The 72,089-nt window shown below is 34.4% G+C and overlaps 3 protein-coding genes and 3 pseudogenes across 3 annotated transcripts; 2 read left to right on the top strand and 4 right to left on the bottom strand.

Moving 5' to 3' along the window:
* Nucleotides 1-43: 43 nt before the first annotated feature.
* Nucleotides 44-972, bottom strand: LOC103543386 (olfactory receptor 4C45-like; annotated as a pseudogene).
* Nucleotides 973-8,433: 7,461 nt separating this feature from the next.
* LOC139074576 (olfactory receptor 4A47-like) lies at nt 8,434-9,363 on the top strand. Its single transcript, XM_070566021.1, has one exon. The coding sequence runs from the start codon at nt 8,434-8,436 to the stop codon at nt 9,361-9,363; it is 930 nt and encodes a 309-aa protein (XP_070422122.1).
* Nucleotides 9,364-21,088: 11,725 nt separating this feature from the next.
* LOC103544202 (olfactory receptor 10AG1-like) lies at nt 21,089-22,033 on the bottom strand. The gene has a single exon (XM_008511052.2). It carries the CDS (start codon nt 22,031-22,033, stop codon nt 21,089-21,091), a length of 945 nt encoding a protein of 314 aa, XP_008509274.1.
* A 15,995-nt stretch (nt 22,034-38,028) lies between these two features.
* Nucleotides 38,029-38,979, top strand: LOC103544203 (olfactory receptor 10AG1-like; annotated as a pseudogene).
* A 14,954-nt stretch (nt 38,980-53,933) lies between these two features.
* LOC103544236 (olfactory receptor 10AG1-like) lies at nt 53,934-54,874 on the bottom strand. The gene is given in 2 exon segments (XM_008511082.2): nt 53,934-54,190; nt 54,193-54,874. Coding segments are annotated over 2 exon segments (939 nt in total).
* A 7,708-nt stretch (nt 54,875-62,582) lies between these two features.
* Nucleotides 62,583-63,573, bottom strand: LOC103544237 (olfactory receptor 10AG1-like; annotated as a pseudogene).
* Nucleotides 63,574-72,089: the final 8,516 nt, after the last annotated feature.

The following is a 72,089-nucleotide window of genomic DNA, read 5'->3' as shown; positions in this document are numbered from 1 at the left end:
ATATCACTAGATGTTTTTTGCCTAAATACTGTAATCACAAGATTTATTTACCTCTAGGTTTCATTATTTGCCCTCAGAGTGTCTTCATGACATTTTTCACTTCTGCATTTCTGAAGGTATAGATCAAAGCATTCAACATAGGAGTTACTATGGTGCAAACACAGTCACAGCTTTGTCAATGGGGAAGGAGGTCATGGGTCTTAGGTACAGGAATGAACAAAGTACAAAGAATAAGATGACAACAGTGACGTGAGAGCCACAAGTAGATAGAGCTTTGTGACGCCCTTCAGAGCTCAGGGAGCATAAGATGATGATATAGGAAACAACCAGCATAGAAAAAATGAGCAAACAGAGTGACCCACTATTCTCAGCAATCAGAGGCCCCAAAGTATGAGTGTCTGTGCATGGCAGCTCCAGAAGAGGTATTAAATCACACATAAAATGGTCAATGACATTGAGGCCACAGAATGGTAACTGGATCTGGATCGCTCCATGAAGAAACCCTAAAACCCCAGCCATTCCGATCAGGAAACCACACACAGGTCTGCTCATGAGGTACAAGGGCTTACAGATGGCTACATAGCAGTCATAGGCCATGACAATTAACAAGACAGTCTCAATTCCAGCAAAGAAATGTTCAGCAAAGAGCTGAGTCATGCAGCCATTGAAGGATATGGTGTTCTTTTCAGAGATCAAATCAAAGATCATTTTGGGTGCTATGGAAGAAGAGTAGAAACCATCTATCATGGACAAACAGGACAGAGGAAATCACACAGGAGAATCCAGGGCTGGGGTGATGAAGATGGTGACTGAGATGAGCAGGTTACCTGACAATGTGATCAAGTAGGTGATAAAAAAACACAGCAAATAAGAGTTTCTGCAGTTCTGGATTCTGAGACCCAGCAGGATGAATTCTGTTACATTGTTTATCTTTTCAATTGTGTTAGCTTGGGCTGTGAGCACATGCTCCATCTGGAAAGATCACAGTTTTTCTAAGTGATATTTTTAATTCAGTTTTAAAATATTCCAACATCTTCTTAGTCTTGGTCTCTGGGATTGATGTAGCTAAACATTCTAATCACTGCCATTTTGCAGATAGTTATAAAGAAGAAAGGAAGGAGGTTAAATTTTTCCTTACTCATATTAATTGAATAGTGACAATCCCTTAATAACACCAGAATACAAGCATGGTGTTATTACGAATATTGACTTATGTTTGATTTCCAAACTTTCTGACTCTAAAAGTCTCTCAGATGGCTATATTTCACTTTTTGGGACAAATTTCATAAATAACATTTATTTTGAAGTTATACTTGTCCATTTGCATGAATATTTATAAGTATATGAACAAAATATTCTTTTAAAGTCATCTGTGTATCAGATATGAAAGTACCAAGCCTTACTATATTTATACCAGCAGTGTTCTGTGAACTGTTGAATGCACATGCCCACACAGATAGAGACAAAGCTGCACAAGGAGTTTTTTCCCTTCAAAATGCCAAGGTACTATCTTTATAACAGCTCTTTGAGCAGCATTGACTCAATAGCCCCAGATGTTGTGTGTGACTTGACATAGCTTCTTCATGCTCTCAATTTCCACATCTTTGAATGTGGACACATAAGTGATGCAAATTTCCCTGAAATGTTCTCAATATTTCTTTAATGAATTTTCTCTGCAGTTGTTCTTTCATCACATATAGAAAGATACTCTGGATTAGACGTATTATTCTACTCACCTTTTAAAAATGGAATTAAATGTCATGAATTCTCCCTGAGATTCCTATTGAGAAGACCAGAATGTTAGGGTCAGCTAAGGTAATACAATATTCCCTTTTTGCATAGGTTTAATCAATTAAGATTAACTTGAAGTTTTCATTGCTAACTGGTAGAAATATTGAATATATACAAGTATATATACATATATTTTTTTTGGAAGGATCTGTACGTAGACTTGCAAGAGTGAATACATGTTGTTGTTACAAAGGATCTTAAATATTTTATTCCTTTCTCCTTATTTTTCTTTTTTCTCCAATCCCTGCCAAAAAACATAAGCACATATTCTTCCTCAAAAATTTCTAATCACAGAATTCAGCATCATGATCTCTCAGCTTCAATAAAGGAGAGGAAAGATATCTTTAGTTTTCAAGAAAGCTCAGTTTCTGAGTTGCTTCTTCTCTATCCTTGGCTCCAATAGATGATGACTATATGTTCAGTCATTTTCAATAGATTTAATTCACAAATCCTAACGTCAATGTGGTGACATGGAAGTCATGAAAGGGGGGAAGAATTTCAAATCATTACAAACAAAAATCTACAGAATCAATCTACATGGTGAAACATAAATGTTAACCTCAATGTTGTAAAAGTGACTTTAGTGGTTCTCAACAATGTCTTATTTGGTAACATTACAGATAGTGTTTTCCATTGAAATTTTCATGTCATTGTGTCCATATTCGCATTTAGAGAAAAAGAGTAACCTTCAATTCACAGACTATAACTACAAAACCTATTTGAATGAAAATAAATTGGTTAAATTATGTTAATCTGATTAAAATCAGGGTAAAAGATTTAATTATCACTCACCTGGATCTAGCTGATTGTGGATTCCTCAGTTTTCAGATTGAGCCCCTTCATTACTTTCTTCCCCTCAAGGCGTGTGCACCACAGCCCCAAATAGACTCCTAGAGCTGTCAAGTGAGACACTGAATTTTTTATCTCTCTAGACAACTTTCCCAATCTTGAACAAGTTTATTTTGGTTCCCATTATCAGTTAAGAAATGGTGATAGCTCTAGGATTTAATTTCTACTCACTTTTCTGGCTTCTTATGAAGGTCTAAATACATCTTCAAAACATATATATATTTAGATCTCTTAGAACTATATCCAATTCAAATTAAAAACAAATAGGAACAATGAAAAGTTCTTCAAATAAGGAAAAGCTAGGTAGGTAACTATAAAATGTATAAGTGAATCAAATACACTTAATTGAACATTTTTTTCTTAAATCAATTCTGCCAAATTTTCGCTTCCCAAAAAGTCCATGAGCAATGTGGAGAGAGTGCCTTTTATTCCTGATTTAAGCCCTCCTTCTAGCCCACCAGGCTTGGGAACAGTATTTCCCAAACAAATCTTCACCGTGTTGGTACATCAACTGTTGCTGTCCTTTACTTAAAGATCCTTCTCTGTAATTTTTCTTCATTTACTCCAGAGAAATGGTTAAATAGACTTTATTGAAGTGAAGAATTTAGTAATGCATTGACCTCACAAGAACTCAGAGAATTAATAATTGGCCCTGTTTGAGTCGTTGCTGAAGCCTCAGCTAAGGTCTTTCATTTACTCCCACTTGGCACCCACAAACATCATTAGAGGCCACTTTTAGAAATGCAGTTGAATTTTGGTTAAACATATTTTAGCTACAATATAGGATTAGACTTGGATAAGGTAAGTTGGAAAGATTCATTATAGGGCTTTGTTGCTCATTTTACGTTAGTGAGCCTGACATAGGATATGGAGTGGTTTTAGGCATAGGTCAGATTTCAGAGAATTGATTTCTCTGAAAACATGACTGTTCTAAATGATAAGGCTTCCCTAGAGATGATATCATTTTACATTCCCACCAGCAATGTAAAATTGTTCCAATTTCTCCACATTTTCTATGTGTGTTATTTTCTGTTGTTGTTGATGTTTTAATTATATCTATCCGAATGGGTGTGAAGCTGAAATTTATTATGGTTTTGAGTTGCATTTGCCTAATGATTAGTGATGTTGAGCACCTTTTCAAGGGCTTACTGGCCATTTATATATTTTCTTTGGAGAAAAGTCTAAGTTCTTTGCTCATTTTTGATCAGTTAATTACTTTGTTGCTGTTGTTGAGATGTAGAAGTTAATTATATATTCTGCATATTAATGCCTTATTAGATATACTGCTTGCAAATATTTTCTCCCTTTCAGTGGATTGCCTTTTCACCTTGTTATAAAGTTGTTTGATGTGCAAAAGTTCTTAGTTTTGATAAAGTACAATATTGTCTGTTTTTTCTTTTCTTGCTGTGCTTTGGTGTATACCCAAGAAATCATTGCCAAATACAACTTTTTTCTAAGAGTTTTATAGTTTTAGCTGGTATTTTAGGTTCTTTCATCCATTTTAAGTTAATTTTTTGTATATGGTATAAGGTCAGGGTTCAATTTCATTCATTTGCTTGTGGATATCCAATTTTCAGAAAACCATTTGTTTAATAGATTGTCCTATCACCATTGGAGGCTATTGGAACCCTTGTTAAAAATCAATTCAAAATATATGCAAAGGTTTATTTCTAGGCTCTCTATTTTATTCCATTAGTCTATATGTCTGTCTTTATGCCCAAACCATACTGTTCTGATTACCATAGCTTTGTGGTAAGTTTTAGGATCAGGAAGTGTGAGACCCCCAACTTTGTTCATTTTCAAGATTGTTTTGGCTACTTGGGGTCCCTTGAGATTCCATGTGAATTTTAGGATAGATTTTTCAATTTCTGCAAAATACACTTCTGAGATTTTATAGGCATTGCATTGAATCCATAGATCACTTTAGATAGTTTGACACCTTAATAATAATAAATCTTCCAGTCCATGAATCTCTTTCCATTTATGTTTTCTATAATATCTTTCAGCAACATTTTTCAGTTTTCAGTGTACAAACCTCTTACCTCCTTGGTTAAGTTTATTTTTAAGTATTTTATTCTTTTTGATGCTACCGTAAATGGAATTGTTTTCTTAATCTCATTTTTGGGTCATTCATAGATTCTATAGAAATTCAACATCGTGTTATGATAAAACAACCTAAAGAAATTGAGTATAGAAGGAATATACCTCAACATAATAAATGTCAAATATGACAAATCCACAGCTAACGTTATGCTGAACAGTGAAAGTCTGAAAATGTTCTCACTAAAATCAGGAACAAGATAAAAGCGACCATTCTCACTGCTCTGTTTCAACATGATAGTGCAATAAAAACTCCTGTGAAATTTTTATTTTTTCACATATGGATCATGTCATCTGTGAGGTGGGATAGTTTTACTCAATTAAGTTTTACTTCATATTACTAGTTGTAGCAGCACTTCCAATGGCAGCAACTTCCTATCCTTTGGATCTCAGCTTTAACATCACTATTTAAGAAAGTCCTTCTCTGATAACCTTATCCATGGTAGAACTCTTCCTCTTATTTTCTGTCTTTCTACCCTGTTTGCTGTCTCATAAGTACTGAATAAGAAATATTAACTTATTAAACCGTCCACTTATCTTTTATCTGACTCTATCTTAAGTATGTCAGGCCCATGTAGGAAGCACCTTTCATGTGACTATTTTTCTGTTTTATTAATTACTGTGTCCTCATTCATGGCACAGTTCCTGGTATAGAAATTATTCAGACAACCCTTAACTAAATTTGAGTCCAGAAGCCTGTAGGGGGAACACTCACACCCTCACAAACATTCTCAAATACACCAAATAAGAAATGACCTGGGCTTACATCTTCAACAGGAAGCAGATGTACTTTACTACTCAGGGAAGATTCTTCTGCCCACTTGGCAACAGCCCTGCCAATAAGAAATGCTGTAACTCAGCCAATGAGAAGCCATTGCCTCCCTGAACTGTTACTTTCCCTCAGGGACTTCCTTCTAGAACAGCCCTGTCTGCTCCACCTTTTTCTTTATAAAAGCAAACTCTCCTCCTTTGTTTTCCAGATTTGTCTATGATTCTCCATAGCATGCACTTCCCAAAATGAAATTCCTTTGGCTATTCCCAAATAAACTCATTTTGAGGGTAAAATAACAGGTGAATTTTATTTTTAAGTTGGCAATGGCATAAAATAAGTGCTCTTAACTTTTTTAAAAAATAATGAATCATTGGATAACTAATCAGTTATTACAACTAAATTAGTGACAATTTCTTTTTAACGTGTTACCACACTTGAAGATAAAATAAATTGAGCATTAAATAAAAGGAAGGGAAAACTTGTTATGACAAGTGAGGAAATACTTGATAAATTAATCTTCACTGGAACAAAATGGGCTGATATTTTATTCTTGACTCACAATAGTCTTATAATGGTTCTAAAGTTTTTTTTTTCCCTCCATGTTACATATTTATGATCCTAATTATGTGGTTTGGACTAGTACTGACTTTACCTATGTGTTTTTGTTTTTTAATTTTGTGTCAAATCCCAGTGAATTTAATTAAGCAAAAGTTAGTCTTGGACATAAGCCAATTCCAGGACTCAATGATGAATGTGGTTGGAAGGGATAAAATGTCCAATGATTTTTGTTCCTTTGGGGAGAAGATGCTTTAGAATTGAGAAATTTTCAAGAGCTCCTTTCTTAGGCTTAATGTGTAATATCAAAACAAAAGCAAGAATTTTTGTCAAAATCTCAGTTCAAATAGACTGGCCCTCCCAACACAGTAGAATGAGAAGGACTAAATAATTGAATGGTACTTTTCTATTTTGAGGTTAGTAAGAAAGAAGTTACTATAGAAATATTTCCCTGGGAAATGGCTTTTTAGCTATTCTCATGTAAATTTACTTGCCCTTTTGATAAATGATCCTAACATGACACATTTTTGTTTCTCTGTATCTACTATGGAAATCCTATTAAATAATCTGCTGTGCAAGTAAAAACAATCTTCTAAATAATCAGAGAAGTCCTTGGAGAAAATGGACAGGTAGCTGAATGGAACAAAATATATACTCAAGTTATAATGTGGCCTTTTGTCCTCTGTTGTTATACTGGATGAATGAAGAATTCTAGGTCCCTTTGAATGACTGAAAAAGTCTTCCTTCAGATTGTGGAAAAGCCTTCACAAGGTAAGACTAACTGTCAATAGTGGGAATCAGGGTTCCTAATCATGTGAATTTCTTCATTATGTAAGAAGTTAAATAACTTTGAAATAAGTCAAATTTAGAATCCAATTCGGGTTTATCACTTAAAAATGTGTGACATTGGGAAAATTAATTAGAGGCACTGAGCCTCAAGTTCTTCAAATACAAAATCGGGATTACAGTTCTTGTTACTGTAAATATTAAATGTGATACTTTAAATTGTGGTTGTGTGTTATTAATCCACTGTTGAACGTCAGAGTGATATAACCAGAATAAGATTTAAAAACGAACCGTTTACACTACTTAAGGAGAAGAAATTGGTGGAGGGCTGAATGAAGGTGGAGAACCTTGGCAATAGGCTATTCCATTGGTCCAGGAAGAAAACAGGGGGTGGGAACTGATCAAATTTGTGATATATTTACAAAGTACAGTCAATAGGACATGTTAAAGTTATTAAGTAAATATAAGAGCAATAGAGGAGTGAAGGACACTGTGAGATTTGTTGTCTGAACAATCACATGGAAGGTGGTACCATTTAATGAGATGAAGAACACGTTTATTGTGTAAAATTGAAAATTTAGTTTTATAATACTAAATTGGCATCCAATTAGAGATGTCTAAAATTGGAGGTGCTGCATATACATGTTTGAAAATAGGGGAGAGATGGGGACTAGAGACACAAAATTTAAGTGCTTAAGAATTTATTTGTCACACAAAAGGGAATTATCCATCTAAAGACCTTAAGAGCCTGCCCAGTAGCATAGTGGTTAAGTTTGCATGCTCTGCTTGGGCAGCCTGGGGTTCACAGGTTCAGATCCTAGGCACAGACCTACACACTGCTCATCAAGTCATGCTGTGGTGGCACCCCACACACAAAATAGAGGACGATTGGCACAGACTTTAGCTCAGGGAGACTCTTTCTCAAGCAAAAAGAGGAAGATTGGCAATGGATGTTAGCTCAGGGCCAATCTGCCTCACCAATAAAATAAATAAATAAATAAATACATATAAAGACTCTAAGGAAGTGGCCTCAATGAGAACTGAGACAATGCAGGATGGTGATCTTCCATTCACAATTTAATCTATGGAAATTAAATTAAATTGCAATTAAATTGCAACCCTTCAATGGGTTGCAAGTATTACATTTTTGTGATTTTATGAATAGTGTACATTTTCATGGAATTCCCTTCCCATCTTCTCTTGTTCCTTCACTTTTCCTTGAAAACTAAGCTAAAACATTCCCTCCTCTAGGAAGCCTTCTCTGATTCGAGTTTGATTGATATATTCTTATGCTGTGACCCTTAGCATTGTGTGAATATTTTTATAATGGCTCTTATTAGCCTAGGATTAACCTAGACTTGATTTATCCTTCTTTGTATATCAAATCACTGAGGGTAGACAACTATGTCTTATTCAACTTTGTAATCACAGTGTCTATTACACAAGCAGATACTCTGTACACATTCTAATAATTGAATGAATAAACAAAATATTAAACTTATAATACATTTAAAAGTTTTCCCTCTTGCTTTGTAGGTAAACTGCTTCTTATATCTGAAGTCAGCACCTACAAAGATTAGATGGAACCAAGGAATAATGTGACTTACGTTGTCCTCTTGGGCCTCACACAGAATCCAAAGGAGCAGAAAATCCTTTTTGTTATGTTCTTGCTCTTCTACATTTTGACTATGGTAGGCAATATGCTCATTGTTGTGACTGTAACTTTCACTAAGTCCCTGAAATCCCCAATGTACCTTTTTCTTGCTAGCCTGTCAGTTATGGATGTCATTTATTCCTCTTCCATTACTCCCAGATTGATTTCAGACTTGTTCTGTGGGAATAGTACCATATCTTTCCAATTTTGTATGGCTCAGCTCTTTACAGAGCATTTCTCTGGTGGATCAGGGGTGTTTCTTCTGTTGGTGATGGCCTATGACCGCTATGTGGCCATCTGCAAGCCCTTGCATTATTTGGTTATCATGAGACAATGGGTGTGTATTGTGCTGCTATTAGTGTGTTGGATTGGAGGCTTTCTGCACTCAGTAATTCAACTTTCTATTATTTATGGGCTCCCATTCTGTGGCCCCAATGTTATTGATTATTTTATCTGTGACATGTACCCCTTATTGAAACTCGTCTGTACTGACACCTATGTCATTCACTACTTAGTAATGGTCAATGGAGGCCTGATCTGCACTATTGTGTTTCTGCTCTTACTCATCTCTTATGGTGTCATCTTGCACTCTCTAAAGAAACTTAGTCATGAAGGGAGGTGGAAAGCCTTCCAGACCTGTATTTCCCACATCACTGTGGTTGTCTTCTTCTTTCTTCCCTGTATTTTCATGTATGTGAGACCTGCTAAGACCTTCTCCATTGACAAACCACTGAGTCTGTTTTATACAGTCATAACCCCCATGCTGAACCCATTAATCTATACTCTGAGAAATTCAGAGGTGACAAATGCTATGAAGAAGCTCTGGAGAAGAAATGTCGTATCTTGTGGTAAATAAGTACATCATCTACCATGAAGACAGTCATTTGACATTATGGTCCACTTCCTTGAAATGCACTTTTGTTCTTAAATCTGATACTTGCTTTCTTTCTTCAAAGAATTGATGATAATTATGATTAGGGAATGAACTGTGTGATTGTACCATTAATCACTATTTCTCTCCCTGCTAGATTGTAAGGTCTACAATGTCTTGTTTACCACTTCAGCTAGAAAGCTGTAATGCCTATATAGAAGGAGCTGATAATATGTAATGAATTAGGGAGGAAATTTTTATATAGTTACAGTAATTTTTAATCAAAATATGTATTTCTCTTTTTTCTTTTTTCTGAGACTTAGTATCATTTTTATTTATATTCTTGTCATTTGTCTTATTATCATTGTATTTAAGATATTTAATGTTGTATAGACAGTGTTCTCTATGAAATTTCAGTTATGAATAACGCTTTTAGTGCAATACTTCTACCTTTTTAAGGAAAATAGAAGTGATAGATAATAATAGGTAGTAAAAATGAAAACCATACAAAATGGGATAAAGTGTGGAATAAATTTCTTATTTGTCTCTCATTATAATCTCCAGTCCTCTTCCACAGAGGCAGTCACTTAATTTGTTTCTTAAGATCTGTTCAAATAACCTTTTAAAATGCAAATGTATTCAAATATATGTGTGATTCTTCCTGTGTATGTAAATATTTGCTTTTACTATGCAACATCTTGAAGATATTTCCAAACAAGTTCATATAGATCTAACTTTCATTTTTTCTCCTATTGTATTATGCTGCCTTATAAATACATACTAAAATTAAATGGATGTATCCGTCTTCATGTTGTTCCTCATCTTTTTCTATGCCAAATTATTTTGCAATAAATGTATGTTTTTAAATATATGTAAGTATGAGTTCCTAGAACTGAAATTGTCATATATGTATTTGCATCAATGGTCAGATAGTGTATCTACATAAAATGTTGGTATTCATAGTTCGTGCCCAACTGCAATCCTTAAGGTTGTACTAATTGCTGCACTCCCACCCACCATCTTTGAGAACACTTTTGTCCACATTCTCAAGTACCTGATAAATGTTTATGGTGTATGATATCTGAACAAAGTTATTTTATTTCATTTACAAAAAATTCTTTTGATCCTTGAGTTTGAGTATCTTTTCACATGTTTAGCATAGTTTGTGTTTCTTTTTCTGTAAAATGTGTATTAATATCTTTTATCTATTTTATTCAGTTGATCATTTGCATACTGATTTTTGTGAGTTATTTTATACTAAAAAATATTCTTTTTACTATTGTATATGTAATTATTATTTTTCTGGCTTGTATTATGTTTTGACTTGTTATAGTACATATATTGCTTTTGGCATGTAATATTTTTTTCTTTAATTTTTTTTGTTTTTGTGTCACTCTTAAAAAGACTATCCCCACTTCACTCCTAACAATATTTTCTTCAACTATTACTTAGCATTTATTTTTTTAAGCATTTTTCTGGTCTTTACCTTATTTTAAAACTTTTGAGGGGCCAGACCCATGACTGAGTGGTCAAGTTTGCACACTGTACTTTGGTGGCCCATGGTTTGGCTGCTTCGGGTCCTGGGCGTGGGCCTAACACCACTCATCAAGCCGTGCTGGGGCTGCATTCCACATAGCAGAACTAGAAAGACCTACAACTATGTACTGGTAGGTTTGGGAAGAAGAAAAACAAGATTGGCCACAGATGTTAACTCAGGGCCAATCTTTAAAAAAACCAAAAAGTAAAAAGCAAAACAAATGTTTTGATCCATCTGGAATTTATTTCGATATAGGAATTAAATAGGGATTGCATTTAGTTGTTTTCTAAAATTTTGGTTGTATTTCATAGTTGCATTATTCTCTTTTTACCATTGAATTGAAATTTGGTCTACTTTATTATCTACTACCATTTTATCTTGTGGAATATTGCATGTTCACTTGAGAAGAATATATATATTCTGTTTGTCGTTTTATTTCCAAATATTTGGGAGATTTCATAGATTTTTTTATTGATTTTTGATTTATTTTCTTTTTTGCCAAGGAGTATGGTATGACCAAATTTCTTAAGAATTCATCATTTTTTAGTCCCAATACAGTTTATTTTGGTGAACGGAGTATATTACATATGAGCTTGGAGAAAATGGATATTCTGCTGTTTTTGTCATTAATGTCAAATTGGTTAATAGTGTAAGTCAGTGCCATCCAACTCCTTACTGATTATCTGTCTACATTTATATTGAGTAATGGGGGAAATAAATTGCATTCATTAATTAAAGTGTAGATTTGTTTATTTTGCTTTTATTTCTTTATTTTCCTGTGCATGAATTTTGAATTTCTCTTATTAGGTGAATACACATTTAAGGTTTTTATGTGTTTTTGGTGAATTGACTCCTTTTTCATTATGCTACAGTCTTCTTTATTCCTGGTAATATTTATTTATCTGAAGTCTGCTTTATCAATATATTTACACTGGCTCACTTTTTATCAGTGTTTGCATCATATATTGATGTCCATTCCTTCACTTTGGAATATCAGTTTATTTATATTTCAACCAGTTTTCTTTTAGTAAACAGCAAGCATATTGTGTGGTCTTGCTTTCTATCCAAACTGAAAATCTTTACCATTTGCTTATTGCGTTTAGGCCACTTATATTTAATAGAATCTTTGATTTCATTTTCTCAAAGTGATCTCTTTACAGTTGGTTGTTTTTATTATCAAACAGACAAGATCCAGCCATTGCATTTGTTTGGTATTCTCTCAGGTCACTTTTATTTTGCAATATTCATCTCTCATTTTAATCTATTTAGTGACAACTTATTATGTTTTAATCCCCAAATGGTCCATTTAATGGCCATTTTAAAACTGTTGATTTGTTAGAGATACCTGGTCAGTTGTCTTACAGGATATTCAAAACTTTCAAATTGTTTGAGTTCAAATTCTGGTATTATTTACGTTGTTCCTTACATTTTGGTACTTCCTATGAGCTAGTAGCAACTAGAAGTAAAGGCTTCAATGGATTCAAGTTCAACTTTTTTTAGCAAGAATTCTTTTTTTTTTTTTTTGAGAAAGATGAGCCCCGATCTAACATCTTCCACTAATCCCCCTCCTTTTGCTGAGGAAGACTGGCCCTGAGCTAACATCTGTGCCCAACTTCCTCTACTTTATATATGGGACGTCTACCACAGCATGGCTAACCAAGCAGTGCCATGTCCACACCCAGGATCCGAACTGGTGAACCCCAGGCCACCAAAGCCAAATGTGTGCACTTAACCCCTGTGCCACCAGGCCAGCCCCTGATACTTGATTCTCATCTGTGATTAGTGTTGCCCTGATTGAGGCACAAAAAGCAACTGCTCTGGGGAGCTCCATCTTGTGCAATAGTAGGGAAGCTGTCCTTAGTATAAACTCCCTTTCCTGTTCATTCAACTGATTCCAAATGGTCTAGGAAGGAAATAACTACTGACCACCATGGTCTCTGCCAAGGGACTGAGGACACGGGAGGCCACACACTTCTGTAAGTAGGATATACCAGAGAGCTCAGGGTCAGCTCTATCCTTAGCAGGGAGGCCCCAGAGGCTGCACTAAGCTTGTGGGTGTGCTGCTTTCATGACAAAGGTCATAATGGACACCTAAGGGTAGAGGCCTGTAAAAGCCTTTATTTTCAGGAGAGCCCAGTCCCTTGCAATTACCACTCTGATGGTGTGTAGCATGGACCTGAGGAGGGCAGTTTCTTGTACCAGAATTCCTTGTCAATTTATGACCATCTTGGGAGATCCCAAGACTCTAGGATCATGAGGAAGTTGCTAAGGTACCTATAATGAAGGAGCCTCTTGGACGCACCAATGCGTGAGCCAGTGTGCTTGCAATTTGGATAGATTCTAGAAGCTCTTTTTAGGAGGCTTTGCTAAAATTGGGCCAATGTGTGAGTAAGAGGGTAAATTGGCTTAAGTAAAACTTGTAAATTAAGATATAACATCATAGTAATGGCTTTCTTACTTGACAGTATTTATTTATTTTTTTAACTTACACACAGTAAATTTTAAATTTGCATACAAAGTAAAATATACTATTTTTGGTGTAAGTTTTATGAGATTTGACAAATCCATAGAATTGTGTTACCACAAACATGATCAAAATACAGAACAGTTCCATCACTCTCTAAAATTCTCACTTCTTGTCCCTTTGTGGTTAACAACTCCCACCAACTTTATGACCGGGTAATCTATCCTATTGTTTTCGCCTTTCCAGAATGTCACACAAATGGAAGCACATAGTAAAGGCTTTTAAGTCTAATTTTTGAGTTGGCATAAAACATTTGGCATTACGATGTCATTGCATGTATCAATATAGTCTGTTCATTTATATTGCTTAGTAGTATTACAATTGCTATGATATTATAAATGGCCATTCCCCCAATCCATCTAAAAAGTACATTTTATTGTCATTTAACAACTAATCTCCTTTAGCAACTCCATTTAAGAAACTATCATCCAAGATCAGCCTGCATATTTCATAATAAACTCCAATATTGGCAGGAGGTCTTTGTTGCTCACCAAAGGTCACTTGTTTATCCTGGACATTCTCATGCACTTGGCCAATACAGATAGACAGTGGTGAAAGATAGAACAAAATATGTGTAGTTTGTTATGTCACAAATATTATTAAGATATTTGAATAATATTGTGAAAATTGCCATATTTCAAATACAACAAACTGAAATCTGTGAAGACATGAGCACAACTAATTCTTTCTTATGAGACCATTTGTGAGTATTTAGCAGACTTTATCTTAATGATGAAATTACAGTTATAGGAACTTATTATCATGATTGTATGAATGTTCAAAGGAAAGATAGATTGAATCATAACCACAATCTGTACTGATACAGATACTATTAATCACAAGCTCTTGAAATAGTTTTCCCTACTTTAGGATATTATCTTAAAATAATGGTGAAAGGGTCATATTCTTTGTAAGCCAAGTTATAAAGAAAAGCTGTAAATTCTGCAGTTTTAATAATGCTGTTTAATGTCAAAATCATATAGGAGGAGCAACAAAGTTGATGACAAAGTGAAATATCTTTTAAAACGTAAGAAATTTGTGCAGAAACTGCTTTCAAATCATCAAATGTCTAGCTGTAGGTTATCATAATCCACACCTAAAGAAACATGCAACTCTTTTCTTTGAAATATCAATAGGTCATTCTAAGACCTTTCTTGCTACTCCTCTGTTGCTACTTGGAGTATGCTAAATTCTTGAAAAGTACTAGTGAAATGTGTCTGTACCACAGCTGTATATATCCACCAAAGTTCCTATCAGATGAAATCATGTTAAACACAAGCTTTGCAAAGAAAAGCGCTCTTTGAACACCTAAAGTGTTCAATCATACCATGCTTACTAAAAGTACCAAGATCCACATTCCTGAGAAATGTTTCCTACCACAAAAGGACTTCTGCACCAGCAGAAAAGACACTAGGAGGTACTATCCACCACCAAACATAGTGAAACATTACTATTGTAGATATTTTCTTGTATAGAATCACACTCAAGCCTCTACAAAAAAACAATTAGTTACTACATACGGCAAAATTTCTAGAGGGATTGTGTGAATAGGCTAGTGTTTTTAAAATAATGATGTCACAGTGCCAATTTTCTTGCATCTTCCTCCTTTCCCATTCTTATATTGACTTCTGCAACCTTCCAGGAATGAAAGGAAATGGAAGCAAAAGACATAGCACTTGCTCACATCTAAAGTCATCTCATTAGCAAGAATTGAAACATCTCCTCATACTTATCTGGAAAGGAGGTTGGGAAACTGAATATTTCAAACCCCCAAACTCTACATTTAAATTGCTTACAGGATAGAAGGTTTAGATTGGTATATCTAACTACCAGGTCTACAATGTCTCCTACATCATTTTGCATGAGTCAATGTATAGTCTTCTATTCCTGTTGTAATAAATTGCCACAAATTGAGTCGCTTAAAACAATACACATTTATTATCTCACAGCTCCGTAGGTCATACGTCCAAAATAGAGCTCACTGAGCAAAAATTAATTCGTAGGCATGGCTGCCTTTCTTTCAGTATACTCTAGTGGGGTTTCCATTATTCTTGCTCAGTTAGATTATTGGCAAAATTCACTTCCTTTAGGTTATAGGACTGAAGACCCTGTTTCCTGGCTGACTGTCAGCCGAATATCATTTTCAGCTTCTAGAGATCACCACATTGCTTGGCTTATGACCCCATACCATCAGTCTTTAATACCAGCAATGACCACTTGAATCCACCTTTTCTCTACTTTTTCTGTCGTAACATATCTTTGGACTACCTTTCTTTCTTTCACTTCCCCTTTTTAGAGCTCATATGATTAGACTGGGCCTACCCAAATAATCTCCCCATCTCAAGACCTTTAACTTTAATCATATCTCTGCAAAGTCCATTTTGTCATATTATGTGGCATATTCACAGATTATTGATTCCAGGGATCAGGCCTTGTTCATCTCTGGGGAACCATCATTCTGTCACAATCTTACAATGAAGTAGGATGATTAGCTAATGTGCTCTTCATTTGATTGGATCAATAACTGCCATAAATGATTCACTGATGCATCTGGATTATATTTCAGGATAAAGCTGGTTCAGTCACATAGGAGTCAAACTCTATTGTGTTCATGTTAGTCGATGAGTTTTATATATTAAGTTCAAAGTTCAAATCTTAGGAGAAGAGCACCAAGGACAGATTCCTTCTGACTTGTCCAGGCACTCAAGTCATTAACACTTGTCCAGCCTGCCAATTTACCAATTTAGATGTGTGTTTAGACTGGCATATCTAATGTATTTAGATTGGTATCATTCCTTTAACTACTCACTTGCCATCCTCATGGCATAGCGCTAGATGCTGCTCTTTATTGCTAACCACATCCTAATAATTTGTTGTTTACTAAGAAAGTTTATTCTCATATCTAGCTCTAAAAAAATTTCCCTTTGGTCATCTGGTAAAGACTGTGAAGATTGCAATTCATGAGACAAGATGACAGAGCTAGTAATCCCCCTCTGTCAATCAAGAAAACTCCAATCCAACATTTGAGATTCATCTCTCTCTGCTGATAGTTGGTCAACCTCAGGATACTGATTGTCACATGGTTTCTCTTGCCAGGTTTCAAATGACACTTGGTCCTTAGATTTCTACAAAGAGAAATTGTATATCTAAAGCAGAGAGAATTTTGGCTGTAAATGCAAAAACATTCCTTGCTGGATTTATTTGCAAAACGATTCATGTATGTGTTGTTACTGTTCATTGTCTTGATTGGTATCATTATGAGCATACAGTCATTCAAAAATCATTGAACAAAGATTTTGCAAAAGTCAATGACAGAAGACCAAGGTAAAACTGTTTGCATCAGATACAAAATTATATATCAAATATTCTCAGACAGGACTTGGAGATAGCCAGTGAAATAGTCAAATAGTTCATTCACAGCACGTGCCTTTCATGTGGGAAATCAATACAAAGTTTCATATAGTTGTTTGTTTGGGGTTTTTTTTCATGGGCTTAGGAATCTGAAGAAGTTCACCTTCTCCTGTCTGGTCCATTGGTCCTTAGTGATGTAAGGATGCAGATTCCTTCGCACATCCACAAGTTCCTGCATGTAACTTGAGCAGACATGTAATTTAAAGATCTAATAAGCCTATAGTGAAGCATTGTAAAAGAAATCCACCAACCTCATCAGGTAAGAACCATTTATGACAATCAAGGCACATTGTCAAATCCTCAGCTACTTTACTTTAGCAAAAAAACAATTGTCTAGTGTGAACAGAAAAATGGTTCCAACTGGATTTAGCATTTAAGAGGTGTGGTGGTAGAATGGATCTTGTCACTAAATGCAGATTCACCTAATGTCAAAATAAGCACTGAGTTATATATAATGGTGTACATTGTAGCATTATGTCATATATGATGAAATGTAGTATTTACATAATTTTATATATATTTATTTAACAATGTAAATAATATATATAATTGTATCTAAAGCAGTGGCCATTTCCAATTTTTAATCTAACTAGTGCTTTTTATCCTCACTTAAGAACCAGTCTTCTTTGGCAATTCCATTTAATGTAACACTCTTCCAAGCAACCAGAGAGTAAGGAGTCTAAACAGCAATGTGAAAAGATTTACCAGAACTTTAATTCTTATTACTAAAGTTTACTACATCCTTGGAAGATAGTGATATATTGAGACAATCAGTATACAGAATGTGTTAGGAATGTAGTTCAGAGAAAACAGGCCACATACTATTTTGTGGGTTAAAGTCACTATGTTAAAATCTTTTTATATATCCTCCACAGATAAATATTTGTCATATGTCATAAAAGTAATTGATAAAACAGGCTTTTGTAAATTATAATCAACTACAACATTCTTATGGATAATCATGCTTAGGTTTTGCAAATATTTTCTTTGCAGGGATATTATGGAAAAAGTATTACCATTGTTAAAGAAACAAGATAAGCATTCTTTGTAGAGAGGCAATCTTCTACATATAGCAACAGTAGTATGAAATAAATCCAGACAGGAATGTGCATGTTTCCTTTCTCATTAAATAAATATTTTTGATGATGCGCTTATTGAAGCCACTATTTTAACATAACGGAGAATCTAAATCTTCAGCAAGTGGCTCACACGTTGTACATTGGATCCCCATATGTTTTGTGGCCAGAGGTCAGTAAATTCTATTATCCAGAAAACTGGTGTGTTTAAAAATTAAGCAACATACTTGAGAATATTTTCTTGGTCTTTACTTCAAGAAATAAATGGAGCCCTAGGTCACACTCATGGGCTAGTCAAAGAACCATATGAAAAATCAGATGAATGTTTCTATAATCTATGTCATAAATTTCTTTCCAATCAGCCCTAGTTATATTAGCTGGTAATGGATAGCACATAAATAATTAAATGAGTCTAGGGAATAATTTCTAGATGCTGGTCATTGTGAGTTAACAGATTGCGAAGATAGGGAGTAGAGAAATAAAAGGAGAAAATGCAAAGGTCTCGAGGAATTTGATAAAAGTATGAAGAAGGTCATAATCCTATACTTTTTGCTAATTGAACCTGAGTTCATCATGATATAAATGATAATTAATATTTTCTTTGGATATTAACAAAGATTTAGCTCTTTTCTATAGTCCCTGTTTAGATGAGCAAAGACTTGACTAGCACATTTTTGAAAAGCTAAACATAACACCTTAGTGAAAAGAAAATAATTCCAGTGTGTAAAAAAGTGGGTTTTCTTCCTTAGGTAATTGATATTGTGGAATGTCCTTTTCCTCAAAAATAGCACTGTAATGATTATCTTCATCAATTTGAATATAAAATACAACAGAGAGAGTAATTCCATTAAGAATTCTACCTAAATACAGCCAACACTTCAATTTTGGTGCTTTAAGCTTTTCTAAATGCTTTTCCATGCTAGGTGGATACTTGAGCCCTATAATAATCCTTGGAGTTCACAGGAAATAGTCTGATCTCAGTATTTTACTAATTGTAAATTGTTAAAGACAAGACCATAGGCCACAAATGGAGTTGCTTATGCTAATCCTCACATCACCAAACTGGAATTTAACTTGGTTCCAGCTTCAGCTCTCCCAGAAATGAAATCTTAATCCAATCAATCAGCTATTGCTTGCTTTGCATTAGTTAGGTAATCTACTTAATAATGCTCTGCCATCCCCTATAAGGAAAGTACTTTACAATAATCAATCCAATGTTTTTCCTACTATAAGTACATTGACCCTGCTCCCTTCTGCCTATAAAATCTTTTGCCTTGCATAGTTCTTTGGAGTTCCTTTCTATCTGCTGGATTGGATGCTGCCTGACTCATGGATTGCTGAACAAGATCTTTAAAATTTATTCAGTTGAGGGGCTGGCCCCGTGGCCGAGTGGTTAAGTTCTCGCGCTCCGCTGCAGGTGGGCCCAGTGTTTCGTTCGTTCGAATCCTGGGCGTGGACATGGCACTGCTCATCAGACCACGCTGAGGCAGCGTCCCACATGCCACAGCTAGAAGAACCCACAACGAAGAATACACAACTATGTACCGGGGGGCTTTGGGGAGAAAAAGGAAAAAATAAAATCTTAAAAAAAAAAAATTTATTCAGTTGAATTCTTGTTCTTTAACAGAATGTAATGAAAAGTAGCTAAGTGACTTGCTCAAGATTTGGGTAAAGAGAAGATTAAAAATCAATTATCTGAACTCCTGGGACAGCACTGTCCCCATTACATTGTGATTCCCGCTTTACTAAATTTCAGAAATAAAAATTACCATCCCTACTATCTCCAGCATAATCATCAATTTTATTATCACTATTATAATTATCATCATGGACCATGTATGAAAGTCTTATAATATATAAAAAATTAAATGAGAAGGGATATGAACATATATACTTCCATCAATAAAATACATAAATAAATAAATATAGTACATTATGTTACATTACATGGCAGAGGATATAAATGAGTTGAAGTAAACTATAAATATCTATAGAACAAGATATAGCATTGTCTTACATGCATATATACAACTATAAGTAAAACTACAGAATGGCATGTTTATCAAAAGAACTGCTAACAGAAGTTCTCAGAGATGGATGCAGTAAATAATCTCTTAATGTAAGTTACTGATTTAAGAATCTGTAATTGGGAGAACAGCCATCAATCGCTCTGTTGACGGATGCTCACTTTCCTTGATAATACCAGTTCAAAAGTTTAATAACTGTAAATGCTTTAGAAAGGGTTAAAGACATGGGAGATTATGCACAACAAGGTAAATGCAACTTTTTGGACTTTGAATGATCCTGAAAACAACTTCTAACACCTCCCTTCACTTTTAAACTCATTGATATTTTCCTTTAAAAATATATATTGGAATCGGAGTAGCTGTTTGAAGTGCAGTTATGAAAGAGATGAAATAATCCAAAGTAAATTATTTGGGGACCATAACTGCTAAGTAAGCCATAGAAATATGTGCAAAGTAAACTGGTTGAGATAGGTGGGAGTGTTCTGTTATGTCATGTGCTTTGGCAGGAAGTTATTAGGAAGAAAACTAAGTGCATGCAAACTTTTCTTTTGGTATTATTTTTAGAGTAATTCCACACAGGTGCATAGTAGGTGAAATAAATACACTCCCTTTATTGATGTTCTAAAATCTCTAGATTTTGCCAAGAGTCTGAGGTAGGGCAAAGTAGTATTCATTTATCCATTCACTCATTTAATCACACACTCAATAAACATTCATTATTCAACTGATATTAGCCAGTCTCTGTGCTATAGAACCAAAGATTGCTAATAAAAACAAGTGTGAAGATTTAGGAAATTATTTAGGTAGGTAATCTTGTATACTCTCCAGTATATTTAGGCCAAAAATCATAACAGATTGAATTCTATTTTTAGTTTTTATAAGGAATATGTGATGCACATTACTATTTTATTCATGAGGCAAGAATATTCCTTAGGCATGGAGCATTGAAAATATGTTAATTTGCCTAGTATACACCCAAGCACCATAAATTTTAGGTTAGTATATAAAAGTATCTATAAGTACATCATAAACTTGAAGTGGTTATTTTTTTAAAGGGGGAATGTAGAGGATTTGAAATGTTTCCCTGATAACTGTGTGGCAAGCAGTTAAATCACTTACAATTAAACTCATCACACTACTTTTTAAGTAATAATTTTCTCAGTGCTGCAATAACATCCTTGTTCCTTAGGCTGTATATCATAGGATTAAACATTGGCGTCACTATGGTGTAGAAAAGAGAGAGTAGTTTGTCAGTTCCTGCAGAATGATTGGATTTTGGTCCTAAGTAGGTAATGGTAGCAGATCCAAAGAATAAAATCACAACCAGCAGGTGGGAAGAGCACGTGGAGAAGGCTTTGGCTTGTCCTCTGGCTGTTGGCAACCTCAGAATGGTGGAAATGATTTTGCTGTAAGAGGCAAGTATCAACATGAATGGTACTGCAACAAACAACATGGCTACTGCATAGACTGACATCTCATGTATGGAAGTGTCTCCACAGGCCAGCTTCAGAATGGGGGGTATGTCACAGAAGAAGTGGTTAATTTGGTTAGAATTACAGAAATGCAGGGAGAAAATTTGACATGTTTGCCCTATCTGGACTGGGATGCCACTGATCCAGGAGCCAATAGCCAGTTGGATACACATCTTTTGGTTCATGACTAGAGGATAGCGCAGAGGGTTACAAATGGCCACATAGCGGTCGTAAGCCATCACAGCCAGGAGGAAACATTCAGTGGCTCCCAGCATAAGGAGGAAGCACATTTGGGCAGCACAGTTTAGGATAGAGATGCTTCTATCCTGAGTCCAGAGGTTTACTAGAATCCTAGGGAGAGTGACAGACACATAACACATTTCCAATGAGGAAAAATTTGAAAGGAAAAAATACATAGGTTTCTGTAGTGCAGAGTCAAGCCTGGTTATTATTATTATGAGGCAATTTCCAAATAAGATAATAATGTAAATGATTGAGAACACTCCAAATAGTAACCCTTGGAGATTTGGAAGGTCAGAAAATCCCAGGAGTACAAATTGAATCACTGTGGAAACGTTGTCTTCTGCTTTTATCTCTTCATATTCCATCTGTGAGAATGATTTAATTAGAAGTAAAGTTACTTAACGTTCCTTGGCTTTTGTTTTCTTATGAATAAATGGGACAGTACGCCTTCAAAGTTTTCCAATTCCCTATGAAAACAAAACCTATAACTGCCAGGTTCTCTAAAAGTGTGGTAAAGTATATTTTTCATTTTTATTAGATGTATTGGCAAGAAAAAATCCTGTTACTCTTTTCTTTTCTGCTACAGATTATCATATTTCTTTGTGTATGAAGATATATAACTATAATTTTACTATTCATCTGAACAGTCAAAAATGCAAAATCTGAATTTATGTTCAGTTGTAGTAGTGATTCCATTCTTTTAGCTGACATTTTGTTCCTCCTCACCTGTCCATTCTATTTTCTATTATTTTTAATTCAAAGTTAATTTCATTGCACCAGTAAATATTTTGTAAGCTATATAAACTAATTTTAGAGATGACTACAATTAATTTTAAAAGTGGTGGTTTTCCTGTGGCATTTCCAGAGTCTTGTTTAGCTTTGATATGCTGCATATTTATTTTATTATTAAAAAAATTGATAAGCGGACCAGTAAATATTACATACAAGATGTTATTTAATCTTTAAAACTGTGTATTTCAATGTAAAGTCTATGAAATTGGAAGTCATGATTTTTATTCAGATTTTGCAGTAGAGATAAAAGAAACCCTAAGATTGTTTTCCTGTCTAGGAGCACTCAAGAAGCCAAGTTCATCTAGCATTTACGTTCAAGAAAGCAATTCTTACTAGAATGTACACCCCTCACACATTTATCATATAAAAGACACATCAACCACAACTCATCTCTGAGACCTTCCTAAATTATTCATATCAATAACCACTATTATCCTGACCTCACTTAATCCATTCATTCTTTCCCTTGAGTACTTTCATGTGTGTTTCATACATGCGAGTGTGTTGGGGTGAGATTGCTCATCTTTATTATGTACTTTTCTCATTGCAGTAACTAGATTATAAGCCTCTTTTGATATTCTACACATCTTTCTATGCAGTGCATACTATATTTGTTCCACAAAATGTGACTTGCTAACTTCTTGAATAAATTTCAAGTGGATCAAATGGGTTGTTTCTTTGGAATACTCCCCAAGGTGGAAGCATGGGCTCCTACCCAAGATGCAGACCTTCCCTCTCCATCCCTTCTGACATAGATCAAGCATGCCTTCTGTGTGTGCGTGCGTGTGTGTGTAAGAATTAGACTCTTTTCATTCGCTCTTGCAGAAGTGTAAATTACTTCAGTGTTTCCAGTATTTTCTAGATAACTTCCATATTATGCGATAAGTAATTTGATAGCCAATAGAGACTAACTCACTGCAAAGAAGAGACACATTTATAACCATCTTCTCAGGATGTTAAGTGTGGGCAATTGTCAAGATTTCAGCTGCAAAAACGTAGACACAAATGGGGGAGGAGCAATAGTCCAGGAAAAACTTGGGTTCCTGAGGACTTTCTGTGACTAAAGAAAGGAAAGTTAAATAATAATTTATTTTACAATCTACAGTATTCCAGACTGCATAATAAGATATTAAGGGTAATTAAATCTTTCCCCATTATTATACAATTCTCCCAATGAAAATTTGACTGTACAGGTAGAAAAATGCTATAACTGAGTCTCTAAGATGGTCAGAAACTAGCAGCTTATAGGTGACATTATTAACATATGATTTCATGTGTATAAGTCCACGCAACCACACTTTTTTTCACTGCACCATCCTGCACTCTTTTAACCATGTTTTATTTACCTATTTAATTCAATGTAGAGTCTAATACTTGGACATGATTAAAATTGTTTGTGGAGTGAATCACCACATCTTTCTAGACTAGAATGCATCATTCACCCACATTTGATGAGCTAAACTTTGCCCTCCGGAACTGCCAGTCTCTTTGTTCTCCTTATTGTGTCTGCTCTTATGGTAAGATGTTCTCTCATTTTTTAATACCCCTTCTAAATTATTCCTTACTGTTCAAGCAGGGCAGTACATTTGAAAAATGAACTGAAACTAGGGTGCCAAAAATATTACCAAGTAGAAGCAAGAATAACAGAACTTACGATCAAGAATATACTGGTCTACATCCACTGAAATTTTTTTTCTTTAGCCTCAACTTTCGTCAAATGGAGCAAGAATTTTACGAGTATTACATAGAATTATCAGTGTAAAACCATTTGTAAAGTAAAAAGAAATATCATTATTCAAATCCTATCCAAATTGTATTTATCTTCTAAAAACAATCTCCCCCCAAAATTCTCCCTCAAAACTTGCAATACAGCTACTGATTTCTCTGACTTCTGAAAACCTTTAGATGCTTCTCTTTATACAAGTCAGAAAGAAAACCAAGATATAATTCAGCTAAACGTAGCCATTTATTTTTATTCAAATACTTAATGCTTATTTTTCTGATTTTTCTCACTGTAATAATGATTTTCTTTGGTTTGGAGTTTGTGATATTAATTATACCACCTATCATCACAATGTATGTAGTGCTTACATTCAGAGCATGTTTATTAAATCAAATTGAAGATAGGAAATACAAATCAAAATTGGTGAATGCGATTCAGAAGGCTTTTTCCTTCAGAATACGTCTGTAAATCTAAAACTAAAAACATGCAATAACTCTAGTATTATCAGATTCATTTATCATAGAACTTAACAAACGGGGAATCTTATTGGTACTAGATGGATGCAAAGCCATTTAAATAAAGTCCATTCACTAATTTGCTCCTTAGTTACACATAACTAAATTTTTATGAGATATGGTTTCCAGATTTAATACATGCAATATACTTAAACACATGCCGAATACATAGTAATCACTTAATAAATTGTTGCAACCAAGATGATGATAATGATGATTACGATGATGATGACAATGATAGTAATCTTTGATATGTTGTCCCGTTATATTACAAAGTACTTTGTATTTTCTCATTTAACGTTATAATCAAAACTGTAAAAAGACACAGGCTATCTGAGTAAGTGTTGTAAAATTAAACAACAACAATAACAAAAAAGAGTTCCTTTCTAAATTTTCTGTAAATGGGAATTATTTTCTAATAACAAAAATAGAGCTATGTGTAAAAATAAATTTGGTATTGGACAAAAACAATTCATGCTTACCTGTTCAGACTGAAGTTAAATACAACACTTCCCTTTACCAATCGAGCTAAAAGACAGAGAGAAAACGAGAATGAAGTGTTTTTTTTTATTTCTTTGGGTCTTATTTGAAGATTGGATAATTGACTTTTATTTGAAATAGAGGTTAATCACCTTCTTAAATATGTTCTATGGCCATAAAAACTAGTGCTCTTTAAGTAGGAAATATTCTTCACCCTTGGGAGCAGCTTCTTCCCCATGGTGCTTTTTAATTGAACTAAACCATTCTGCCCGCCACTCAAGGAGTTTGGTACAACCACCAAAACATATCTATCCATACCACTCCTTCTCTAAATTGTCTACCTCTCTTAATTTTTTTGTGATTATCAAGAAATATAGGCATTGTAAAATAACAAATTTGTAATTGCATGTTACTTTTTATATAAACTAAGATCTTCTAATAAAGACCCAAATGTATAGTGTCTAAAATTAAACAGAAGTTTACTTCTCTGTCATCAAAAATTCAGGAGTAAGAAGTGTAGGGCTGTTCGGGTGGTTATGTCATCTTCAACATAAATCTTCTATCTCCACACCTACATTAGCCAGGTATACTGTGTCATCTCCCAGATTACAGAAAGGAGGAAGGGGGATAAAGGAGAGCACTGCTTATTCCTTTTTAGATGTACAAACTAGAAACAGCATGCAGAATTTCCTGGCACAATCCCTCAGGTCTAATTTAGTCACAAGACCACCGATCACTGGAGGACAAACTAGAAAATATTTCTAGCCATACTGCCATGTGAGCAGCTAAGACTCCCTATGTCTGTCATTAACTACCTTCAATTGTCAAAACCTAAAATTCCAAGTAGTTATTGCATCAAGTTCCCAGCCAAGGATGTCCTCAGGTTAATTGTCGCTCCTCTCAGTGTAGTGATTATAAAATAATTTAAAAAGCTACTATAATAACTTCTACAAAAAACACACACATAGACACACATTTATAAAATATAAGGGAGGAGAGTATTATGTCTAATTAAAGGAAGCAGGAATAGATTTATACTTGTATAAAGACTAATAAATAGAGAGATAGTAAGCAGATTTTAGAAACATCATGGTGCATTCATTGAAAGCTCTCACTCTTCAAGGGCTATATATTCATTCAGCAATTTCGAGCTAATTGTTTTGTGATTTATTTTATTTTAATTCTAGCCATTAAAATACATATGTATCATAATCTCACTTTGCTTTTAGTTTGCACTTTAATAATGTCTATTGATGGTGAACATCTTTCATGTGATCATTTGACTTCTATATACCCCCTTTAGTAAAAGATCTGTTAAAGTTATTATACATTTGGGAATTAGCTTGTTACTTCTCTTACTATTGAGTTTTGAGAGTTCTTTGGATATTCTATATACATTTTCTTTTTTGGAGTAATGGTGCACAAATATTTCCCCTTTGGCCTGTATTTAAATTATCTGAACAATGTCAATATCAGAGCAAAATATTTTAAATTTGATGAAGTCCAATTTATAAATATTTTCTTCTATGGCTTGTATTTTTGGTAATACATTTAAGATCTATTGCTTAATCTCAGATCACAATCTTTTCCTCTTATGTTTTCTTCTAATAATTCTATAATTGAACACTGTACTTTTAAATTAATGATGCACTTTAAGTGAATTTTTGTGCAAGGCATGAATTTTAGGTTTAGATATATTAAATGAGTCTTCAATCATTCTAATGTTATTTGTTAAAAAGAATGGCCTTTCTCCCCTGAAGAGCATTTGTAGCTTTATCAAAAATCAATTTCCCAGACTTCCACAGAGTCACCCAAATTCACAAAAATCAAAAGAGAGCCTTGGTAAAAGTAATTACATAAACAACTATAAAGCATGGTACAAACATATATTTTTCTATTTTCCCTCTTAAAACTTTTAATGACAAATATTTAAAACAGTAGTTCAAAAGCAAGAATTAAAAACTGCATTTTTGTGTACAACATGACTGATTCTAAAGAATAAAAAGATTATAAAGGATGGCATAAACAGCTTCAACCAACCAATTAGACAGCTTAGACAAATGGGCACATATCTCGAAAGATGCAACACCTGAAATGACACAGACAAGAAGGAAAGTATAATATCTACATAGATCTGTAACAATTACAGTTACTGGATTAGTAATTTAAAAAACTTCCCACACAAAGAAGCTGAGGACCAGGTGGCTTCTCTGGTGAATTCTACCAAATAGTAAAAACAAATAATATCAGTCATTCACAAAGTCTTCCAAAACAAATGGTAAAAGAGGTATCAAATCATTTTATGAAAAAAGTCCTACCAAAACCATGCAAAAGCCTAACAAGAACAGGAAACTACAAAGCAATATACCTCATGAATATAAAGAAAATGTCCACAGTGAAATATTACAAACCAAATCCAAAATATATAAAAAAGGATTATACACAATGACCAAGTGGAATTTATCCCAGTACTACACATGTGCTTTAACATCTAGAAATCAAGGTAATACACAATTTAATGGAATGAAAGACAAAAAATATATGATCAACTCAAAAGATGCAGAAAAAGCACTTGTGCAAATGCAATACTTATTCATGATTAAAACTCTCTACAAATTAGGAAAGAAGGGAACCTCTGGACCTGATAAAAGCAAGCTATGAATAATCTATAGCTAGCATCATACTACTGGTGGAAAACAGAATGATCTACACCTAAAACAGGAATAAAACATGAAGGTTCAAAATAACCTTATATTTAACCTTGTATAGGATGTTTGAGGTGGTGCAATCGGGCCAGAAAAGGAAATAAAAGACATTTAGATTGGAAAAGAAGCAGCAAAACTCTATGTATTTTCAGAAAAAATGATCCTTTATAATTACATATAATATTCTATATTATATAATAAATATACAATTAAAATAAATATACTACATAATACATATGAATATATAATAAATATATACTAAAAACCCTCTCAGATTACAATTATAAATAGATACATGACCCAGCTAAAGTGGAACAAGGATTTGAATAGATGTTTCTCTAAAGAAGATATACAAATAAACAACAGCACATAGAAGATCCTCAATATTATTAACCAGAAGAGAATTGGAAGTTAAAATCACCATGTGATACTACCTCATGCCCAATAGAATTGCTATAACCAAAAAGACAGATAATAACAAGTGTTGATGAGTATATGAATTAATTAAAACTCTCATATATTCCTTATCTAGATGTAAAAAGAAGCCATTTTGCAAAGGGTTTGGCCATTCCTTCAAGTGTTAAACATAGACTTACGTGATGATCTTGCAATGCCACTCCTAGGTATATAACACCCAAAAACAAAAATGTGTTCCCATAAAAATTTGAACATAAATATTTATAGCAGTATTATTTACAGTAGCGAAAATTTAGAAACAGCTAGATGCCCATCAACTGATGAATAGATATACAAAATTTTGTATACGCATATGCTACAGGGTGGGTAAACTGAAAAACATTATGCTAAGTGGAAAAAAATTTACGAAAGATCATATGTTTTATGTTGCCTCATGAACCTTTTCAGTCATTGCCTCATCCCCAACCACAGCCCTAGACATCCAAGAAATTGTTTTGTCATTGTAGATTAGAATCGTCTTTTGTAGAATTTCATATAAATGGGATCATACAGCATGCACCCTTCTTTGTCTGGCTTTTCTTTCACCTCATTTTTGAGATTCATTCATGTTGTTGCATGTATCAGTAGTTTTCTCCTTTTTATTGCTGGATATTTACCCATGCATCTACTGATGGACGCTTGTTTTCTTCCCCCATTTTGGCTATTACAAATAAAGCACCTACAAACATTTTGCACAAGTTTTTTGTATGAATATATATTTTCATTTCTCTTGGGTAAATACCTATAAGTAAAATCATATGCCCACATGGTAAGTGCACATTTAACTTTGTAGTAAACTGCCAAACTGTTATTATTGTTACTGAGTTCTAAGATTATTTTTTATAATCTGAACAAGTCCTTTGTCAGATATTCTAATTGTACATCTTTTCTCAGTGTCTTGTTTTAATTTTCTTAATGGCGTCTTTTGAAGAGCAGAGGTTTTTAATTTGATGTAGTCCAATTTAGCAATTTTTTTTCTTATTTTATTTGTTCTTCTTGTGTCCTATGTGAAAAATTTTGGCTTACCGCAGGTTTTCTTCAGGTTTATTCTAGCAGTTTTATTGTTTTCCTTTTTTGTTTAGGACTATGATTCATTTCAAGCTCTTTTTGTGAATGATGTGATGTAATGGTGTGGTAGGTACAATCTAAAATGGCCCCAGTTTCCCTACTTCCTGGTATCCAGACCCCCCACACTCAAGGAGGGCTGTACCCAGTGACTCACTTCTAATTAATGGAAAAAGCTTAAAGTGATTGGATGTCACTTTTAAGATTAGGTTAAATAAAGACCATGACTTTTGTTATGCATTTCCCTTCCCTCTGTCTGTCTGTCTGTCTCTTTCTCTCTCAGTCCTCACTCTAAGGGAAGCAAGCTGCCATGTTGTCAGTAGACCTATAAAGAGGCCCACAGGCCAAGAAACTGATGTCTGCTGCCAACAGCAGTGAAGACCTGAGGCTTGCCATCGCTGTAGAGTAAGCTTGGGAGCCAATCTTCCTTGGTGCAGCTTTGAGATGACTGCAGCTTCAGCCCATACTTTAACTGCAGTTCAATGAGAGATCCTGAGTCAGGCATTCTGATCCAGACATGCCTGGATTCCTGACCCACAGAATCTGTAAGATAATAAATGTTTGTTGTCCTAAGCCACTAAAAATGTCAGATATTGTATGATTACCTTTATGTGAAAAGTGCAAAATAGGCAAATCTATAGAGACAAAAGTAGATCAGTGCTTGACTAGGGCTGCAGAGGGTGACGCCAAGATAAGGAGTGATGATGGTTGCACATTCTATGAACCAACTAAAATTACTGAATGGTAAATTTTATTTTTTCTATTGTGGTAACATTGGTTTATAACATTATATAAATTTTGGGTGTAAATCATTATATTTCAATTTCTCTGTATATTACACCCTCTTCCCCACCCAAAGACTAATTACAATCCATCACCATACACAAGTGCCTGATAACCTCTTATTAATGGTAAATTTTAAATGTCATTTTTTATGAGAATTATCTCAGTAAAGACATTAAAACCAATTGTAATAAATGCAATTACTGATGAACAATACAAAATGAAATTAAATGTTCAATTCCATTTACAAGAGGATAAATTAATAAAATGTTTAAGAATAAATTTTCCTGGAAAAGTGCAATACTTATACATTGACAACTACAAAATATTGCTGAAATAAATCTTTGAAAGTCTAAATAAATGGAGATAAATCCCTTATTCATGTATTGGGATACTTAATACCATTATGATGGTAATTCTTCCCTAGGTGATCTTTATATTCTAAACTATCTCCATCCAAACCTCAGCTGGCATTTTGCAGAAATGACAATCTGATACCAACACTCAGATGAAAATCTAACAGACTGAATCTTAAAAAAGAACGAACTGGATGATTAAACTTCCTGATTAGAAATTTGCTACAAAGATATATTAATTAAGATAGTGTAGAATTGACAAATTGATAACATAAATTAATGCAACCAAATTCAAGGCCAGAAAAAAACTCCTTTTCCAAAAAAGTTGAAAAGTCCTTTTCACAAAGTCCCCAAGGCAATTCAACAGAGGAAATGATTCCTTTTCAACAAGCAGTGCTAGGATCATAGATATATATGTAAAAGATGAATTTCAGCTTTATCTCACAAAATGCACAAAAATTAATATAAAATTAATCATAGATGTAAATGTAAGAGCTAAAAGGAGAAAACTTTAAAAAGAAAACATTGAAGGAAACTTTACGGTAGTGGTTTAGACACAGAAGTCTTAGATGCAAAACCCAAAAAATAAAATAAATGATAAATTTGACTTCATCAAAATTTGAAACCTTTACATTCTAAGCAGAATCAGTAAGAGGGGAAAAGCAAGCTATAGAGAAAATATTTGCATATCATATATTTGGTAGAGGACTTGTATGCAGAGTATTTAAAGAACTGGTTCAACTCAGTAAAAAACAAATAACTTCATTAAAAACGTACAAAAGATTTTAATATACATTACACCGAAAAAGATCATAAGTACTTTATCTTCATTACAGTTTAATATATTGAACTACAAATATTGACTCAGCCTTTCATTCCCAAGACAAATTACTCTTGAGTTGGTATAGTGTTATTTTCATATATTGCTGGATTTTGTTTGTTAATATTTTATTGATTATTTTGTTTCTTGATTAGTGAAGGATATTAGTATCTGGTATTATTTCTTGGTTTTGGCTGTCTATCTGCTTTTGACAAAATGCTGGCTTCAAAAATGAGGAGTTTCCCCTCTTCAGCTATTTTCTGGAAGATACTGTGGAGACTTGATATTATATCTTGTATAAAAAATGTGCTTATTCATCAGTGAAACCATCTTGGCCTGGAGATTTTTTTTCTGGAAGAGTTTTAACTAATAATTTAATTTTTAACAGTTATAGTTTGTCAGTGTTAGACAATTTGTTTCATATTATTCTTATGAGTATTCCTTTATATTCATTCAATGTCTGTTTTTCAAGTAGCGATATCCTCATTTTCATTCCTGATAATGGTAATTTGTGTTTCCTTTCATTTCTTTGTCAATTTTTCAAGAGATTATTCAATTAACTGACCATTTAAAGTAACCACCTAACCACCTTTCGTTTGATTCTGTTAATCACAATTAATAAATAGAAGCAGTGAAAGACAGTATGGCACATCAGAACCCATAGTCAAGCATAGTCAAGCTTCATAGCCCTTCATACGATGCACATTCACAAAATTGTGGTGTCAGTATAATCTGAGTATGTAGCTTTCAGCCCCTTGACTTCAAAAGGATCACTTATTGGGCAATTGTTCAGGTACAGTTGATGGGCTGATGGTCTCAAGCTGCCTGAACTGGACAAGTAGTCAACTCTCAGTTCCTTAAAAATCGTTCAATTATTCTGTTGATAAGATGGGGTCAGTTGAACTGGTCCTAGGAGGCATGTGGTTACATGTCCAAATGCTAGTAGCAGAAACCAGCACTGACAATCACAGACATATGAATATACAGACACACACATAAAACACATAGACTTGTTTCAAGAAATTGGCTATGTGTTTTGGGGGGCTCTAAAGTCTAAAATGTGTAGGGCAAGTCAGACTCCTGAAACTCTTAGGAAGAAGATATCTTGAGGCAGAATTTCTTCTTCCTCAGGGAAATCTCAGTTTTGCTTGTAAGGCCTTTCAACTGATTGGATGAAGCACGCATTTTCAAGAATGACCTCGTTGACTCAAAATTAGTTTATTCTACCTGCTAACTATATCTACAAATTACTTTCAGAACAATGGTTACATATTGTTTGATTGTATACCTAGGTACTATGGCCTAGACATGTGAACATATAAAACCACCCACTCGAGTCCATCCCTGGTCAACTTGGCAACCATACTAACCCCCTTAAACCAGACTTAATCTCCAAACAAAGACAATACAAAGCCAAAATATCACTTCACATGATACAAGTATTCTGTATGCAACTGAAAACATGTTTAGCATTTTGCCAGAAGAAAGATGCAAAGTCCTTGGGTGATTTTACTGTGGTTCTTGATATTTTGATATATTCATAACAAAATGAGGAAGAAATACTCATAATAGTTACAGTCCTTGTTTCTGCCGCTAGTCATTGGTCATAGCTGGTATCTATAAGTTTCTCCTTCCAACATCCAATCCATATTTCCGTTGCCTTCAGAAAGCACCTCAGGTGGTCATGGTAATTTCGATTGGCTGATCCAAAACTTCATTCCTGAAGGGTCTGGGCCATTAGTAGTTCTTCCTCAATTGGCTTGTTGTAGTTTTCCATTGAATTTAACAACAGGATATATATATAAATACACACACATACACACACACATGCACAGATTGTATACATTACTGTCTAGAGTAATGAAGACAGTAAAGTGTTCGTGGAGAGATAGACACCAAATCAATGGAATTTAAGACACTTCAAAAATTGCCCTATACAAATGACCAACTGATTTTTGACAAATGTTCAAAACCTGCCACTGAGAAAATATATTGTTTCAAGAAATAGTGTTGAAAATTAGACACGCAAAGACCCCCGTAAAAGAAACACACAAAACTGAACCTCTACATAAACCTCAAACTCTACACAAAAGTTAGTTTAAAATCAATCCAGTGAGGGATGGGAGTTGTGGTGACGTTAGTGAAACAAGATTGCCTATGTTTTGCTTGTTTCAAGGGGTTTACCTGTATTTTTTTCTCTTCACTTTTGTATATGTATTTGAAATTTTACATGACTTAAGAGGAAAAAAAGAGCCACGGTTCTAGTCTTGTGTCCTTACAAACATCAATTTTTTATTTCTCAATTTAACCATCCACTGTGTTTTATTTATAATTCACAATTCCTCAAAATCCTGGCAGTGATATTTCCCTTCACAAATACTTTTGATTTTATAGGTTCTTCTACTTATGATGCATCTTTAATTTATTCACATGAACACTTTGTATGTGAGTAACAAATTAGGGACCATTATCAATGTCAGGAGAGTACTTGTAAACTGTAAATTTAGTATAAACTATAAAACTGTTCAAAAGAATACCTGAAAATCAGTAGTCTAATAAAGGCATTTATTAAAAACACTACAGAATATCTAAATAGTTAAAAATACTTGATTGTTTATTGGGGAAAGCTACAAATACAAAGACCAAAACACAAAAGTGGCAAAGCGCCTGAAAGAATGGTCGAGTAAGACATCAGAGAAGGAATGTTATCCGCAGGGATTCGTTTGTTTTCCAAAATATTTGAATAGTAAGTGTAATGAGTCAGTTCAATTAAAAAGTAATATGGCAGAGTATAAATTCTCACAAGATAGAAATAAATATCTTTTACTTAAAGAGCACTATTTGCTTGAAAGAAAAAAGGGTTTAGAAAGATATTTGCCTTTCCTAGCATTCAAATAGCTTAAAACTGGATTTCAATAGAACAACATTTAAAACTCTCTTTATCACAGAAAGAAATAAATTAATTCCCATCCATAAAGGTAAGAGTGAATTTTTTCATCGAAGGTCTTATTTACATTTTAGCTTGGTTTTCTGAGCTAATGATATCTTAAGAATCAGAGATAAGAGAGTACAAATATTTACAGAATATTAAGAGAATCATATAATGAACTTGATAAGTCAAAACTGTATTTCAGGCAACGTGCACTTTCCTGTTTTTCTGTTAGAAGATCAGTGAGATAATGACTAAAAGAATGTTGAAATGCAATTTTTGGAAATATTTTATTAGTTATAGTGTAACAAAACATGATAACTTGGGTAATTTTGAAAAAAATTATAATATAAGAAAACTTACTGAACAAGGCAATAAGTGGATATTTTAAAGCTAAATGACCACCCTACCATCAATGAAATAAATCATTATTTTTAAAGAAACACTTTCTTGAAAGGGAATCTGAAACTTTCAGGATATTTAAAAAAATTTTTTTGACACTGTACTTTTCTGATTAAAGAAATACTACAAAATCAGATGAATTTAGAGAGCTGAGCTCATTAGCTAGATGAACAGAGAAATTATCCTGTGTTCCTGAGAAAAAAATCCAACTGCAGCAGAAAAGCCTCTATTAAAAGGAGGAAAGAAGCAAGTCTCTGTTTACCTTTCACTTTGAAGGACTTCTGAGAAAGAGGATTGTGAGTCATGTTAATTTTAGAGTTGTGATATGACATTTCTTTGCTGTCTTCTGTGTATAATGAAGGAATACAATCGTGAAATCAAATTATTCTTACTATACAAATCTCGTCTCCAATGTTTGGCATGGATTTAATTAATTTAAAATACTGGAAGTTTTACTAATTGTTAAGGTGGCTATTTTGTTATGAAAATACTTAGAAGAATTCTCAGGTTGTGGCCTTTCCGTCCTTCCCTAGCTCGCTTTCACTCTCTCTTTCTCTCTCTCTCTCTTCCTTTCTCTCTCTCTCTTTCTTTCTTACTTGCTTTCTTTCTTCCTTCCTCCTCCCTCCCTCCCTCTCCTTTTCTCTTTCTCTCTTTCTTTCTTCCTTCCTTCCTTCCTTCCTTTCTTTCCTTCCTGTCTTTCTCTCCTTCTCTCCTTCCTTCTTTCCCTCTTGCTTGCTTTCCTCTTCTATCTTCCTTTCTTTTCTTCTTTCTTTTTTCCTTCTTCCTTCTTTTCTTCTCTCCTTTTTTCTTTCTTTCCTTCTTTTCTTTCTTTCTTCCTTCCTTAATTCCCTTCTTTCATTTCCTCTCTCTCTCTCTCCCCTCTCTCTTTCTTTCTTTCTCTTTCTGTTGCTTGAATTTCATCTGATTCCTGTTCTATTATCGCCTGTGTCCTCTGAAAAGATAAAATATGCACAACCTTATGGTAGATGCGGATAATACTGCCATCTCTGTATTGCAAAGCATTGTAATTTCATTGGAAAATTTTTGGAAATTAAATATAAACTAATTTAATACACATAGAAACTGTCAATCAAAGTCTGAAATATATAGTGGAATTAGAAAAGATTTGTAGTCTCTGATTGGTCTGTGGATTGATTCTCTGAAACTTAACTCTCTCAAATTTTCTGGTTTATTAAAAAGTTTAAGCTTAATTTATTAACCCATCACAATGTCTAATAAATATTTAATATATTTTAATATAGTAATAAGTCTGTTTGTGAGTTGCATTACTGGAATAAACTGAAAAATTTCCAAATTCACAGAGAAAATGTTGAATATTGTCATATTAGGGAAAGATTTTATCATACTAAAACATTTAAGGAAGAATTAGATATTGGATAGAAATTACTTAATAATTCTACTTCCTACATTTCCAAAGTCTTCATCATGCAATAACTCATTTGATATTCACATTGTGTGTGGAAAATTTTTTTAAAATATACATTGGTATTTCTTTTTCAGAACTTGCCTCAAATTCCATTTGAACAATTTTGTGACTTCGTCAGTTGTAGATTACAAGTTTCTAATTTCTTTTCCAATTATTTGCTAATTTTATTTTGTTCTGCTTTTTCCAAAACAGATACTCATCTGTTGGGATATTGGAGAAGAATTAAGACAGGACCTCGGTGTGAGGGGAGAGAGAGAGGTGAACAAAAGACACAATACTGAGAATAGCGTATCCCACATCCATCATTGCTGGACTCTATAGTACACGCTGGTTAATAATGTAAATTGTTATCCAGTCATAAATCAAATGCTTATTGAGTTATCTGCATGCATTGGATACCTAGTAAGAATACAGTATACAAACATTATATTCTAGAGTCTCCTGGTATTACTCATTGTAGTAAAAGTAACTTGGATTTTGAGTTGTTCAAGCCTGAGTTCAAATCTCAATAATACCATTTGTTTCCTGTGATCTTGGTTGATTTATATAACACTTTTAAGTTGAAGTTTACTTATAGGTAAAATGGTGACACACATGCCTCGCAGCCCCATTGTGAGGATTAAATAAGACGGTGTCCGCACATGCTCTAATACCTGTTGATTCTCAGCAGGTGCTCTTTAGCTTCCCACTTTCACCACCTGCCCTGACAGTTTGCAAGCTGATTTCACATAGTTTCTTCCTGCCTCTCTGCACATAAGTCTATCTTCAAGAAGCTACATACTTAAAATACAATCCTCAGGTACTAGAATAAGTGCACATCCTTCATTCAGCACCATAGTAATGATACCATCAAGGTCACCAGTATGAATAACTTTCAATTGTCAAGCACTGGGTGACCCAAACACTTGCGGAGTTCAACTGTGTGCTGTGGGTATCACAGAAAGATTTGTAAGATGTATTTTAGCAGTTTATCAGAGAAAGAAAGTGTGTTGGGAGACAAGAGAGCTCAGGAAACACTTGGATGTTCTAGGAGAACCTGATAAGAAATTGGGACATATGTGCAACTTACAGAATACTTTAGTGAAAAAGGATGGAAATACACAAAATGAACATACGATCAGAGTTAGAAGCACAGCTTTCTGTCTGGACCGGAAAATGCTTTTAGATTTATCTTCCTTTACTTAAGTCTTTAACGAAAAGCGTTTCAGGAATTAGCACTCAAATGTAAAACCAGTATTTGAGATTTGATAAATATTGGTTTCCCCTTTGATAGTCAGCTCTTTATGACACCTTTCAGTTGAAATAAACTGAATATAACAGCTATTAGAATTAAAAAAATCAGGTTTTGTGCAGGAAAATCAATTCTCCAGCATATTTTTGAATATAATTCCACCTCTCAAGTAATATTTGAGACAGCTCAAGTCAAAATGTGAATAAATGCAATTATTTTTAAAGAAATAAGATGAGAAAGAATCAAGGGAAAAGGTCATTCGAAACAAAATTGTCAAATTACTTGCTATAATATTTTATTATTTTTATTTTTTGTTCATTTTTATTCCAATTAGATTCTGACATTCCTATCATCAAAGGCAAATAACAACATACAATATTACATAACGCCTTATCAGTAACAATAATATATAGCCTCCTCTCAGCATACCTAATTTCTGTTAGGAATGCTTTCTGATGGATAATTTTAGCGAAAGAATGAATATCTATATATATATATTTTTTTTACCACAGTTCAACATCAAATTCAGATGTTTTTATAGGACTCACACTTAGTGACTGTGATTTTTGGAAACACAATGTACCTAATTATATTTCAGTAAATTGCTCCTCAGGCAGAGGAAGTGACTTTACATATTGAATTCTTTATTTTCACAGATGCTTCCCAGAGACCAAACAGCAGAAGGCAAGTTATCTTCAGTCGTGGTCTTTGTTCTCCTGGGATTTTCTGATCTCCCAAACCTCCAGGTGCTCCGAATTTGGAATTTTCTTTCTCATCTATATATTCGTCTTAACAGGAAATGGTCTTATCATAATAATTACAAGGGTAGACTCTGTTCTCCAGACACCCATGTATTCTTTTCTTGCAAGGTTTTCCTCACCGGAAATCTGTTACGTGTCTGTCACTCTTCGCAGGATTCTGGTGAACCCTTGGACTCAGGATAGAAGCATTTCTTTCCTGGGCTGTGCCGATCAAATGTGCTTCTTCCTTGTTCTGGGAACCACAGAGGCATTTCTTCTGGCAGTGATGGCCTATGACTGCTATGTGTCCATTTGTAACCCTCTGCACATCCTCTTGTCATGCACCACAAGATGTCCACCCAGTTGGCTATTGGTGCCTGGCTCAGTGGAATTCCCATCCAGATAGAACAAACATGTCAGGTGTTCTCACTGCACTTCTGTGCTTCTAACCAAATCAACCACTTCTTCTGTGACATCCCCCCATTAATCAATCTGGCCTGTGGGGGCACTTCACTCAATGAGATGTTTGTCTATGTAGCTGCTGTATTGTTTGGCATGATTTCTTTTCTATTGATACTTGACTTTTTTGTCAAAATCATTTCCACCATCCTAAAGTTACCCTCTGCCACAGGTCGGTCCAAAGCCTTCTCCACCTCTTCTGCCCATCTCATAGTAGTGGTTTTATCTTTTGGCTCTGTTACTGTCACCTATTTAAGGCCAAAATCAAATCACTCTGCAGGAACTGACAAAATGCTCTCTCTTTTCTACACTATTGTGACTCCAATGTTTAACCCTATGATATATAGTTTAAGGAACAAGGATGTGATTGTAGCACTGAAAAAATTATTACTCAAGAGAACAGTGTGAGCATCTTTTTTTTTTGAGGAAGATCAGCCCTGAGCTAACACCTGCTGCCAATCCTCCCCTTTTTGCTGAGGAAGACTGGCCCTGAGCTAACATCCATGCCCATCTTCCTCTACTTTATATGTGGTATTCCTACCACAGCATGGCTTGCCAAACAGTGTCATGTCCACACCTGGGTTCCAAACTGGAGAACCCTGGGCCTCCGAAGTGGAACGTGTGCACTTAACCACTGTGCCACTGGACAGGCCCCCAGCGTGAGCATCTTAAAGGTAGCTCTTCAATGCATTGGTCACATAGCTATCACGGAAATACAATTAAATTTCACTCTACCCATGTTTAGTGATGGTGTAATCATTAACAATCATGGTGTAATTATCTACAATTATGATATATTTTAGATTCCCTGGCCAAAGTCACTTATGATCTCATCTTTCATAAGCAAATTAGTCAATTTTCAAAGTCGCTAGTCTTTAGGACAAATCTTCTTTTTCACAACATATTATAAACTTATCTACCTTTAAAATGCTCAGATAATTTAAACTGTTAGGATTGTGTTTAAGAATTTATAGAAGAAATGGGGTTTGCCTTTACAATTTGTCAAATATTTAAAAATATTATGCAGGCATTCCCGTTTATATTCATGACACGTTCACTTTTTCATGGTAAGTTTACATTAGGTATGTGTTGAGGGAGTAAACACAAAACTAAATTACAAATCAAATATTTAATTATGAAAGAATTTAAAAACAAAATGAAAATCTTTAGTTGCACCCACTTTCTCAATATGAATTAAGAAAATGTTTCCATGTGTATCTAGAGGAAGCTGAACAACTGGATCATTTTTTCCCACTTCTGCCCAGAGTGTATGGCAATTGAATATCAAATATCTGACCTGGTTCTATCATCCTGCTTTAAATATGTTTCATCATTGTGCTTCATACTGGATTCTGAAATGCATTTCCAATTTCTCAGAATCCTTTGCTATAGCTTACTTGATTTATCAAAGATGCAATGAACAAATATATGACTTTTCTTATAATTAATTTAAAAGAACACATTTGAAATTTAGAAAGGGAGAAAGAAAAAAGTTAAAACAAAGATTCACGCTTAATTACTTAGCATCACAAATAATAACGTACACAAAATGCAGATGCCTAATACCATGTACCTACAAGTTGTATTTAATTTAATATGACTGTAACTAATCTTGCCCATTGTATCTTTCTCTTATTTATTTGAAATTTACCAAAGAGTACAGATAAAATCCAGAACTAGTCAATCATAGATATCCTAACAGGCAAAAAAGATGAGGAATTTAACAACATTGCACTTAACACTCACTTTTCTGTTTTGAATGTGCAACTTGGGATACTCAGTCTCTATTTCTAAAAATTTCTGTTAATACTTGCAGACTGTATCATTTATCTAACAATCATATCACTTTATAGATTTAATTATGCTTGTAAATATTTTGCCTCTTCAGATTAGTTTCTCTTTATAAGGGCTTACATTTTAATTGTAAAGTTTGGTTTATAAATTAGAATTTTCATTTCAAGGGCTTATGCTTTAACCTTCCATCAGTTAACATGACAGCCCTATAACATCTTTGTTTTTGTATGTAGGTATGAGTGTAAATATTGTAATCTACCTCACATATCTTCTTGCATGTATCAAAAATTAAATGCATTCTTCATGGTGATAATAATGATGGTATTGAAGATAATTCCAATATTTGTGGGAGGGCTATTTTTCTGCTCTTAGATAAGCACATGACATGGTATAATGAAAAGAGCATTAGTTTAGGAATCAAGAAAACCGATTTTTATTTCTAATTTACTTTAAGCTGAGCATTCTTGAGTAAGTAAACTATCCTTTGTATCAACTACTCTGCCTGTAAAGTGGTAATAATGCCTAATATCACTATCTCACAGAAATATAATCATGATCTTGGTTCCAAGGAGTCTTGGAAAACTCAAGAATGTTGGAGAAGGAGGCATTTGTCAAAATCTAGTTTTCTGGAGAACGAAGCCTACATATTTAAACATGGAAATTATTCTGGCATTAACTTAATGTCATTGAAAATCCTTCCATAACAGCTTCCAGATTTCCCTGTACTTTTAAATCTTTGGGCAGAGTTTATTCTGCTTTGGCTTCTCAAGTTATGCATGAAAAAACCCGGGATTCTGGGCTTCCAGGGGCTGTTATTATTTGTAGACGTGGAACATAATTTAGCTTTATATCAATTCTCCATAGATCATACTATTTTCTCATATTTATGATCTCTTCTTGCTTCTAGTAAATTGATTTTCAAAGTATCAGCCTCTAGAAATGTTTTCTAATTAATTAATTATATTTTTCTAATAAATTTCCAATTATCATTCCTTATCACACTGAAAGAAATCAGACAGTTTGTTAATTTTCTTATTTTACTTACTATTGTAAATGTGACCTCACTTAAAGAGAAAAGGGCAAAGATTTTCTGAAATCTCTTCCTTTTATTTTATGTAGGATATAAAATAGTTTTCTAATGTTTACATGTACCTTTGATATAGAAACTAAATGTATAGGGCAGCCTAGTTAGTAATTAAGAGGCTCACTGTTTTGCCAAATATTTTGGATTCCTTAGAATAATGCCCCTCAAAGACATATCATATATATCAGTATATGTATGTGACAACTATAACCATCAGAAATATAATTAGTTGCATGAAACCATCTAGAAATTAAGCAAACAAATGTGTTTGTGCACATGTACATACAAACTATTTATCTATCTATCTACCTATCTATCTATTTACGTATCTTCTATCATCTGCCATACCTTCAGAAGGTAAACGTGCATACATATATATGTGTACCTTTTGTGCATACAGCTTATTATGGCAAATTTCAGCAATTCTACATCTTTGAACTTTCAGCATTATCTTTCCAGAAACTTTGTTCCATGATTTATATAATTTATTTTTTCCTAATTCTACTTTAGTCCGTAAGATCACCTTCCTTTTATCTTCTAATTGTATTATTCTGTGTCCACATGTGTAGATTGTCTACCATTACACCTGCATATTATTTTACAGCCAAGAATCCACAGCTACAAATACAAATTTAAATTGTAAATACATTCAATTTTTCCTTCCCAAAACCAAGCTGTGTAAAGTTTCCACTCATATTGCTGATCTCCGCCTCTCACCTTATCATTTGGTGTCTGTCCAGGAAAGCACTCCTGTTCTCTGAAGTGCACACACAACTTGTATACACAAACACACACAGAAGTGAGTACCTACATAAATAAATGTCTGTGTTTATAAAGAATAAAAGTAAGTTTTTTAGAACTCTGAATTGTTCCAGGAATAGTACAATTCAAATAATAGGAACAAAAGATTATCTTGATGACAAAGATATTGATAATTTACAAAACACATATATTAGCTGTATATATTCATCGTGTTTAAAAAGTTGGTGGTACAAAAACTTTTGGCATATTATTACCACTGGAAGAAGTGATTACCTCAGATTTTTGTTTATAAGTTGTCTAGATAAATGAGAAAATAATTTTTGATACTATTCACAGATTTTTTAGGGGCTATGGGACATCATTATCTAGCAAAAAAAATAATGACAGGGCTCTAAGAACATAGCTCTTATTTGCTCTTCTATAAAGAGTTAGATTAGTTCATATCCATTAGAGCAATTAATATTTCATAAATGTTTTTCCCTTTGTTAGTTATCTCTTCCTTCTCAACTTTTTCTTCCCTATATTAGGCAGGAGGACCAATGAAAATGAAAGAACTTCAAAATATCTGTCTGACTCCATTCCACATCTCATAGCTCAGGAGTTAGCCAATTTCTGCTTGAAAGTTTTCCTGGATTTTTTTGTTGTTGTTTTATGTTTCTCCTTCTTGTATTCTTTTCTTATCTCCAATTATGCCCATAATATTTTTATGGTTTCTGATAGGCCCATATATACATGTGATTAGAACTCACTTTTTCACTTATGGGCTAAAGTTGTAATAACAGGTGCGAGCTTCACCACATTCTTTTTCAACCTTAAGTGGTAGTGACAGGTCATGGTTCCTTAGAGATGTGTTACCCACATACACAAATATTTCAATAAATAAGCACAAGTATTAAAAATAACTATGATTAATTGTATCAAAACAAGCAATTGTCCATAATGATTTTCTTGATACACAATGATTACAGATTTATTGTTTACTTTTCATAATTACATGAATAACACAGACTTATTGTAATAAACTACAAATATCAGTAGAAAAAAGAATATTTTACTCTGAGATACCCACAATTATCATTGATTATCATATTTTTACTGATCATTTCCAATGTGTGTGTATGTGGTATACAATTCTGTGTATGATCTCTGTGTTTTCATAGCAGATATATTTATGAAAATTTATTTCCTTTCCTCAAATTTATCATCACTACTATCATCACTGGGAAAATGTATTGTAAAAATATGCCCATGACTTTCTCTTGTCTTATCATATGCAAATATTTTAATAATAGCATTTATTTTTATCAAATCATGCGACCATATTATATAGAAATATTTAATTGATGTAAACATAAATCATGTTTAGTATTCACTACTATTTCTTTACCAAAATCATTTATAACACTACATTCCTAAGGAAAGGTGGCTCTTTTAATCTATAAAATGATTTTTTGTAGAGCCATCGCTAGACCAAAATTAAAATATATATATATTTATATATATGTATTTAATGTCCATTGCATACGTAGTTCTTCAAATGGCTGTTACAGTTCGATGGAAATGAATGATATGGTTTCCAATAAGTGATACAACAGGGTCTCTATCACAGTGGAAGTTTTTACATTAATCCTTGTCAAAAGTTCTTACTGAGAGAGGACATTGCACAATGACATTATAGAATTACCAATAGAATGATTTGCTGTTTGATGACATGTACATAAATGTGTATTTAAGGCATTAAAACAATACAAGTAATTTTTAATTTGGAAAGAATTACAATTGTATAGACAGGTAAACATTGTTTAATACAAATGTCTATTGAAATTTCAATACCAATATAAGGGAATTAATTCCTGCAAGTATAGCTCATTTTTTAATGAAGTAAATTTCTTACATAGCAATTTTCTCAGTGTGATAATGACTGCCTTATTCCTTAGACTATACAATGCTGTTAAATATGGGAATCACAATAGTGCAGAAAAGAGAAAGCACTTTGTCAGTTCCTGCTGAGTGACTGGTCTTGGGTCTTAAATAAGTAATAAAGCCTGATCCAAAGGACAACGCCACAACCATAAGATGAGATGAACAGATTGAGAAGGCTTTGGACGACTTGTAGCTGATGGCAGTTTAAGAATTATGGAGATGATTTTGCCATAGGAGATAAGTATCAACAGACATGGAATCATAGCAAATAACACAGCAGCTATGTAGACCATCCTTTCATTCACAAAGGTGTCCCACCAGGCTAGCCTGAGTATTGGGAGAATATCACAAAAGAAGTGGTTGATAAGGTTAGAACCACAAAAGGGCAAAGAAAAAATCTGAAATGTCAGCCCAATTTGGACTAGAGTAGACACAAGCTGGACACAAACTTTTTTGTTCATGACTAGAATATAGTACAGAGGGTTACAAATGGTCATGTAGTGGACATAAGCATCACTGCCAGAAGGAAGCACTCTGTGGCCCCCAGCACAAGAATGCAGCACATTTATGCAGTGTGCGCGACTCAAAAACTTGTTCTTCTCTGGGTCAAAATATTCGTGGACAGTAACTGATACACAGCAGATTTCCAAAAAGGAAAAATTGTCAAGGAAAAAATACATGGACGTCTGGAGAACAGAGTCCAGTTTTGTTATTAGAAATATGGTGCCATTGTCCATTAGGATAATGATATAGATGATTAAGAACAATCCAAATGAAAACCACTGGAGATGGGGAACATCATCAAAGCTCAAGAGAACAAATTTCATCGATTCAGTTAGATTTTCTTCTGGTGTCTTTTCCTGGTGTTTCATCTGTGGAAAGGGGAAATTTAGCATGTGATTTTTATTTTACCTTCATGGACCATGCCTGTTCTTTAAATTGCATCAGGATATCAAGATTGGTTTTCATGAACACTGCAATTGCTTCTAATTTAATAATGTTACTACTTATGTATTTCCCCCTTTCTTAGTTTAGATCCTATGGATTATCACTGTACAAACTCCCTTGAAATTTCCTTTAACATCATTCCATATACTTCCTGCCTACAGTCCAGGATCAAATAAGCTATTTCCTGCTCAGCACAGACACTGGAAAAAGTGGCAACTCAGGGATAGACCCACATCTTTGCCATAGTATCTCACTTTTAATTGCTTATGTATCTTCACAATCCTATTGTACTTCTCTATGATTTTTCCCTATCACACCTCAGGAGAATTGTATCAGAAATTGTCTTCCCCACACACTTTCAACTGCCGATTTCAACCCTTCATTTCCCTTCTATCACTTGATGATCTTGAGCATATGTGTCCTTATTATACAGTTTATATTGTCAGGCAGTTTTCCTACAAATAATTGACAGAAAATTTTATTTTATTGTGCATGGGGGAATAAAATAATTATCTTGTGGTAGGATACTAAGTGGGGAAGACAGGAGGGTTTTATTCAGGAAAAGTTGCCTGAAACCACAGATACAGGTAGAAATAATAAAGAAGGTAACCCTAGAAAAACAGGTATGGCCTGGAGTGTGTTCATTACCTGTGTGCAGGTTTGTGGGCAGACGTAGGGAAGATATTTACTGCTATGTTTCACTCTGCGTGCTGTGTGCACCTCCACTAACTTTGTAATTATATATACAGAGAGGAAGAAGGAACCATTGACTAATATCACAATTATATTTATTCTTTGAATCAATCAATAAACTGGCACACATTTGAAGTTATGCAGGAATGTGCTATTGCAACAAGTTTGTACTTACAAAAGTTGTAAACCAACCGATTGTGAATAATCATGTCCATTGTCTCTCTTTGACTTAATGAGTCTTAAGTTTGGTATTGTCATCTATTCTTTTTCTCCCGCAGCTATATGATACCTCCAAAATATGAATTTTATAATTTATCCAAATTTTTCTAGTGCTTGCAACAAGAAGACTGGTATGCTGTGACTCAGGGTATCTTAAAAAGAAATGGAAGTTGTTCATTTGTTTTAAATGTTGGAAATCATATGCACGTTGGCTTTAAGTATGTCTATTTATAGAAGTTTTCATTCATTTCTTCAAAATGATTGCGTAGTATCCCCAGTCTTGAACCATATTTTTGTTATTGATTACTATTTTTTTTGAGGTAAAAGGCAATTTATTTTTCTGAATTAGTTTCAGGAAAAAATAGAAGCATGACATAAAAATTATAGAGTATCAGGTTTTTCTTTTCACTATAAACATGATATATTCATTAGTGAAAATTTAGGAAATAGAGGGAACAATGGAATATATATATTTATATGCGTATATATACATTTATAATAAATGGGCATTCCAAATAGTGTCTTTTAACCTTAAGTGAGAGGATGTGCAGAGATATGGACAGTGTGATTATGGCTCAAAAATATGCTTCATCCACATGTATGTAATTGTGCTTTATTCATTTTTATCACTCTGGTTTTCTTCTGTGTGCAGTTATCACAGTCATTTCCATTCTAATTTGATAAGAATTTGGCATTATGAATGATGCAAAGTTGAAGATTCTTGGACATGTCTGATGGCAAACATACTCATGCACTTCTGCTGCTACATTCCTAGGAGTAAGATCCTCCAGGTAAAGTCGAGCTGTCTGCTAGAGTGGTGCACCAAATCAAACACCAGCATGTGATAAAAGCTGCCATTAATTCACATCCTTTACACATCTAGTGTGGTTAGTTTTTTGGGTGTTTTTTCTTAATTTTCATCTGTCTGATTAGTGTGTCAAAGCTCTCAGTAGGGATAATTTGCATTTCACTGTTACTAATGAGTTATTTTCTTTTTCTCCTAGCCATCCAGATTATCCTCTTTGTGAAATCCCTCTTTAAGTTTCTTGTCAATTTTCGTCCTAGTTTTCCTTGTTTTTTGATTTGCAGAACTTCTTTATATATGATGTATTTAAACCCTCGCTGTTGAAAAATTTCACTCTGAACAGCTGCTTTGCATGAAGAGTGCTTCCAAGTCAATGCAGTTCAACTTATCAGTGTTGTGCACTATAGTTAATAAATTTATTAAAAATATTTTTCTTACACCAAGGTCATGAGGTTAATATACATTACCTTTGAAAGATTCATTATGTTGTATTTCATATTTAGGTTTACACATTATCTGGAATTATTTTCTCTATAAATTATATGAAGTAAGGGTCAAGTTCTTCATTTTTATACAATTAAATTAAGATAATTTACTAAAAGACCATCTTTTCTACACTGTTCTGTGGTATAACCTTTTACATGTTCAAGTGCGTCCATGTTCTGTAGTCATTCGACAAATATGCTCTAGAGGCTTTCCATATGAAATCTTTTGTTTACGTAAATGATAATAAATGGGAGAGGAACCAAGATATACACTAATAATTTCATGGAAAAGATATTGGAACATGAATTACAAGATAAAAGAGACTGCAGTTTTCAGTAAACAGTCTCAAACTGGCAGTGAATTTGGGCTGACAGACTAGTTCACTAAATATGAGATTTACTGAAAAATTCGTTTATCGTAAATACCACTCGGGATATAAGTCTAATATCAGGAATTCTAATGTAAAACGGCAAGTTCAAGAATAAGTAATGATAATCAATCCATATTAAGGCAGCAAGGTAAACCACAAGATAACTTCTGATTAGACAACAGCAGAATTAAGTGGGAAAACAGGTAATAAGTTCAAATCAGGGACGAAGGCACTAAAAATTGAAGTAAGCATTTTCTCAAGGCCATTATGACATCCTTATTCTTCAGAATTGTATATCATGTGAAACATCAGAGTGACAATGGTATAGAAAAGAGAGAGAAATTTGTTCTGGAAGAATGTTTGGATTTGGGTCATAAAAATGTAACGATCCTGGATGCACAGAATAAAGCCATAACCATGATGTGAGATAAGCAGGTGGAGAAAGCTTTGGATCTTCCTGTTGCCAATGGCAACTTCAAGATGGTGGAGATGATTTTAGTGCAGTAGCCAAATATCAACAGAAGAGGGATAATAACAAACAGCACAGCAACTGTAAAGACCAACATCTCATTCAGAAAAGTGTGTCCACAGGCCAACTAGAGAATCGAGGAGATATCACAGAAGAAGTGATAGATTTGGTTAGATCCACAAATGACAGAAAGAACAATCTGACAGGTCTGCCCTATCTCAACAGGAACTCCACTGATCCAAGAACCAGTCATCATCAGCTGGATACAGAGCTTGTGGTTCATAACAGGAGGATATGGCAGAACGTGACAAATGGCCATGAAGTGGTCATAGGCCATCACAGTCAGCAGAAAACATTCTATGTTTCCAAGCATGAACTGAAAGTATATTTTTGTGGCACAGACAAAAAAAGACACATTTCCTTTCTGGGTGCAAAGGTCTATGAGTATTCTAGGAAGAGTGATAGATACATAATAGGTTTCCAAGAAGGAAAAATTACTGAGAAAAGAATACATGGGGGTTTGGAGAGCCTGGTCAACTCTGGCTATGAGAATAATAATGCCATTTCCCATGAAGATTATCACATAAGCAAGAAATACTTCACAAAAAGAAATACTCAGAGTTTGAAAATACAACAAAATCCCCAAAGAACAAATTCCATTATTAGAGTGAGATTTGCTTCTGGTTTTTTTTTTTGGTGCTCCATCAGTAAAAACAATGAAATTAGTCTTTTATCCTTTTGGTTTGTTTTCTATTGTCAAGAGGAGTTTGAGGAATTAGTAATATAACGTGTCATATCTCCATTCAAATTCCAGCACTTTATAGCCTAACATCAAAGAGCAAAACTGAGTCCAATAGTGAGTGTTTGCTAAATCCTAAACATATCAACACATTTAACATGCACTAGTAGGTTTGTATTTTAATAGAATTGAAGCGTTCTAGAAATATGCATTTTCATTTTTTGTTTGTGGATAGAACAATGTGAGTCTTTTTACTCCATGTAATAACAAACAGAATCCTACAGCAGAAACTTTTATATCTGTCACAATTCCCAGTGGACTGGGAAGTATAATTTTCGGTAATGCAACTCTTCCATGGAACTTTTTGCAAGGACAGTATATGCCTTTCCTTACCTATAGTACTTATTCTGCATGAACTTTGCTCTGAAATTGTATTTCAGTTTCTTTCATCTATCAAAATCAAACAAAGATAATTACCACCAGGCATTATATTTCAAGATCTTTCATTTACCATATCCCATCATGCAGTAGATATTCAATAAATGTTTTTTGACCTATCGGTTGGCTAGTTAATAACGGAATACATTGCATAGATGATATGATTTCAGGAACTCTGCCCAGTCCATGTAATCTGCAGTGACTCACTATCTACCATTACTTAGTTGTTCTCATTAAAATTTTATTTTAATAATATATCAGAGATGAAGCATATGAAAATCCAAACTGAACAATATTAATTACTATAAAGTATAATTATTAGACAGTTGCCCAAAGGATCACACACTGAAATGTTGGCTTGAAGTTTTTAGTTCTCATTTTAAGATACAACAAACCATCCTATGAGGGAAAAAAATCGAAAGATGACTAAGAAATGAGAAGTCCCACATTTGTAAATTACTATTTTAATTCTACCATTCTGAATAAGAAAACATTTCTAGAAAGCTGTATATTTTGGGAAAAATTATAGATTTAATCTCCCTTAACATAGTATACATTATTTTCTGTAGTGCATCATAAAAGCATATGTAAATAAATAAAGATAAACCAGCATTTTGATTATTAAAAGGGATTTGGTCCAAATAAGTTTCAGTTATTTACCTGATCAATTAACAGAAATATGCTGTACTTATATAGGGTTCTATGATCACCCAAGTGTTTTAGTATAAATTTTGCTTTCAATTTCCCCTATTGCAATCAAAGTGAGAAATCCAAATCTTTAGCTTTGATTTGAGTGCAAAGTTTGAACATAAAAACTTTACATGTTGAGTATCCATTGAATCTTGGTTCTCAGAGTCTTACAGTTTTCTAAATTAAATATAGAAAATCAAAATTCTTATTAACATAAAATAAGCTATACTTTTTCTTCTAGATTTAGTTATAGCTTCTTTTTTCCCCTCAATAGAACAGTTTAAGTGTGTATGCTTACGTCTATCTACCTACCTATCTATCTATATACTTGTACGAAACTTTTGTTTTAATAAGAGATTGATATTTTTTCTCATAACTGAATGTCATATCTATTTCAGGCTATATGTGCTTTCAAAATACAAAATTCTCTTTAAATAAAAACATTCCTCTTATTCTATTGGTTTTATTTATTTTCCACTTACCACCTTAATATTTAACTTTATACTTCTGTTTACCACTCACTCTAACTAGTTTTTCCAGCCATTCTGGCCAAAGCCATCCTTCTGGACAATCACCCTTTGGATTCACGTACCTTGGCCATCCACCTTTCCACCCATACCAGATCTTGGCGGGGAACAAGAATGCCCTTGAGAAAGCAGCATCACTTAATTGTCCACTAATATTCACTAGAGAATGTTCAAACCCAAAATTGTGCGTGTGAGACTCTTTCATTTCTCTACCCTTTTAAATGTTTTTCCCTTGATTCTTCTACTTGGGCCTTGGAATATAGCCATATTAGGCTTCTCCCACCATTACATGTGCATGCTTTATTTACTGTGATCTATTACTTTTCTTTTTTTAGCTAACACAATCCTGACTGTAAAATTATTATTATTTTTGTCATCAACAATTTATTATTGTGATAAAACATATCAAGCCCCTAAAATGATATCTACCTTGTAGTGATCATTGAATACAATACTCTTGAAATCAACTGAATTAAATGATTTTAAAATATTGAGCAATGCAAAACTTTGATTTGGTCATGGTTGCAATTGTGATTTTTACTGGAACTATGAATGTATATATATATATATATATGTATTTACATATTTACATACAGAATTCACATTTTCTTGGAATATTGTGCATTTCTTTCTGTTATTTGTAGTTTCAACGTTATACATGGAAAATTCTCCTAGATTTTAAACAAATAACATCAGTTCCTTGGATCATATTTTCTCTCATCTTCTTAGGTATGATCATGTTTGCCTTGTCCTCCCTCAGTACAACTTGTCCCAGGGTACTTGGCTCTGTTTTTCAAAGTACTGCTCCATCAAATTTAGCAAGTTCTAATTTTTAATATTTTATTTAATTTTTGTTTTTATATATGTTTATAATTTCTTCTGATTTTTGAAATTGTTTATTTTATAACTGTGGTAACTACAGTTATAGATGGCCAAACATTTCTGCTCCCTGCTATACACACAACTCTTCCTTGCTGTTCAATCACATAGGCATTATTGTAAGGGAATTTTGCAGATGTAATCAAGGTCCAAAATCAGTTGAGCTTAAATTAGGGAGGCTATCCCTAATATAACTACATAAGTCCTTTAAATATAAGTATAGCATCCAGAGATAGAAAAAAGATTAGATAGATTGATAGATAGATAGATAGATAGACAGACAGATAGATAGATAAAGATATATCCAGAGATATCAGAGATTCAAGGTGAGGGAAATGGCAGAAGGCAGGAGACATAGAATGCCATTGGCTTCTAGGAGCTGACAATTGTCCCTAGCTGACATCCAGCAAGGAAAGCGAATCTGGTCTCACAACTTCAAGGACCTGGATTCTTCCAAGAACCTAGCATCAAACATTCTTCCCCAGAGCCAAGACAAGAATTCTGCATAGCCAGCACCTTGATTTCAGGCTCTGAGACCCTAAGCAGAGATACAAGCCACACCATGCCAGACTTCTGACGTTTAGAAACAGTGAGATAATAAATTTGTGTTGTATTAAGCTGCTAAATTTGTGATTATTTGTTATTTAGCATTCAAAAACTAATGCAATAACTTAACAAGTATTGAGTTTAATTGTTACCATTATGGAGATAAAGTTGATATACACCTGCCCTGGAAAAGTCCTGTATTTTTCTCTGGGAATGTCTGGACGCCTCCTATTTGACTCTTGGTCAAGATAAGACCACTGGACTTTATGATATGCTGTGTAAGATCTAACACTACTCTGGAGACCCCAATCAGTTTACTGATGGTTTGCAACTGTCCTAAAAAAAATCTTTTAATAAACATTCTTGAGCAAATACATGTTTAATAAACACTCTTAAACAAACATATGAACTAATCATTCTTGGACAATATTATTTCTACAATATGAAATTTTATTATTACAGTTTTTAGAATAAAAGGATAAATATTCTAGTTTTTCTTTCAAAAGAAAAAAATGCTGGGGCCAGTCCAGTGGTGCAGTGTTTAAGTTCCCATGCTCTGCTTCAGTGGCCCGGGGTTCACTGGCTCAGACCCCAGGTGTGGACTTACGCACTGCTTATCAAGCCATGCTGTGGCAGGCCTCCCACATATAAAATAGAGGAAGATGAGCACAGATGTTCGCTCAGAGCCAGTCTTCCTCAGCAAAAAGAGGAGGATTGGCAGCAGATGTTAGCTCAGGGTTAAATTTCCTCAAAAAAAAAAAATTAAAAACAGAAAACAATGCCAAATTGCTGCCCCCAAAAGACACAGAATTCATTCCAGAAAATTAGTATAAAAGCACTTTAATGAAAAGACTATTTACATGGTATACTACTGTGCTAGATCTACTGCAACAAATTACCACAATTGAGTGGCTTAAAACAATAAAAATTTAGTTTCTCACAGATCTAGAAGCCAGAGTCCAAAATCACAGTGTTGGCAGTCTCACTCCCTCTGAACACACTAAGGAAGAATCATTTCTTACTTCTTCCAGCTTGTGGTGTCACTTGACCTTCCCTGGTTCATGATGCATCACTCCAATCCCTGCCTCCATCTTCACATGATGTTCTTCTCTGTGTCTCTGTATTTATTTTCTAAACTTCCTCTGCCTTTCTTTATCATAAGGACATTGGCTGCAGAATTTAGTGCCCACCTTCAACCAGGATGATCTCATTTCAAAATTGTTGACTTAATTAAAACTGCAAAGGCCTTTTTTTCCAAATAACTTCACACTTACAGGTTCTGGAAGGGCATATATTTAGAGGGACCAATATTCAAGTCACTGTACATTGACATGCATAGCCTATAGTGAAAATTCCAGAACCTTCTAATACTAAATAGATAGTAACAAAGTAAAACCAGAAGCTACAAGGGGAAATAATGATGTTACCAGAGAACAAAAAAAGTGCTGGGATAATTGAGGAGGTAACACTCTCAGGGTTTGTAGTCTTAAAGCAACATGAGCAGCAAGAATAGATAGAAAGAAGAAAAAATGCAAAGAAAACACTAAGATTCCCCTGATTCCACCATCTTGGCTGCTGCTGGTTTTTCTTATTAGCTGAGTCCAATCACAGGTACAGAGAAGGGCAGTAAATATATCTGAAAGAAAATTTATCACAGAGCATGACCCCAATTCCTCGTTACATGCCACGCTCAGTCATCTATAATTGTATTGGTGAGGAAATATCTTAAATCACTAGTTCATAGTGAGAGGAAAGATGGATCTTTGAATTAAATGGTTGCAATTGAGATAATTTGTGCTTTGATTATACAGAAGTCCTTAATTTAATCATCTGAAACTAAGGTCCTGTAACATAATGTGAGGTTGCTATGATGATATTAATTTTCATTATTTAGGAAAATAGAAACAAAATTAGAAGACATTTTCTGTTGTATCTACTTGATAAACATATAAGCAAATTGTTTCTGTAATTTCAAGTCTTTGAGTGAACGTTAATAACTTAGTAGTTTTCTCAGTGCCACCATGATGTCTTTGTTCCTCAGAGTATATATAATGGGATTCAAGCTTGGGATCAACACAGTGTAGAAAAGAGAGACCAATTTCCCAATTCCTTCAGATTGATTAGATTTGGGTTGTAGATAAGTGATAGTAGCCATTCCATAGAATAAGATGACAACTATCAGGTGAGAGGAACAGGTGCAGAAGGCTTTAGCCCTCCCTCTGGATGATGACAATTTCCAGATTTTAAGATAATTTTGCCATAGGAGACAACAATCAGAAGAAATGGAACCATGATAAACACTACTGCAACTACATAGACTGCGATCTCATTCACAAATGTATCTCCACAAGCAAGTTTGAGTACTGGGGGGATGTCACAGAAGAAATGATTAATTCTGTTAGACCCACAAAAAGACAGAGAGAAAATCTGACATGTTAGCCCAATTACAACTGGAACTCCACTGATCCAGGAGGCCGTCACCAGCTGAACACCGACCTTGTGGTTCATGACTAGAGGATAGTGTAGAGGGTTACAAATGGCCACGTAACGATCATAGGCTATTGCTGTCAGGAGGAGACACTCTGAGCCTCCAAGCATAAGGATGAAACACATTTGTGTAGCACAGGCAAAGAAAGAAATATTTCCTTTCTGAGTCAACAGGTCCATGAGCATTCTTGGAATAGTGACTGTTACATAACAGATTTCTAAAAAGGAAAAATTGCTAAGGAAAAAATACATGGGGGTCTGGAGAGCAGAGTTAATTCTTGTTATCAGTATTATAATGCTATTGCACAGCACAATAGTCAGATAGATGACTAAAAATATCACAAAAAGAATCCATTGGAGATTGGGAAAATCAGAAAACCCCAAGAGAACAAACTCCAACATTGTAGTGATATTTGATTTTTCTGTTTTTAATTTGTGCTTCATCTGCAGATATAGTAAATTAAAGATGGTTAATATTTCTGAACCACATTTTCCTTTTCTATTAACTTGGTAAGTGCATGAATGTATTTATATAATCTTTTAAATTATTCCCACCATACTTTGTTTCTAGGAAAAGAGATTTGAAACAAGAAATGATGTGAAGTTAAAATCAGTCCAAGAAATACAATTTGAATATATATTTTTTAGACTTGGATGAAGCAATGCCAGAGATAAGGAGAGGTGTCCATTGTTATTTAGAGCTTATTATGGAGTTATAATATCTAATTATTGTGTCTAATAATATCTAATCAGTCTATCATTGAATGGAACTATGAAACAGACTTTTTCTATTGTTTTTGCTAAATTCATCATTTTTTTCTATATTGATAGACTTTTTCCATCTTCTTTCAATCCAAATCTTTTCCCTTAAAGCTTTTATTTAATTCTTATTCAAAATGAGTTTTATGTCCTCCCATTTACATCCCAATGAGAATGAATTTTGTTAAACCAATTCTTTGTTACTGAGGGAATAAATATATGCAATATTATCATTCCACTTTATATATCTCTCCTATCGCTTATACTAAATATGGAAAGCATTAATCCCATCATGCTCTTCAATAACTTTCCCCATGACACACTATACAGTTTATGATAAATATCAATTAATCTTCAACTCAATCCTGAAATGTGACCTATTCGTCACAATATTTTCTCATATTTCCCTCCATACTTATGTAAGATTTTACGATCCATTGTCATATAATTCCCTGGCAAATGAGTACAATCCCCTTCCTCTATTTCACCTTCATAATTTTGCCTAATAAAGCGTAACTTTGATTAAACCCAATTGTTATTTACTTCATGCATGCAAACGACCAGAGCATATACATGATACTGAAAAAAAAAAAGAAATACACACACACATACACACTCTGTCTTGTTTCGCTTTGTATTAAGGTTATCCAATATTAGACTGTCAACACTGCTGGACAGTTCTCATTATATTTTATTAATATTTGTTATCCAACTTTCCAAAACAAGTATCATATGTTTTCCTATTTCATCAAATCTGCTACACCCGTCTCTATCTTCTCACCCCACCAGCTGATATTTTTACCTTAATACTTTACTAAATAAAACTGAGAAAATATTCTCTCACATTTCCCTATTTCCATTAGTACTAGTTTTCAAAATAACCTTAAGTGAAGATTTTTATTATAAATATCATTATTTGACGTGTCTAATTTTATTTTACTTTATAATTAAGAATGTTAAGAACTACAGGAGTTATCTTAAGTGGTTAACTCATTTTTAGATAAATATCTCAGAATTTCATGCTTTTTTCCTTTATTCTTTGTATCTTGATCTTCAAATTTAGAACTATCCTAAAAACAAAATAGTCTAATGACACAAATATGGCTTACCTTTATGTATTTGCTTGAAACTATCTATGTGACTGCAAGTGTTTTTTTATCCTATAAACTTTGTAAGTTCTTTTGTGTTAGGAAGTCACCGCAATTCTATAATATTCTTGCTAGGTTCAACGTTAGCTGATCTTAAAGATGAAGTAGTCATGCTCACCCTGGGGAACATCTTCTCTCACGTATCAAATTAATTTCTAGAAGACTACTTCTTTTTGGCAACCATTCAGATATAATTTTTAAAACTACCTTCTCTGTTGATGACCTGTCCTTCTCTTCAACCCCTCAGTGGCATAAAGTTCCCCTATAATAGGGAGAGTTGCTTTGCGGAGAAATACCACTTAATTGTCTAGTATTACTTTCAGGAAAAAAAAAATCTTTCTATCTATTGCATTTCAGAACTTGAACAATTGGCGTGGAGTCTTGCCTTCCTTAATTTTAGTTCTGTAATTCATTCAGATGTAGATCATCCATGTCTTTAGAAAAGTGTGTCATGTTTCATCACATCAACATGGTTTGCTTTGTCTCTTTAAACTATCGGGTAGTAGATCCATTTTCTTAGTGGAACGCTCTGTTCCTCGATTAACTTTTGTGAAAATTAAATCATGTCCTGTCTGCTGACAAAAATCTGGACGGTTTCGCTTATGTTATGATGTCTACTTGGGCATCAGAGAGGTTATCTAGCTTATTGAAAATGTAAGCCACCTCAGAATAAACATTTTAAACACAATTATTTAAGACACACAGTCATGGTGCACACAGGGGCGGCATTTGTCATATCCTTCTGTGCATCCAATGAAATTAGACATTTTTTGTATGACATCCCTCCTGTCCTCACCATTTCTTGTTCTGACATGAGCAAAAACCATCTTCTAGTCTTCTACTTTACGGGCGTTATTGAAATAGTCACCATCTTGACTGTCCTGGTCTCCTATGGTTTCATTCTGTTGGCTATCCTGAGGTTGCGTTTGCTGAAGGGAGATGAAAAGTCTTCTCTACATATGGTTCTCACCTAACAGGAGTGTCACTTTATTATGGAACAGTTTTTTCCATGTATGTGAAACCAAGTTCCAGCTATTCTTGGGACTGGGAAATGATAGTGTCAATTTTTTACAGCATTGCCATTAACATGCTGAATCCCATCATCTACAGTTTAAGGAACAAAGATGTAAAGGAGGCAGTAAAAAGGGTGTTTGGAAAAAATTGATTTATCAATAAAGTATACTCTTCAAACTAAACATTAAATTGATACCAATTAAGATTAATGTTTTTTGTCTCCAATATTGAAAAGTCATGATTAAAGGGTTTTTCCTTTTTAGTTTTGTAGTCCCTTTCTGTCCTTCTCAGAAATTTTGAATAAAGATCATAGTCAATCCAATATCTATGCAGCCTTTACACATGCAGAAAGCTGTCATCCATCTGCTTCTAAGTTTATACATATATATGTTTATGTATATAAATATCCCCCGCATACACAGAAACCTACGTTCACACATGTATACGTATAGATGCTGATGCCAGTTGTACTGTTCTGCTGGGGCTGCCATAACAGAATGCCAAAGACTGGATTGCTAAAAGAACAGAAATTTATTTTCTCACTCTACTGGATGCTAGGCTTTTAGATCAAGGTGTTCACTGGGTTGATTTCTCCTGAAGCCTTTCTCTCCCTGCCTTGCAGAAGACCATCTTTTCTTTACGTCTTCACGTGATCTTTCTCTCTGAATGTTCATATCCTGATGTCCTCCTCTTATAAGTTTAACAGTCATATTGGATTAAGGCCCACACTGAATGCCGAATTTTAAGATAATTACCTCCTCAAAGACTCTGTCTCCAAATACAGTTCTATTCCAAGATACTGAGGGTTAAGAGGTCAACATAGAAATACCAGTTTAATTACACACACACACAGAAGCATATATATATATATTTAACTCTATATTAAATTGTAGGTATTCTCTTTCATTCGCATTTTACTGAAATAGACACAAGTCCCCATAGACCCATAAAGGTAAGGTATGAAATGTGACCTCTGAGGAGGTACGCTACATTCCAAAAGAACTACTTGAGTTTTCTAATTTATACAGACAGTAATTTGGAAAATATGTGGAGATAAAGGGTGTGGGATAATGATGGAAGAAACGTAACATTGGATCAGGCCAAATTTATTGATATGAATCTACTAAGCAGAGACTCTGCATTTCATGTTGCAGATCAGGGAGTTAGAAAGGACTGTAAGAGTTTGTTTGAATACTTGGTTGAAACATTGAGCAAAAGGTGGCCAATAATGAGCAAATTGGAAATGTCCAGTTTGCCTTGGTTTAGTGTAGGGAAAGGGATTCAAAGTCTTAGGGGATTAGAAAATTAGAGTAGATGCGTCATTTCAGATCTACTCGCCCACATTGGGAGTATTCAGAAGAATACCTTTCACCAGTACTGTGACAAATAAATCTGTCAGGGGAGATTCAGCATTCCTGAAGTACTCCCTGACTTGTCTTCACTATAGGCCAAAACTTACAATGAGAACTCTAGCCACTGAATTGGGAAATCTAAATGCAATGGTAATAATTGGATCCTAGGGTGTCATGGACCAATTGGCAGCATGCACCACCAAAGGCAGAGTGGGCAGAGTCATGGAAATAGACAGCAGAATCAAAGCAGCAATCAGAATAGTCTAATTCACACAGACCTCTAGTGTTGACTAGCTAATCATGGTTTTCCTAGAAGTGAAATAGATGAGTTCATTAAATTCTTCCTTGATCTGGATAAGCAAAAATTCTCCAGATCAAGTGAACCAAAATCTACTCAAAGTCACTATGATAGTCACAGCCCATCAGGTAATTCCCAAACTTGATAGAGTTTACAGACCCAGAACTCCTTGAATGAAAAGGAGTTGGGTCCCCCTAAGGAAGGGCCCAGTACACTACCCCAAAGTTTATACTGTTAATCTTTCTCCCAGCCTTCCCTAAAGGGACCCATCAACATATGTCATGGTAACTGCACAGGAGAAGAGGAAATAATCATAGTTTTACCAGACTACTGGGCATTGACTGTGAGCTGATACTGATTCCAGAAGACCCAAAATATCCCTGTGGCCCTCTAGTCATAGTAGAGCCTTATTGAGGTAAAATGATCAATAGAGTTTTAGCTCAGATTCATCTCACAATGAGTCCCGTGGGTCCCCAAACCCATCCTGTGGTTATTCTCCCGGTTCCAAAATGCATAATTGGAATAAACATACTTAGCAGTTGGCAGAATCCCTACATTGCTTCCCTGACCTGTGGAGTGGGGGCTATTAAGGTGAGAAAGTCCAGATGGGAGCCCTTAAAACTCACTTAGGAAAATGGCAAATAAAAAGCAGTACCGCATTCTTGGAGCGCTTGCAGAGATTAGTGCCACCCACAAGGACTTAAAAGATGTAGAGGTGATGATTCCAATCATATTAACATTCAACTCTTCTATTTGACTTGTGCAGAAGATAGATGTTGAAGAATGACAGTAGATTATCATAAAATTAACCAAGTGGTGACTTCAAATGCGACTGTTGTTCCAGATGTAGTTTCATTGCTTGAGCAAACTAACACATGCTCTGGTACCTGTTATGTAGTTGCTGATCTTTTTCTCCATACTTGTCCCTAAGGCTCACCAGAAGCAGTTTGCTTTCAGCTGGGAAGGCCAGCGATACACCTTCATTCTCTCACCTCAGGGGTGTAAAAACTCTCCAACTGGCTGTCATAATTTAGTTTGCAGGGATCTTGATCACCTTTTCCTTTCCAAAAAAGAATAACCCTGCTCCATAACATAGATGACGCTATGCTGATTGGACCTAGTGTGCAAGAGGTAGCAACAACTCTAATCATTGGTATGATATTTCTCTACCATAGGATGAAAAACAAATCCAACTAAATTCCTGGGGCCTTCTATCTCAGTGAAACTTCTAGAGGTCCACTAATGTGGGGTATGTGGAGACAGTGCTTCTAAAGTGAAGTTATGATAAGCTGCTACATCTAGTCTCTGGTACAACAAAGAAAATGGCAGAATACCTAGTGAGCCTCTTAGGATTTTGGAGGCAGCATATTCCTTATTTAGGTGTGTTACTCTGATCTATTTACCAAGTGACCCAAAATTTTCCAGTTTTGAGTGGTGCCCACAACAAAAGAAGACTCTTCAACAGCTCCAGGCTACTGTGTAAACTGCTCTGTCTCTTGGACCAGTTGCTACAGTAGATCCAATGGTTCTTGAAGTATCAGTGGCAGATAGGGATGTTGTTTGGCACCTTTGACAGGTCCCTATAGGTGAATTACAGCATAGCCCTTAGATATTGAAGCAAGGCCCTGTCATTCCCTGTGGATAAATTTCCTTTTTGAGAGTGAGCTCTTGGCCTACCACTGGGCCTTAGTAAAAACTGAATGGTTGACCATGAGCCACCAAGTTACCACATGACCTAAGATACCAATTTTGTACTGGGTGTTATAAAAATGTTAAAATTTTTGCTTTAAAGATCATATGCATTTTAAGGAAATTAAAATAAAAGCACAATATTTAAAGTTTATTTTTACATTTACTATTGCTTCATGTTATCTATTTCTTTATAAGGTGCATGCTTTTCTCTGGAACCGTGGTACGACAGGCTAAAGGGTTTGTTTGGCAGTTCTAGTAGATCAAGTTTAGTAGTAACGGATTGCACTTTTTTTTTTACTTTAAAATTTCTGTTTTGATTTCAGCTTTTTTTAACTATTTGAAGAGCTTTGTTAATGTTTCATTGAAACATAATAAAAACCCATATTTAAAGCTTATAATTTGACACATTTTGCATATATATACATCCAGAATCCATCATCACAACCAAGAAAAGGAACATATATATCAAACCCAGAAATTTCCTCATAATTCCCCCCTCAATCTGCCCCACAGAAGTAAAATGAAATTGAAATTTAATAACATTGTAATCAGAGAACATATTCCATATTCTTCTTACTTTTTTAAGTACAGAGACTTTTTTTTAATGATACAACTTTTGGTTTATCTTGGTAAATATTTTGCTCAAAAAGGATACATATGCTGTTTTGGGGAATTGTAGATAAAAAAATTAGGTCATACATTTTTATCCACAAATTCAATATCTGACAGCATGTATATTTTTCCCCTTTATATTATTAGCAATGGCCATTTTAACTTTTATTTATAGTACTCAGCACAGAGACTTTTATTTAAAACCAGAGAGTTTTATTTTGTGAAAGAAATTTTCAGACATACAAGGAATTAGAAAGTCTATCACATGTAGGCATTTCTAGGAAAAACAACTAAAATGTACATTTAAATATAGAAAGAGATAAATTTTAAAAGTCTGTGAATAATATATGGCTTAAAGATTTAGTAGAGTATGTGACATAACAGTTTCAAACTGTTAAAATAGCATACGGTAATTCTGTTTAAATTTGATTTTTATCATTATATGGTTTGTATATAAGCTGTGGCTTCTTTCTGTTTTCCTTCTCATTGTCCAGGAGTTCAGTCTGGTCTTTTTGACTTAGTGATGGAAAGATTTCCATTGCTGAAAAAGATAAGTCAATTCCCAAGTACTATTCATGTTTACTAATATCCCATTCACCAGAGATAATCACACGGATAAATCTAGAGTCAAGGTGGGAAGAGATGACGAAAGGGCATGGATACGAGAAGAAGTGATTTATCGGGGGCTATTACTATACAGGTGTAACGTGGTCTTTTTAATAACTCCATAAACATCTACTATATTTATATACCATATTTACTAAAATATTTCTCAACAGAAATGTTCGTTTTTCTAGTCTTTTTGCTTGGAAAAATAGTGCTGCAATAAACATTAATTAGCCATTCACTGTTTTCATTAGTCCTTCTTCTACATATATCCTTTGCATTTAAGCTTTTATTTCTATAAAAGAATTGTTTAGTATGGACTCTGTAGCATCCAAGGATGCTTTATTTCTTTAATAGAGAATGTTAAGATAATGTCTAGAAAGGCATCAGCAAGAGAATAAAAAAGGTATGGTTTCAATTATAGAATATGCTATGTATCACATCACCTTGTTTAGTTACACATCTTCATTTAGTAGTTTACAGTGAAGAGGAAACTGATCTTAAGTAAAACTGTTAAATAAATGAACACAATTGTCATAACTCTAGGAAAATAAGAATCTACTCAAGGGAACTACACCACTAGCTTATTTAAAAATTTAGGAAAATAGTGAACAGTAGATTGCAATTAAATCTGCATGCAAATTAATTATATAAAACAATAATTTATTGGTTCAAATGTCTCACAATGCTGAAAATTTGTGAAGTACTTTTCTCAGTGCCTCTCTGACATCTTTGTTCCGCAGACTGTATATCATAGGATTGAACATTGGGGTCAAAACGGCATAGAAAAGAGACAGTAGTTTTTCAGTTCTTCCATAGTGATTGGATTTAGGTTTTAAACAGTTGACAGTGGCTGATCCATAGAACAAAACTACAACTATGAGGTGGGAAGAGCAAGTTGAAAATGCTTTGGTCTGTCCCGTGTTTGATGGCAATTTCAGGATAGTAGAGATAATTCTACTATAGGATCCAAGTATCAACATAAAAGGAAGAGTGACAAACAATACAGCAAGTATGTAGACCACCATCTCACTCACAAAGATGTCTCCACAAGCCAGTTTCAGTAATGGGGGGATGTCACAGAAGAAGTGGTTTATTTTATTGGAACCACAAAAGGGCAGAGAGAAAATCTGGCATGTTTGCCCTATATGGACTGGAAGTCCACTGATCCAGGAGGCAACCACCAGCTGGACACAAACCTTGTGGTTCATGACTCGAGGATAGTGCAGAGGATTACAAATGGCCACATAGCGGTCATAGGCCATCAGAGCCAGAAGGAAACACTCAGTGGCTCCCAGCATAAGGAAGAAGTACATTTGTGTAGCACAGGCAAAAAAAGAAATAGTTCCTTTCTGGGTCCAAAGGTCCATGAGCATTCTGGGAAGTGTGACAGATACATAACAGATTTCTAGGAAGGAAAAATTGCTGAGGAAAAAAATACATGGAGGTTTGAAGAGTGGAATCTACTCTTGTTATTAGAATTATGATGCCATTTCCCAACAGGATAATGATATAGATGACTAAGAATACCCCAAAAAGAAACCAGTGGAATTGGGGAATATCAGAAAAGCCTAAGAGAACAAATTCAATCATTATACTGAAGTTGGTTTCTATAATTTTCAAATTATTTTCTCTCTGTGGTCTTACATTTTTTGGCTGCATTTTCCTCTTTTACAATTGGATTGGGACATTTGTTTTGGTCTTTATAATTTCTCAACTCCTTTCTGACACTTGTATTCTGTAATTCTGGGAGATTTGATGTGAAACCAGGAGCTATAAAGTCATCTGCTAAAAAAAGAATTAATTTAATAAATAAAATGCTTAACTGATTTATAATGTTAGATTTGCATTGTAATTAGATCAATAAGATCCATGTAGCTACACTTTCATTTATTTATTTATTTTTGGTGAGGAAGTTTGGCCCTGAGCTAATGTCTGTTGCCAATCTTCCTCTTTTTGCCGGAAGAAGATTGTTTCTGAGCTAACATCTGTATCAATCCTCCACTACATTATATGTGGGATGCTGCTACAGCATGGCTTGATGAATGGTGGGTAGGTCTGCACCCAGGATCTGAATCTGTGAACCCCAGGACACAAAAGTGGAGCATGTGAACTTGACCACTATGCCACTGGGGCAGCCACTGGACATTTTTATTTAATTTCACAGTGTGAGAAGGGAGAATGCAGATGAGCTATTTCTTCCAATCAAAACCCCAACTCAATTATCAATTGACCAGCTTTCATGAACTTCTTCCCAATTAATCTAGTCCATAACATAACACCTGGCAAATGAGATCTAGCACAATATTTGACTGACTGTTTGCATGCATATCTTTTCTACCCTTGACATTACATCCCATAATTCATTCTATAAAGAATATAGCACAAGGCTCTCCCCTAATATGTTACTCCATATATGAATCTGAATTAAATTAAAAGTAGAAATTATTGTTAGAATTGGTTTTCTATGAAGTGAGAGAGAGTAATTAAAAATACAATGAAAATATAAATGACAAATCTTTAATTTTCAATGTCATGAAGTTCAAGTAATTCTCATTCTAATTGTTGAAATAAAATGGATTTTGCTGCTTAAAAACACAATTTTGGCATTTAATCATTTTTAATCCTAATAATATTTAGACATTGCAGGGGAGGAAGACAATTCCTCTACCCTCTAGGTCCTTCTGGCTGGTCTAAGAATTAAACTCACATGAGACAGAATATCAGGAGAAAATCAAAGCTTTATAACATATATATATGGGAGAAACCCGGAAAAACTCAGTAACTTGCCAGAATAATGAAGATTGTTACCTTAAAAACCGTCTTCAGGGGCTGGCCCCATGGCCCAGTGGTTAAATTCACATGCTCCGCTTAGGCAGCCAAGGGTTTCACCAGTTCGGATCCTGGGCACAGACATGGCACCACTCATCAAGACATGCTGAGGCAGCATCCCACATAGCACAACCAGAGGCACTCACAACTAGGATATACAACAATGTACTGGGGGCTTTGGGGAGAAGAAGAAGAAGAAAAGGAAAAAATTGGCAACAGTTGTTAGCTCAGGTGCCAAAAAAGAAAAAAATTCTTCAGCTAAAGACAAAGCAGGAGACTTTGGGGATCGGAGGAGTCAGTTATGGGAGATTAACAGAAACAGCAGAGTAAACAAGAATAAGATTATTATGCAGATTTAAGACCTTGCCTTCCACATTGATAAGAATTTCTACAGATAAGGCCAATCCCTCTTCCTGGTACAGAGAAGGAGACACCTTTACAAATGGAGATTTCCCTTACAAATGTAAATATCTCTTACAAAGAGTAACTTCTACCTGGTTTTCAAATTTTCTCCCCTTCTGCAGTTAAAAACAAAAACCACCCAAGGGGCTGGCCTGGTGGTGTAGTGGTTGTTGTGGTTAAGTTCACCTGCTCTGCTTCAGTGGCCCATGGTTGGCAGATTTGGATCCTGGATGCAAGACCTAGTACTGCTCGTCATGCTGTGGCAGCATCCCATGTAAAATAGATGAAGATTGGCACAGATTCAGCTCAGGGCCAATCTTCCTCACACAACAAAAAAGAGCCCAAAATAATCCTCATGCCAAAGAGACATGTCTTAATATGGCAAAATCTGCTCCCATACAAGTACATTGCTTTATTTTGAGCCAAAATTAAATATTTATAGGGAAAAGTAAAATCAGTATATGAAAAGTTTAGGAAATATAGTCAGATAGTGAGTCCAAATCCTGCCAGGTTAATTATCTGATTTGATTGGGTAACATAAACAACAATGGGCTATGTGCCAGAAACATTGTGCACATAGTTTTGCAAGGAAATTATAAAGTGTATTAAATTAATGTGTCATATTTTCTGCAATAAAAGGCAATTCCCTAATAAAAGGAGAGTCCTTATAGAAATTCTTTTATTTATAAAGACAACATTTACTTTATTATCAGTGTAGCAAAATATGTTTAATTTGAATGCAATGTCATTCTTTGATTATATTTTCATAATATGTCAGTTCTTAAAATGAATAATTTTAACATTATTGTAATTGTTAACAATAGACAAGTTAGGAGTTTACATATTTCAAATGCTTCAAACATATTATTTAATTTACCTTTTTGATTCAGAACATCAGAAGTCTACAGATGCTGTCTTAAATAATGAATGCATTTTCAACCAACATATACTCACGACTTTAGTTGTTTGATATTATTTATTGAATCTTCATCCTAAAGTTAAAATTTCACATTGAATTGAAACAGACTATCAACACATCAATGGTTCTTATTTACTTTTTTCAATTTTGCTGAATTTCCTTCTTTCTCATTCATGACTTTTCATATTTTTAAATATTAAATTGTTCAGGATCTATACCATTTTTAAATATGAAATTAAATTGCTTTTTAAAGAGCAGCTGTTCTTTACAGAGGAAATAGTCACTGCTTGCCTGTGGGAATGTTTCTTTTCCCTCTTTACATCTACATTGCTAGTTAAATACTCCTGTTTGCAATTAATTTGTTTTATTTTTCAAAAAAATTCTTCTATAGTAGACCAGAGTTTCCTTGAGTCTCTCTATGGAATATAATTTCATGAACTAACATAGCCATTGCACATGGATGTCCTAGAAGAAGAAACATGTTTCTTTTTTTTTGAAGAAGTTTAGCCCTGAGCTAACTACTGCCAATCCTCCTCTTTTTTTTGCTGAGGAAGACTGGCCCTGAGCTAACATTCATGCCCATCTTCCTCTACTGTATATGTGGGATGTCCACCACACCATGGCTTTTTGCCAAGCGGTGCCATGTCTGCACCCAGGATCCAAACCGGAGGACCCCGGGCTGCCAAGAAGCAGAAGGTGCACACTTAACCACTGTGCCACCAGGAAGAAACATTCTTAATGGTCTGATATCACCTGCAGGAAAGTGTTCTAACTCCTTATTTATTGGTTTCTTATGTGTCTTAATTAATTTTCTTTAATTCCTATGAATCGACCTTTTCAGCAAATCATGCATTTTTAACATCACATGAACATATTCTCTTATTTTGTCATCTTTAAGGGATACTACTTTGCTTTGTTGAAGTAGACATTTGTGGGTGTGGGGTAAATTTTGAAGGCAAAAGCAATTCTGTATTGTAGAAACTAAGATTACTTTATTCAAATTATCATTTTCTCTAAGACACTATGGGAGCCCTGGCCTAGATAAACCTAGCTCATTAATGGACCCTATAAACAAGGATTAAGAACAAGTATTATTGGGGCTGGCCCAGAAGCATAGTGATTAACTTCATGCACTCTGCTTCTGTGGCCTAAGGTTCACAGGTCTGGATCCCGGATGTGGAACTAGCACCACTTGTCAAGCCATGCTTTGGTGGCATCTCACATAAAATAGAGGAAGATTGGCAAAGATGTTAGCTCAGTGACAATCTTGCACAAGCAGAAAGGAGATTGGCAACAGATGTTATCTCAGGGCCAATCTTCCTCACACACACAGAAAAAAAGAACAAGTCTTATCTATAATTTGTTTTAAAAACTTTCCCTCTTACTTATTACAACTTTTAATAATTTAACATTTTTCAATTTTAACCCTCCACCATGCACTTTATGGGGAGAACTACTTCAATCATAAACCTAATATTTCCTACCCCAAATTATTGCTTTACTGTTAATTAAATTTTGTTTCCATTTCAGTTTGCTATTGCTTCTGTAACAGTCATTTTTGTGTGGGAGACTCTCCTCATCGTCACTCTATCAGAAGAATATTTCTTCCAACTTTGGTCCATAGCATTTTTTTCTTAGTCAGGAGGTTAGAGTTCCTTTCAGTTCTTTCACTGCGCTTGTATTTGGAGATGGGAGTTGCTTCAGACCTCTAACCTACACTGGCTGGACAAAGCACCCCCCAACTCCACTGCCAAAGAGGGAGAATTAGACACTAATGGGCAGAGGTAGGTCTTCATGTTTTCTGACTCCAAATAATGTGCTCCTGCTGTCCCCACTGGTTTCAGGGACAGTGTTTATCAGCTAGGAGGTGTCAAAGGGAAACTTATAACTGATTGTGTAATATAGCAAATTTTGGCCATCTGACTCAATCACATGTTCTTCATACTAAAAGAATATCTAAATGTACAATTTATACATAGTGAGAATTAGGGGACTATGAATAGGCTCCACACAAGCCCACTATGGCCAGAAAAGAGAAGATTCATTTTTTTCCCCATACATAACAGTCCATCACTGGGAGAAATTATGAGAAAGGACTCCTTGCTGGAACTACAAAATATTCTCATAACCAGCTGGAGGTATCATCATAAATCTGTGCTCCTTTACCTCTTTCTCTCACACCCCTTCCCCTTCTGGTAATCACTAATGTGTTCTCTTTGTCTGTGTGTTTGTTTATCTTCCAAATGTGAGTGAAATCATGAGCTGTTTGTCTTTCTCTGTCTGACTTATTTTGTTTAACAAAACACCCTCAGGATCCATCCATGTGATTGTAAATGGGATAACATTGTCTTTTTTATGGCTGAGTAGTATTCCATTGTATATATATGCCACATTTTTATCCATTCATCTGTTGATGAGCACTTCAGGTGCTTCCACACCCTGGCTATTGTGAATAATGCTGCAATGAATATAGGGGTGTATAAATCTCTTCGAATTGTTGATTTCAAGTGCTTTGGATAAATACCCAGTAGTTGGGTAGCTTGATCATAGGATATATCTATTTGTAATCTTTTGAGAAATCTCCAAATTGTTTTCCATATTAACTGCACCAAGTTTGCATTCCCACCAACAGTGTATGAGTGTTCCCTTTTCTCCACATCTTCTCCAACATTTGCTATTTTTGTCTTGGTAATTACATCCATTCGGACAGGTCAATGGTGATATCTCATTGTGGTTTTGATCTGCATTTCCTCAATGATTAGTGACCTTGAACATCTTTTCATGTGCCTGTTGACCATCTGTATATCTTCTTTGGAAAAGTGTGTGTTCAAATTCCTTGCCCATTTCTTGCTTGAGTTGTTTGTTTTTTGTTGTTGAGTTTTATGAGTTCTTTATAAACTGTGGAGATTAACCCCTTGTCAGATGTATGATTTGCAAATATTTTCTCCCTGTTGGTGGGTTATCTTTTCATTTTATTCATAGTTCACTTTGCCTTGCAGAAGCTCTTTAGTCTGATGTAGTCCCATTTGTTTATTTTTTCTTATGTTCCCCATGATTAAGTAGACACGATATTAGAAAAGGTACTAAAATTGATGTCAAAGAGTATACTCCCTATGTTTTCTTCTAAGAGGTTTATGGCTTCAGGTTTTACCTTCAAGTCTTTAATCCATTTTGAGTTAATTATTGTATATGGTGTAAGACGGTGGTCTACTTTCATTCTTTTGCCTGTGGCTGTCGAGTTTTCCCAGCACCTTTTATTGGAGAGATTTTCCTTTCTCCATTGTATGTCCTCGGCTACTTTGTTGAAGATTAGCTGTCCATAGATGTGTGGTTTTATTTCTGAACTTTCGATTCTGTTCCATTGATTTGAGTATCTGTTTTGGTACAAGTACCATGCTGTTTTGATTACAATAACTTTGTTCTGTATTTTGAAGACAGGGATTGTGATGCCTCCAGCTTTGTTCTTTTTTCTCAGGATTACTTTCGCTATTCAGAGCCTTTGGTTGTTCAATATAAATGTTAAGATACTTTGTTCTATTTCTGTGAAGAATGTCATTGAGATTGTGACTGGCATTGCATTGAGTTTGTAGATTGCTTCAGGTAATATGGATATTTTAACAATGTTTATTCTTCCAATCCACGTGCATGGAATATCTCTCCATTTCTTAATGTCATCTTCGATTTCTTTCAATAATGTCTTATGATTTTCAGTGCATAGGTCTTTCACCTCTTTCATTAAATTTATTCCTAGATATTTTATTTTTTTGTTGTGATTGTAAGTGGGGTTGTATTCGTGAGTTCTCTTTCTGCTAGTTCAATATTAGAGTATAGAAATGCAACTGATTTTTGTAGGTTTCTTTTGTGTACTTCAAATTTCCTATAGTTTTTGATTGTTTCTAATAGTTTTCTGATGGATCCTGTAGGGTTTTTTTATACATAGAATCATGTCACCTGCAAACCACAAGAGTTTCACTTCTTCCCTTTGTGGGGGACTGAAATTTGCCACCCCAAGATATGTCTCTTTGGCATGAAGATTATTGTGGGCTGGTTACTCTTAAAAACTGCAGGTGGGAAAGAAACTCTGAAAAGTAGAATCTACTTACCCTTTGCTAAGAGATATTTACATTTGTAAAGGAGATCTCCATCTGTAAAGGAGTCTCCCTTTCTGTAACAAGAAGAAGGAGGGATGACCTTATCTCTAGAAACTCTTACCAAAGCAGAATGCAAGGACTTAAATCTGCCTAATAACCTTCTTGTTGTTTACTGTGCTTTTTTGGTAACCTCCCATGATCAACTCCCCCCATCCCCAACATCCTCCTTTGTCTTTACCTGAGGGTGGTATTTTAGTTGAGAACTTCTGCCATTTTTGCAAGTTTCTCAGTTTTGCCCCAGTGTCTCCCATGTATACATGTTATAAGGCTTTGTTTATTTTTCACCTGTTATTCTGTCTCATGTGAAATTAGTTCATTGTCTGCCCAGAAGGATTCAGAATGAGTAGAGGAAATGTCTTCCTCCCCTACAGTTTCCAATTTGGATAGGTTTAATTTCTTTTCCTGGCCTAATTGCTCTAGCCAAAAGCTCCAGTACTATGTTGAATATGAGTGATGAGAGTGGGCACGTTTGTCTGGTTCCTGTTCTCAGAGGGATGGCATTTAGTTTTTCTACAATAAGTATGATGTTGGTTTTGGTTTTGTCATGTGTGGGCTCTATTATATTGAGCTGCTTTCCTTTTATTCACATTTTAATGAGAGTATATATCATATATGCATGTTGGTTCTTGCCAAATGCTTTCTCTGCACCTATTGAGATGACCATTGGAATTTTATTCTTCATTTTGTTAATGTTCTTTATTACATTGATTGATTTCAAAATGTTGAAACATCTCTGCAGCCCACTTGATCATGGTGTATAACCCTTTTAATTTATTGCTGTATTTGGCTCATGAATATTTTGTTGAGAATTTCTGCATCTATTTTCATCAGTGATCTTGGGCTATAATTTTACTTCTGTTTGTTGCCCTTGTCTGGTTTAGGAATAAGAGTGATGTCAGCCTCATAGAATGTGTTGGAAAGTGTTCCATCTTCAATCTTTTGGAAAGAAGAATTTCAGAAAGACAGGTATTATATCTTCTTTAAATATTTGGTAAAATTCTACAGTAAAGCCATCTGGTCCTAGACTTTTATTTTTGAGGAGATTTTTGATTACTCTTTCAATCATTTTATTTGTGATTGGTTTATTCAGATTCACTATTTCTTCTTGATTCAGATTTGGGAGATTGTATGAGTCTAAGAATTTATCTCTTTCTTCCAAGTTATCCAATAGTTTTTCATAGTATTCTCTTATAATCCTTTGCACTTCTGAGGTATCTGTTGTAATTTCTCCTCTTTCATTTCTAATTTTATTTATTTGAGCCCTCTATTTTTTTCTTAGTGAATCTGGCTGTTTGTCTCTTCTGTTCTCAAAGAATCAGCTCTCAGTTTAATTGATCCTTTCTACTATTTTCTTGGTTTCTATTTCATTTATTTCTGCTCTAATGTTTATTATCTCCCTTCTGCTGACTTTGAGCTTTACTTGTTATTTTTCTAGTTCTGTTAGGTTTAGTTTAATATTATTTGAGATTTCTCTTGTTTTTTGACTTGGGCCTGTATTGGTATGAATTTCCCTCTTAGATATCTTTTTGAGGCATCCCATAAGTGTTGGTATGATGTATTTGAATTTTCATTTCTTTCCAGATATTTTTAGATTTCTCCTTTGATTTTTTCATTGATGCAGTAGTTACTCAGAAGCATGTTGCTTAGTCTCCACATATTTGTCACTTCTCAGATTTTTTTTTGTAGTAGATTTCTAGTTTCATAATATTGTGGTTGAAAAAGGTGCTTGATAGGATTTCAATTTTCTTAAATTTTTTGATGCTTGCCTTGCTTCCCAACATGTGGTCTATCTTTGACAATGTTCCATGTGCACTTGAGAAGAATGTGTATTGTGCTATATTTCAATGGAATGTTATCTATATATTTATTAGGCT

Source organism: Equus przewalskii, chromosome 11, assembly GCF_037783145.1.
Source record: "Equus przewalskii isolate Varuska chromosome 11, EquPr2, whole genome shotgun sequence".
NCBI lineage: Eukaryota > Metazoa > Chordata > Mammalia > Perissodactyla > Equidae > Equus > Equus przewalskii.
Note: the sequence above shows the minus strand (reverse complement) of the source record. Positions and strands in the feature narration are given on the sequence as shown.

Excerpts from the sequence above, each read along its gene's own strand:
- LOC139074576 (XM_070566021.1), top strand. The coding sequence starts at position 8,434 with ATGGAACCAAGGAATAATGTGACTTACGTTGTCCTCTTGGGCCTCACA.
- LOC103544202 (XM_008511052.2), bottom strand. The coding sequence starts at position 22,033 with ATGGAATATGAAGAGATAAAAGCAGAAGACAACGTTTCCACAGTGATT.